Consider the following 72,089-nt stretch of genomic DNA (forward strand, 5'->3'; position numbering starts at 1 on the left):
AGAGCATATTAATTGTTCTGATGTCAGAACTGGATCTTCTATTGATTATTTTATCATAGTTTTTTTCATAAGTACTCTTCAGATGGACTGTTATTTTATAAATTAGTAAGTAAGTTGATCTGTTGCTTAGTTATAGACAGGTATTTGGCAGAAATAATCCAAATATCTGTGTTGTAAAGGTAAAAAATGTACAGGGAAAAGAATGATCTTTGATTGCTTCCCTTTGTAAACCCCTCCCTGGATGAGGATGTTTCTGGGTTGTCTCCCGATAAACCTAGGAGAGATGGAAAGTTCATGTTTCTCATTCGCCCTATAAATGATAAGGCTTCTCATGATGATAATTGGCTTTGAATAAGATAAAAAATATAAGAATTGAGTTTGCCAATCCAAATCTCAGTCATTGAATGATTTTTTCTTTCCAGTACTTTCTTTCTTTCGTTTGTTTGTTTGTTTTTTGAGACGGAGTCTCACTGTCACCCAGGCTGGAGTGCAGTGACATGATCTTGGCTCAGTGCAACCTCTGTCACCTGGGATCAAGCTATTCTCCCGCTTCAGCCTCCCAAGTAGTGGAGATTACAGGCACCTGCCACTGTGCCCAGCTAATTTTTGTATTTTTAGTAGCGATGTAGTTTCACCTTCTTGGTCAGAAGGTTGAAAAATATTCAACCCTTGCAGTTGGTTGAATACAGGATGCAGAACCCAATGATACAGAGGACCGACTGTATCTATTATATATTCCTCATGGATTTGCTGTGAGGATGGAAAGAGATGTCAACATCTTGCATGTAATCAGCACCCAAACAGTGGTAGTTGTATTAATTACTCCCACATCTCCTCCTTCTATGCAGCCACCACCACCTCTCTGGCCTGGCCATGCCTAAACCCATAGAGAAATCTTTTCTCTAACTCCCTTCTAATCCACGTCAAGCCACTTCCAGTTACTACTCTAAAAGTTATGATCTTTCATCCTACTCTACTTACCTTGACGTTGTTAAAACTTTCTTCGAAAGTCAAGTACTGGAGGCCGAGTGCAGTAGTTCATACCTGTAATCTCAGCACTCTGGGAGGCCAAGGTGGGTGGATCACTAGGTCAGGAGTTCAAGACCAGCCTGACCAAGAAGGTGAAACTACATCGCTACTAAAAATACAAAAATTAGCTGGGCACAGTGGCAGGTGCCTGTAATCTCCACTACTTGGGAGGCTGAAGCGGGAGAATAGCTTGATCCCAGGTGACAGAGGTTGCACTGAGCCAAGATCGTGTCACTGCACTCCAGCCTGGGTGACAGAGTGAGGCTCTGTCTCAAAAAAAAAAAAAAAAAAAAAAAAAAAAAAAAAAAAAAAAAAAGAAAGAAAGAGAGAGAGAAAGAAAGTACTGGAAAGAAAAAATATTGCTTCTGTATTGAACATGTCCAGGCTTTAAAAAAAAAAAAATCATTCCCTCAACAAGATAGTATAACAATTATTTACATAGCACTTGTACTTTATTAGGTATTACACATTTTCTGGAGATTGAAGTATACAGGAGAATGTGTGTAGTTCACACGCAAATATTTTGTCATTTTTATATAAGGGACTTGAGCCCCCTTGGGTTTTGGTATCCATGAAAGATCCTGGAACCAATTCCCCACAGATACCATAGGATGACTATATTTTATTAACCCTGTTCTACAGAGGAAAACACTGAAGCTTAGCAAGATTTGGTTCATAAATTTTAGTTCATAATCATAATTAATTTGTGCTCCAGTTCATGCTTTGAGTATGTGGCTGAGCTAGTATCAACTACTGACCTGCCTCTGTGTGTGTGTGTGTGTGTGTGTGTGTGTGTGTGTGTGTGTGTGTTGTGAGACTGAGTCTTGCTCTGTTGCTCAGGCTGGAGTGCAGTGGTGTGCAATCTCAGCTCACTACAACCTCCACCTCCCAGGTTCAAGCGATTCTCCTGCCTCAGCCTCCCGAGAGTAGCTGGGAATACAGGGACACACCACCACTCCTGTCTAACTTTTTTTTTTTTTTCTATTTTTAGTAGACATGGGTTTCACCATGTTGGCCAGGCTAGTCTCAAACTCCTGACTTCAAGTGATCCTCTTGCCTTGGCTTCCCAGAGTTCTGGGATTGCAGGAGTAAGCCATCACAGCCAGCCGTACCTGCCTGTGCTCTTAACCACTCTGTGCCACAGCCTGTGATCTGTTTAATGAAATATTACAGCACCATCACCGCTAAAAGAATGAGGATGGTGACATATAAACTGAATAGCTCATTTACCAACCTGGATAAGGAAAAATTAAGAAAAACAGAAATCTTCGGTTTATTCTTATCACCATCACAGTAATTGATGCTCCCTTTTCATTAAAACCAGATTTCTTGTGCCCCTTTTTAGTCAGCACATCGTGGAAAAATGAGAGAAGACAGATGGTCATACTAGCAGGACCTCAGAGCATACTGCGTGCTTTCAGGACAACAGTCATTTAGGGGGTCTTTGGCACATCATTTCAGCTCTGGAGGCCTCACTATTTTCATCCGTAAAATGGCTTTTTTTGTTCTAACAATCTGTGCTTTAATATAATAATAATGTATTAAGCATACTGAGTTGTCCTTCCCTTCTAGATCTTCAGAGATGAGCTTTACTAGTTTTATGCCTGATTCAAAGTAGTAATTTAACTGAACTAACTGGTCCTCTGGATCCAGCATCTGCTGCTGGTATCTATGCTGATTAGTTACTGCTCAGCTGTACCACTTGTAAATATTTAGTGTGTCATGTATAAATAGCACTCAATCTTTTTAACAAATCCCTTATTTCTGACCTTTCAGTTAGTTGTTTATTGTGATAAAATATAAAATCTAAAATTTGCCGTTTAGTCTTTTTGAAGAATTTTATTGTGACAACACACTTAACATGAAATCTGATTTTAAATTTTAAGTATACAATACAGTATTGTTGACTATAGGTACAATGTTGCACAGCAGATCTCTAGAATTTATTTACCTTGTTTAACTAAAATGTTTTGCTCATTAATTAGCAATTATCTTCTCCCTCACCAACCAGCTCCTGGCAGCCTTCATTCCACCCTTCGATTTTGTGAATTTGACTATTTTGGATGCCTCATATAGGTGGAATCATGCAATGTTTGTCTTTCTGTTCCTGGATTATTTTGCTTAGCATAGTGTCATCAAGATTCATCTATGATGTTGTGAATGGCAGAACTTCCTTCTTATTTAAGGATGAATAAATTCTGTCATGTGCATATATCACATTTTCTTTAATCACATGTTGAAGGACATTTAGGTTATTTCCGTGTCTTGGCTGTTGTGGATAGTGCTGCAATCAACATAAGAGTGCTAATTTGTCTTTACGATGCTGATTTCCTTTCCTTTGGATACATACACACCACATTTTCTTTACCCATTAGTCTATTGACGGACATTTAAGTTGATTCCATACCTTTGTATATATATACACACACACAATGGGATACTATTCAGCAAAAAAAAAAAAAAAAAAAAAAGTTAAATCATGACATTTGCAACATAGATATACCTGTTAAGTGAAATAAGCCAGGTACAGAAGGGCAAATATCCCATGTTATTACTCATATGCGGGAGCCAAAAAGAATTGATCCCCTGGAGAGAGAAAATAGAATGAGAGATACCAGAGACTGGGAAGGATATGTAAATATGTGTGTATGTAGGGAGTGAAAAATAAAGATTGGTTAATGGCTACAAACAATTTAAATTTCTCTTTTCCAATTTGGATTCCTTTTATTTCTTTCTCTTGCTTTATTGCTCTGGCTAGGACTTCCAGTATTATGTTTAATAGGAGTGGTTGTGTGCCCTAACATATGGTTTATCCTAACATGTGGTCTATTCTGGAGAATGTTCCATGTACTGATGAGAAGAATTTGTATTCTGTAGATGTTAGATAAAATGTCCTGTAAATATCTGTTAGGAATATATGGTCTAGTGTGCATTTTAATGTTTCTTTGTTAATTTTTTGTCTAGTGATGGGAGTTGAGTATTCAAGCTCCCAATTATTATTGTATTGAAGTCTCTCTCTCACTTTAGATCCAATAGTATCTGCTCTATATATGTGGATGCTCCAGTATTGGGTTCATATAGATTTAGGATTGTTATATCATCTTGCTGAATTCATCTTTTTAGTATTATATAATGCCTTTATTTTTTTCTTCTTACTGTTGTTGACTTAAAGTCTGATTTATCTGAGATAAGTATAGGAACTCCTGCTTGCTTTTGGTTTCTGTTTGTATGGAATATCTTTCTCTATCTCTTTACTTTCAGTCTATATGTGTCTTTATGGTGAGATAGGTGTCTTGTAGGTAGCATGTAGTTGGGTCATTTTTTTAATCCATTCAGCCAGTTTCTATCTTTTAGGAGGAAAGTTCATTTAGTGCATTTATATTTAAGAGTTTATTGATATGTAAGTTTATTTTTGTCATTTCACTAATTGATTTGGAGGAGCATATTATTTGTTCCTTTCTTTTTCTTATTGTTTATCATTTTGGTTTAGTGAGTTTGTGTAGTGGTAACATTTGAGTTCTTCCCCTTTCTTATTTGTATGTTAGCTTTGCCAGTGAGTTTTCTATTTTCATGTGTATTCATTATAGTATTGTTCTTTTGCTTTCAAGTATAGAACTCCATTAAGTATTTCTTGGAGGGCTAGTACAGTGGTGATGAATTCCCACAGCTTTTACTTGTCTGAGGAATATGTTATTTCTCCTTAATTTATGGAAAGATAACTTTTCTGGGTATAGTTTACTGATTGGCAGGTGTTTGTTTGTTTGTTTTCTTTTAACAGATTAGATATGTATATCACCCTATTATCTCCTGGGGTTTCTGCTGAGAAATTCACTGCTAGTCTGATGGGACTATTTTGCAAGTGATTAGATGCTTTCTTTTGCTCTTTTTAGCATTATCTCTTTGTCTTTGACTTTTGGCAGTTTGAGTTTAATGTGCTATGGAGAACTTTCAGTATAGTATCTGTTTGAGATCTCTGAGTTTTCCATGTCTAGATTAGTCTTTGGGCCCCCAATGGTGTGTGCAGGTGAGTTTTTCCTCAGGGCATGTGAAAATGCATGTGTCTTTTGCTTTTGGGGGCAGCAAATTTTTTGCCAAAGGCAACTACTTCCATCCTGGAGACAGCATCCAGCCCCTGCTGTGGCTGTGGTCAGGGAATATCAATGGGGCTCCAGAAATAGAAAGAAGCAGGAGTTGTTGAGCCCCTGGGCAGGATACAGTCTGGTGTGGGATGGATTATCAAAATGGTGCCTTGCTATAGCTGCTGGGGGTTGGAAGTGTGTGGCACCCAGCATGAGTTCCCTCTCTCTGGAGCAATGCCTTCACACAGTCTCCAGGAAGCTCCTTATCTTAGTTTGGAGGTCCCAAAGGTATAGGAGCTTTCCCATGATTCGGATATAGGAGTTTACTGCAGAAATGTGGACTGCTGGAGGTCCTCATTTATCCTTTCTCTGTATAGGAGAGCCTCTCGGTATTTCCGGGTTCTTCTCTGTTGAATTCCAATTCTTCCCTGTTATTTTCTGTTAGATAATCTATTCAAAATGTAATTATCTACTCACTGTTTTGTTTCTTCTTTATGGAGGAGGCTGGTACCAGATGCCTCTAGTCAGTCATCTTGAAGCCCCTCCCCTTTGGCCACTTTTGAATTCATTTATCTTTTTGTTGTTGCATTATATTCTTTATATAGTCTGGATATTAAATCTTATCATACATATGATTTACAAATATTTTCTCTCAATCATTGGGTTCTCTTTTCACTTTCTTGATAATGTCTTTTGATATAAAAAGTTTTTAATACTGATGAGATCTAACATTTATTTTTTTCTTTTGCCTTTAATGCTTTTGGTGGCATGTCTAAGAATTCATTGCCAAGAGTTATTAATTTTTAACTCTGTGTTTTTTTCTAAGGGGTTTAGCTCTTAAATTTAGGTCATTGATATACTCTGAATTTGTTTATGTATAACTTAAACGGGTTGTACAAAAATTACATTGATGTAGGGGTCCAATTGCACTTCCTTACAAGGTAAAATTCATTTGTCCCAGCATCATCTGTTGAAGAAACTTAACTTTACCCATTGAATGGGCTTTGCACCTTTGTTGAAAATAAAATTGGGCATATTTCTGAACTCTCAATATTATAACTTTGGTCTATATGCCTACCCTATTCCAGTAATGTATTATTTCTATTATTGTAGCTATATATCATTGATTTTTAAAAATTTTAGTAAATATTCCTATCATTCTTTTGCCACCCCATTTCAGAATTTTTTTTACTTCTAATCTATGAATTTAAAATACCAATCAATCAAGTTTACTATACTTGCCTATTACTAAAGTTTTGGAGTCTCCCTTAAGGAACAATTGGATTTGGTACACTGGCTTTGTGACAGTGATCTATTAGGCCAGTGATCTATTCTCTTTTTCTCTCCTTCACAACACAATCTCAGATAATATATTAGGTAAAAACAGAAGTTTTCAGGTTGAAGGGCAGGAAGGTAATATTGCATGGATCCAGTCTCTACTGTATCTACATGCTATAAAGCTATTAGGGTGAAGTGGCATTATTTGAAAACCATTTTCATCAAGGTATTTTTAGTTTGTTTTTCTATTACATTTTGTATAGTTGTAGTTTTCTAAAATTCACTCTCCAGATAAACTGTTATGCTAACTTAAAAATAAAAAACCTTCATTGTTATTGACTTTTTGCTATAATACTAGGTTTAGGAAGAAAAAGTTTATTCATGAATTTATGTATAATTACAATCTGGGATTTAAATGTCCCACAGTGTTGCCTTTTACTGAATTCTTTTACTCAAAAATCTAAAAATAGCAAGCAATTCATACATGAGTCTGCAACCAATCTTAACCCATGGGTTGCCCTGAGCATTGCGTATTAAGTGAGAGTACTTACAATCTAACATATAACCATTACTGCTCTCAAGTTCACCCTTCCTGAGGATGTGCACTCTAAGTGTCACTGGATATACAAGATGACAGAACAAACTAGTGGTTTGTGCTATATTGGGCAAGAGAACCAAAAATTTCAGTTGTTTCAAATCATGTTATGATATGCTCCATAAATTCACTAAGGTGACCCAGGAGTGTTGATTTGAATTTACTTTGGCCTTACTTATTGCCACTTAACAGAGTGAATGCGAACCGATGGCTCTTCAAACACTAATAGTAAATTACAGTTATGGTGAACACAAATGCCTCATTATGTCTAGTCAAGGTCTATTTCTTTTTTATAGAGCTAACTGGTAGAAACCATTGTTTTTAATTTGTGAATGAATATGCACAGGAATCGTAGCTATCCTATTTACATAAAATTGATAGATAATTAATCTTCAGTAAAATACCTACAGCAGGTTTAGAAAATGCAAATCACGTTTAAAATTAAAAATGTGATCAGAAATATCAAATCTTTAGACACCAAAATACCCCTCTATTAGCCTTTTATCATCTCACTGGTAAACTTGCAAAATTGGTAACAGTTTAACTAGATTATAAAGCATACATGCACTTGGTCAAATAAATTGATAACTCATTAATGTTGGTTAATTAAACACTGGAGAAGGCATTGAACTGTTTGGAGTGTAAAATGGCAATATTTAGGGGATTTGTAAATGCAATTTGAATTCATAAATGCAATTGAAATTTATATTGTTAGGTCAACATAGTTTAGAAGGAATTTGTCCACAAAAGTGAGGCATGAGAGAACTTTTGCAGTTAATAGAAATATTTACTATCTTGATTGGTGTGTTGGGTAAATAATTATATACTTTATGAAAATGCATTAAATTGTGTATTTAAAAAGGGTGAGAACACATGGACACAGGGTGGGGAACATCACACACTGGGGCCTGTAGGTGGGGGAAGGCTAAGGGAGGGTTAGCAGGGGGTAGGGGGATTAGGGATGGATAGCATTAGGAGAAATACCTAATGTAGATAACAGGGTGATGGATGCAGCAAACTACCTTGACATGTGTATACGTATGTAACAAACCTGCAATTCTGCACATGTATCCCAGAACTTACAGTATGATAAATTTAAAAAAAAAGATTTGTGTATATTGCTGTATGTCTGTTTCTCTATAGATATACACAGTGTCCATATCTATTTATATACACATACTCAAAGATGAAAAGATAGACTCCTGAAAATATTCATGGAGCCAGCCATCCCTGTAACTAGATTTGTCTTCATATAATTTGGGTACACAAGTCAATAAATTTCCTTATATATAAATCAATTTTAATTGTGTCTTTCTTACTCACAATCAAAAGAATCCTAAGGTAGATTTCTACTTGAAATCTTTTTGCTGCACCTTTGTATTTAATATTTGGTAAATCCTGTCTTTCAGAGAATTGAGATGACACTCTTTGCACCAGTAAATACTCTACTCATGGTGTTTTTTATGCACTTAGGGTCACTGGACTACTCATAAAATCCTAAATTTTAAAATGTTGTTAAATTTCTGTCTTCATGCCATTCCATCAGGTGGCAAACCTTAAGGCTACTAGTGGTGATGTCTTTTTCCATGTAATTGGAAACACACTATGATTCCAAATCTATAAGCTATTTTTTTCCAGAAAGAATGAAAGCTTACTCATGCCAATGTTACCAAGTTTCATTTTTTAAAGCAATTTCTGTTACCCTAGGGGCAAAAAGGACAATGAGAAGCTATAAACTGTAGAGGTATGAACTGTATACAAAAAAGCAATCAGCAGGAACTCAATCATATACTTTAGTCAATTCCCCTACACACAGCATTTTTTGTACTTAGGCTTGGGCTTATAAGGACAAGTTTTCTTATGATGAAACATGATTCAAGTTTCCTTGGTTTCAAGATATTAGTAATGCCAGGACAGAAGCAAGATTTAGCTATTAAATTTGAATATATAATATTTGATTTCTACCCAGAGGAATCAAACCGAATTTTAATAAATGCTGACTTATGAGCAAAGACTAGATATTTTTTGCTCTTAAACTTGCAACTCAGCAAGGGTGTGATTATTAACCACAGTTTTATAGACTCCAGAGCCCCTAAGGGCAGGAAACATGTCCAGTTTGTCCAGAGTAGGCATCAAGTATGATTTGTTAACTGATTCTGTCTGAGAAGTTAAGTAATTCCCTGGTCATGATGTAGCAGAGACTGTAAAAGATCCTTCTGTATCCATACCTGTTAAGGTTTAACATTTAAAAATCAGTGGAGATTGTCTTAGGCCCTAGCCAAGTTTCTCTTTCTCTCTCTCTTCCCATATTTAGGTGCATTCGCTCTCAGATCAAAGGCTTGAAGGCTTAGTCATTGCTATAGTCCAAAGCCAGCCTAGGCCACTGGAGACAGGTTGAAGCAGCAGATGACTGTAATGTTAGCCAGAAGAAATAAAGTTATTGGCCAGAAAAGTTTGGCAATAGAAAGAAAAATGGTTGTGATCAGAAAGCACTAATGATTTTTATGAAATGAAGAGGCCGTCAGGATAGAGAAGTAATTAAGATGAACTAAAAATTAAAAGCTATACAGTAAGAAGGTCAGAGCAAATGGGAAGTAGGAATACTGTCTCTAAAGTCAGAAAATCTGGGATCACATCCCACTTCTTCTACTTGAAGTTAAGTGACATTGGACAAAGTACTTATTTCTCTTGTCTATAAAGCATGTATTATATATCTACCACTGTTTTGGAGATTAAATAATCCATGTAAGGTGATCTGTAAATGTCTGGCACATTTCAGGCACTCAGTAAATTTTTGGTGATGATCATGATGATGCTTGGATATGTGAATTCATAAGTAGCTAACAATAGTGAAGTAAAGAATGACTTGTGAGGAGCTGAATCAACTTTAAAAGGGTCCCCAGTTTGGCCTACTAGCTTCTTAAGTAATCCGTGTGCAAAACAGACCCTTGGAAATCCATCTGGTATGTTGTTTTTTTCATGGTCTTTAAATCGTGAGAACTCATAGATTCCCAAAAATGCTCCCTAACCTATTGACCCATTGAATTTTGCTCCCCATGGGGTGTGGAGTGTTCTGTATTCATCATCCCCATCAAAATGATCATTGTCTCAATGCAGACACGCTCTCCACTAGGTGGTAGGGATAACATTATCTCATTTAATTTATTAGCTCAAGAATAAGAATATTAAAGCATTCATGTCTTCTGTTTATTTTAGAAGATATAAATTTATTTGAATATTCTTATATATTTTGTGTTACTAAAATGAAGTAAAGCAATGAGTTCCAGATAGCATGGGGAGATATGTAAGCAAGGGAGATTGAAGTCATATACCATGAATTTACAGCCAACTGGGTTTTAGTAACTTTCATTTCTGAATTTTCTGGGCAAATATCTGAATTTATTTTTATTACAACCACCCTCCCAAATTATTATAATGTATTAGACATTTTTATACACAGCCAGTCAAATCCATTTCATTATTATATACGTTAATTTGTTATTGTAAGGTTTTATAGCCCCTTGTAAGGCAAGAGTGAAAGTGGCTTTAAAAAGTAAGTAATCCAAGACCAGCCTGGGCAACATGGTAAAACTCTGTCTCTACAAAACATACAAAAATTAGCTGGGTGTGGTGGCATGCACCTGTAGTCCCAGCTATTCAGAGGATCGAGGTAACAGAATCACTTGAGCCCAGGAGGTCGAGGCTACAGTGAACTTTGATTGTACCACTGTCTGTACTCTAGCCTGAGTGACAGAGTGAGACCTTGTCTCAAAAAAGAAGAAAAAAAAAAGGAAATAATTAAGTATTCCTCTTTTGGTGACTAGCTTACCATCCAGCTTAATCTGGTATTTCTTTAGAACTAACAGTACATCTGCTTAATTAGACATGCTAATCATCCATCTTGATCACTGCATAAAGTTAGTTGTACTGTACATGAACAAAATCAATGGTTTAAGCTGCAAGTACTCAATACTTGGCTTTACATTTCAACGACTGTCCTTCAGCACCATGGAGAGAGGCAAGACCATGCTAGGTAATTTTTTTTCCTTCTCCATCCTTTCAGAATTGTTGTTCCTCTACATGTAACTTGGGCACACACTCTGTATATTGTAAGGTATTTGTTGTGCAAAGTGACCTATTTGATCTGCGTATTTTCTTTTGAAAATAGTTCCCTATTTTCTTGATAGCACATTTGTTCCTTGCACCTTCAAAGAATACTTTTAGAAGTATAGTTAAAGGTGCCTGTCAAGACAAACATAGTTGAATGTATTCCCATCTTTTCCAAAGTGATTCTTTAGATCCAGAATTGCTTTTCTTTCTGTATTTAATGTATAAATTATAGATCTGAGGATTTTCTTAGTCATACACATCAAATCATCACCAGAGAAGATGCAAAAGAAACTTCTAAATCTGCCCTGAATATTTGACAATTTGCATGAATATTTCTAATGACACTTTGCTGGGAAGGGAATTTCCTCCTATAAATTCCCATAATAATTGTTCATATAGCTTTCATAAAATGTATTAATAGCTTATATTTGTATTGAAAACCCATGACATTTATGAATTTCATATAAGCGGTTTTGACTGTTTGCAGATGACCCTGATAGTCCATGGCATGCTTTGATTTCAAATTTTGCTGAAGCACACATTCAAATTGAGCACACAGACAAGCTGATGTGTGGGAATAAGTCATGTACCTAATGGGTAATTCTAGTTCATTGCCTGACACCCACATCTCAATACACTTTTATTATTCTCTCTTCACTGAATATATGGTAATTCCTCTGTAGTGACTGAAACCTTTGATTTTTTGTTGAAAATGGCCATAAATCAGAGACAGCTTTTCAATAGGGTTTTAAAGATTAGCAGACATTATGAGGATATGCAGAAAGGAAACCAAAATAAAACATGATTCCAGAGGAATTCAGAAATCTGTACAAACTAGCATTCACAGAGTAACAATTTCTGAAGATAAAGACATACTCATCCAGAATTGTAAAGGCTTAATTTAAGGAGGAAAGGCATGTTTCAACTCTGACAGCAACTCTGACTGACTTTTAAGGCTGTGTATTTACTATGGTATGTCTCAGGTTACAGTTATGTGTATGTTTTCCTTGCCTTTTCCCCTACCACTATGCAAAAATAAATTACAAAATCAGTGTGGAAGATACTGTCAGTTACTTATACAACATTCATATTTATTACACCCACTTCCTAACAGAACCATAAACTTTATCCAGGCTTTCCCTAAACATCTGTTTTTTGCTTTTTTAAAAAATTTTGTTTTGTTTTGTTTTGGCATGGATAAGGGGATATTGATTATTCTGAGCCAGTTTCTAGGATTCCTTCGGGAATCTATTCTTAGTCTGGTGCATCTATTAAAATGACCTCACAACAACAAAAAAAAGAGAGGTGTATGCTCTGTAACTGGGGTAAAGTTTTCCTATTTTTGTGGTTTTTGTTTTCTTTCTACTCACCTTGAATTCTACCTTCTTTGTTCACACTTTGACTAACACATAGTAGATATCAATAGGAGAGCTCATAGTCCTAATTGTTACTGACAGCCACCTTGCAACCAAAAAAGGACTCTGCTTTAGGGTAGATCTGTTGAGGATATGGGGTTAAAATAGAATGATATCTTTTGTGCTGTAACTGAGACACTTAAATCATACCCAAAATCTTTTATTTCTAGATTCTATTTATAGGAATCGGTAAATGTATTTTTCTTTTAAATTTATTTGAGCCATCACAGTATATTCTTTTTCTAGAAGGCAAAAGTTTCCTGACTAGGATTCTCACTGAAAGTAGGAACTTTATCATTTTCATCATTGGAGTCCCTGTAGTCCCTGGAACAGTGTTTTGAATATGAAAGTATATTTCTATAAATCTTGATCTAGGCATGTCAATTTCTTTATGAATAAACTTAACACCTTTTCCGCCAAACCTTTGACAAATCTCGCTAACAACCCCTCCCTACCCCCCACAATTCACTCTGTACCTTACAATAATCTTCTTGACCAGTCCTCAAAAGTATCAAGCACATTTTGGGATATATTAGCTTTGGATTTTATAAGCAAAGCCTCAGAAGGACAAGAAGTTTAGCTAAAACTTAGTTGCAAATGTAAAACAACCTTGAAAAATTATTTGTCTGTAGAGTGAGTGACACCTTAAGTGTTGATTTTTTCAGTGTGGTTTTGTTCATCCAATACCCAAGAAACTTATAGATCTGTTTAGTTCAATTGAACAACTAATTAATTCACCAGAGAAAAACAGTAAAACTACTTATTTGATTGGATTGATCAACCAGTTCAATTGAAATTGCAAATCTATCACTTCCATGGGGATAAAATTGGCTAGACATTTTTATTTTCCTGATAAAAGAGGAAAGGAGCAGATTTTACCAAATTGACTCAATCAATCAATTATTATAATGTTTTGGAGATGCAGCCTTATTCAGCATTTGAACACTAGTGCTATGCTTCTAAGCAGAGTAAAACAGAAAGTTTTTAAAGTTCCAGCAGGATGAAAGGAAGAGAATTGACTTGAAGAGAAAATGGCTAGGACCTTTTTTATAATTGTTGGAAAGATAGCTTCTTACATATTCAAGAAGGTTGTTGAAACAGATCTTTTTATTAATAAATGGGAGATGACAGTGCCATGATCCATTTTCAGACCACATTAAGAAAGATTTACCCAGAGAAACCCAAGAGGAACTAATATTAATACAAAGGTAGTCAAGAAGGAAATCCAGAAGTTGGAAAAATAATACTGGTCATCACACCTGTGGGGTGAGGTAAGCTTCAAAAAGGCAGTCCTGTTTTCAGGAAGCAAAAAAATCATACAAGAAATCAGAAAATCTATTCAGTAAAGATGCTTTCAACAATAAAGTTATATGAAAGGCTCATACCATATAAGGTGTATCCAGATGTTTTCCCACTCTTTTCTAATGTTTTCTTTTTTCTTATTCAAAACCTCAGCTTCCTTAAATTCTCTTTTCAAATGTTTCCATCTCTTCTTTGCTTTACTTCTCTACTGTCTCTGATGAAGAGGTATTTCTCTTGCATTCCAAACCCAACCCCTTATCTCTCTATTAATTTCAGTCTTTTCCAGGGATTACAAACTCAGAAGTTTTCATAAACCAGATAAACAAAAAATTGACCTGGTGGGAGACATGTGGGATTTGTGAGGACAGTGAGAAAATAAAAGGTATATGCCTTATATAAAAATATTCAGATTTTTGAATATTTCTGTGCTGACTAAATATGCATGTCTTCTGGCTACATTGGACTCAGTGGTCAGCAGTTTGTGATTTCTGCTTTCTCAGATTTGAAGGGTTGTTTTTCTCCTTCTGTCTCCTTCTGCTGACAGGACTCTTCAAATAAAACCATTATTCAACCTGCCATTCACTGCAAAGCATCTGTCTTTCATGGTCATATATGTTCTTGCTTTCACATTACCTCTATTTGAAAAATAAATTTAATTTTAAAATATTTAGAACATATAGAAAAGCAGTAAAAGCAATATAACTGATTGCCATTTGCCTATTTTACACATTTAACAGATGCTGATGTTTTTCCAAGTTTAATTCCTATAAAGTTTACCTTTAGAAATAAAAAGTTCAATTCCCATTTTTCTTTTTCCTTTCTTAGAGATAACTACTAACTTGAAATCCATGTGTATCTTTCCTATGGGTTTTCAAAAATATTTATCTTGTATATATATACAGCCATAAACAACATACGATGATATTTTATGTTTTTATCACTTCGATACACATTTTCTTGATAAACATATCCTTTTGAAACTTACACAATTGTGTCTTTCACATTTATAATTACCGTATACAGTTATTCAGTGAATTTCTTTATTTATTACTTTTGGTTCACACATGTGACAACTTCTCCAAAGTACAGTTCTTGAGCTGGAGAGTTTCAAACTTTTTAAACTCACCTGGATGTCAGCAGTATACAAAAATTTTACATTTGTTATATCTTTACCAGCACATGATGTTTCCAGACTTTTAAAAATTTTGCCAATTTAATGGAAGTTAAATTATACCTCAGTTATCTAATTTGCATTTTCTCACTAATAGTTAAATTGAGCCAGTCTTCAAATGTATATTTGCCATTCAAGTTTTCTTTTTATTAATTACATGCCCACAGCCTTTGTTTTTTCCCTATTGGATTATTTATTTTTTGCTGTTGTTTTTATTTATCCATCTATATATATATCCTACTCTGACACTAACTAGCATTATTAGTCCTGGAAGGTCACTTAATTTCTGTGATTAAATTGCCTCCTTTGAAAAGTGGGCAGAATAACAGTACCCACAAGTTTGTTATAAAGATTAAATGAGTTTGTATGTAAGGCACTTGAAACGGTCTATCATATACAAAGCATTATATGTTTTGCGCCATAATGTAATTTTATTATTACTAAACCTTAGTTCTCTCACAGTGTTACAAGTAATTTTCCTAGTCAGCAGCTTATAATTTGACTGTTTATATGTTTTTCATACACAAAATTTTCATTTTGATGTAGAAAAATGATGATCTCCTTGATGGTTTGCACTTTTTGTGCCTTAAGTAAGTGTTCCCCAGCCTAATAGAAAATAAATATCTTATTGTGAGTTTTTTTTAGTAAGTTCTTTGCATTTGCCACTTCTAATTTTAATCCATCTGGAAATGGTGTAAATGTGGCGATCTAGTTGTATCATCTTCCACATGAAGAGCAGGTGCCCTGGTCTCTTCTACTGACTGAGTCTTCCTTTCTCACTGATGAGCTCTACCTCCCTCCTCATCAGATTCCATGTTCCCACTTATATTTGGAATTATGCTAAGTCTCTCCATTTTGTGCCATTGATCTATTTACCTATTATTGCACTTTTCAGTCCTTGATCCTTGCAATTTCCTGACTTTCGGGTCTTTGAAAGCCTTTCAGTTGACAGTTTTTGAAACTCTTTTGCTTTCCAAGGGACAATATTACCTTCGCTTATGAGTATAGGTTCCATGAAGCTATAGTGATGGATGTCTTGAGTAATCTCATCTTGCCCCTTTTAAAGGTTCACAATCTAGTGAAAAAAAAATAAATTAAAATTTAAGTTAAATATACAATGTATAGTGTGCATATGATAAGTCATTATTCCAGAGCCTATTAGTTGCCTAGGACACGTAAAACCTGTAACTATTTTTGCTATTAGAAATTACATATCTTGAAATGATTATGTTCCTTTTCTTGTTCAGAGTAAATGGCACCAATACATTTCACAGCATCATTTATTGTGTTGCATTCCTATTCCTTTCTGGATATAAAAGGCTATATTATATTTCATAGATTTGAATCTGCAGTGGACTGATTTGTTGCCATGGACTTTAAAAATCCATTAAGAATGGAGTCAGAAATAGTGAATTAATTTGAAATTCTTTGTCGTTATGGATGAAGTGAGAAAAGTGTTTATAAAACCATTAATCATACTTCAAAATATAGTTGAATATATGTCAGAAGACAGATGTAATATTGTATTTTCCTTTTGTTATCCCCTTAGAAGTCCCAGCCCTTTGGAAAGTCTTAGTTAAGTGTTCCCGAATATTAACTGGTTTTTCCCATTTCTTTTATTTTGATAAGTATGTCTTGTCATAGAGCCATCTGTGCCACTGAAAGAAGTAAATTGTTACCTAATACATTAGGTTTGTACCTAGCTTAAATGAATATAAAAATAAAAGGCCTATAAAGCTTGGAATCATATATAAGATCAAACATAATTCATATAACAAAAAACCCTCTGAAATCACAGCCGCTGTTAATTAATGAAGTTAGCTACATTCCAGCCATTCTTCAATTCCTCAAACTATAGTTACAAGGCTTTTTAAAACATAACAAAAAGTTTTAAAGTGATATTTGATATTTGGCTGGAGTAAAAACAAGGAAGCTGTAATGACTGTCTAGAAAAAGAAATTATGTCACAAAAGTACTTTTCTGAATTTACTGGTTTAACACATAGGTAATTTTTTTGGAAACATTGTTGTTGGTTCTGTTTCCTGATAGAAAAGCTTGAATTCAGTAGACATTAAAAGTTCAAATAGCATTTTAAATATGGTAATTCAAAATTTAACACCATTCCTAATTTCAAAAAAAATCAAAGCTAATTATAAATGGAAGGAAGCTTCCTAAATATGATAGAATATTGAATAGAAACCAAGAATAAACATCTTACTAAATGGCATTCCTGTTCATATCAGAAATATGACTAATATGGTCACTTAGCATTATTATCCAACATCATTTGGAAGTCCTGGTTAATACATGAAGAGAAATACAGCATGAGTTATACATATATATATATATATATATATATATATATATACACACACGTACACACATATACACACACATACATACATGGAGGGAAAATATTTATTATTATTATTAGCAGATAATATATAGTTCCATCATAAGGAACTTCTTACAGCTAATAAGAGAATTCAGTAAAGTAACTAGATACAAAAAGCAATAATTTTCTTTTATAAGAGCAGCAACCAATTAGATATTGGAATGAGAGGAAATTATTCATCATAGACAAAGGGTGAGAGACCTAAAAATAAATAAGGAAAAATGCAAGACCTAGTTGAAAGAAAAGCATAAAATTTGATAGACAAGCACTTAATAAGACTCAAATAAATGGCAATATATACTATGAATCATAATATTACACATGTATCAATCCTTTTTAAATTAATATGTGAATTTACTATAAATATTTGGCAAATCAGTGTGTGCATGAATGTGTCAATATGTGATATAAAGTAGACTTCACAGAATTAAAAGCTTGTATTCTTTCAACTACAGTGCTTCCACTACAATCTTTTATGTTGGCATGTGAGCAACTTTTAAAAATGTCATAATGAAAGAAATTTAAATCTGCAGGGAAGTTTTAGTGACAATCAATGTGTTTTAATTGTAAAGAAAATATCCATTGTAAGCTTTAGCTTTATCTGACAAAATGAAATAGTTAATTTTCTCAAATGATTAGAACAGTAAATGCTGGAAATAAGTAGCTCAAAATTAATTTTCTTCCATAAGGGAATAGAACATAGATAATATATTGAATTAATCTATAGGGTTTTCCCCTGTATTTGACTTTATATTTTTAGTTAAAGTTTCTGTTCCCAAAACTGGAATTGTCTTATAATTGCCTGGTGACAAATTCCTTGTTATCTTCCATAGCACCTGGAATAGTATGCCTATACAGTAAGCACTTAATAAATGCCCTTGGGAGAAATTAATCTAATAATGTAAGTAAATAGTGTACAGAGAAAGTGTGGCTTCTTTTGTGGTGTTTATCTTGCATTTAGCTACTTTACTAAATTCTCTTATTATGGAACAATTGTTCTTAAACAGCAATGTCTTAAATAGTAAGTGAAATATTCAGTGTTGCTGTGATCACTCACCTTAATCAGGATGACTCCTCACTCAAAATTTGATTCAGATGCCCAGACAAATGATAGCACACATGCACGAAGAGAATATGAAAAGGTTTATCAATCATATAATGATGCTTTCTGGGGAGGGGAGGGAAGGACTCCAGGCAGTTCTGAATATGGCCCAAGAAGAGGGAAGAAACACTAGTTTGGAGTTTTATGGGGGCTAGAAGGAAACTTGGAGGGAGCTCCCTCATAAGGGCTAGGATTTGGGTGGTTTGAACTTCCCACTTGTGCTAAAGGTACACCCAGTTTTCCCATCAACTTGCCTAGATACACGTAGGATTTTTTTTAATCAACCTAGTGTACCTGGATTCTGTTGTTAGCCTGCCCAGATAAGGAGAAGAAGGGGAAGAGAAGAAGAGGTAGTGTTTGAAAGCTGTCAGCAGTCAAACAAACAAAAAAGGAGTTAGACTGTTTATTACAAATGCATTTCTTTAGTTCGAAAATGTGGAATTTCACTTATGCAACTATCTATTCATTGTGATATGTCCTGTAGGACAGTAAAAGTCTTTGTCCTTTACATTATTATTGAAGTCATGGGTCTAGAACACAAGTTGATGGTTTGGTCAAGTAGAAAAAAATTCATGATTTCCAGGTAGATTTTACCAATTAGCCACTAGCTACTCTTTTTACTGTGGAAAACATGTAACATCTCTGAGATTCCGTTTTCCTGACAAGAAATGTATGATGTCTTCACTTCATAGTGAGGACTGAACTAGCCAATATATGTAAAACACTTAGCACACAGTATAGCACATGCCACATACACAAATATATGACATTTAATTGTTACTGTTGTAACTACTACCATTCAGAGAAGATGGAGAAAGTCACATAGATATAAAGAGAACACTATCTGAAAAAATAGAAGAGAATGTCTCATTGTAAAAATGTCAGTGCTTCTCAAATTAATATATACATTTAACACATTTCCAATCCCAATCCCAATCAGTTTTGGAAAGGATAGACAAAATTATTGAGAAATTATAGTATAGAATAAATGTGAGACTTGCCAAGAAAATGTGAAAATTATTAATTAATAAAAAGTTGCCTACAAAATGTCAAAACTTAATATGCAACTAGTAAGATTAAAATGATATGATCCTGACATAGTAACTAGAACACAGTGGAATGGACTAGGTGGATTTCGAATGCAGATTTCAATATAATTTGTTTTCTCTGTAATCATTTGTATCTCATTCTATACATTTTAAAAGATTACAATGAGGAATGCTCTATAGACTTCATCAGTCTGTCAGAGGGATACTTAGCACAATAGGGTTAAATTAAAAAGTTTAAGAGTCCTCTAGAAGCACCAAGTAGAAATTATTGAGGAAATCAGTAGTCTAAAGCTGCATGACATATTACGTCAAAGCCCATGGCCTAAAATATTAATGTTTATTATCCCACGGTTTCTGTGGGCTGACAGTCTAGGTGTGGCTGAGCTGGTACTGTCTCAGCGTCACTCACAAGACTAAAGTTTTACCTCCAGGGTAAGCAGGGAAAGGGTAAGCACCTTCCAGTTCATACCAGTGGTTGTCAGCAGGACTCAGTTCCTACCAGGCTTTTAGAGTGAACTCAAGCCTCACTTCTTCCCTGACTGTTGACACAAATTGTTACATTGGGAGAAGATATTTATACTCTTGTAACATATAAGCCATAAATATCCTTTATATGGGATATATATGATATATATGTGTGTATATATATCTTATATATGTCAGGATATATATGATATATTTGTGTGTATATATATATCTTAGATATGACATGTAATATAGACTATATATACTATGTATTATATATATACTGTATAGCATATATAGCGTATGATATATAGAATATATATGATATGTACATATGATATATTCTATAATATGTGATATATACCATATATTCTATCTATGACATATAGAATGTATACACTATATATCATATAAACACTATCAATGTAGTATATATGATGTATAGAATACATCATATATGACATATGTATGATATATAGTATACATATAGTATATATATCATACATATGTATGGTATTTATAAGATATATAGCTTATATATAAAGGAGATATAGAGAGAGAGATGTCAAGAATAAAATATATCTCATATATAGATATATATACATACTCATACAACTTAGACGTGAAAATAGGACATATGTAAGTTTCACCTTAATATGTAATGCTGAACTGTCTCCAAAGCATTTGTAGTAACTTGCTCACCAGCCAGCATTTTGATAGTTCTAGTTGCTTCACACCTCATCAACATTTAGTATTGTCAAAGTCTCTAAGTTTTGCCAATCTTTAAGTATAAAATTGTAACTCGTAGTTTAAATTTGCCTTTTCCAATAACTTGAGTTTGAGCAAATTTTTATGTATTTATGAGCCACTTGTACTTTCTTTTGTATAAAATTCCTATTTATTCTCGTGTCTCTATTTTGTTTCTTATCTTTTTTACTTATTTCATATATTCTGTATAGTAATCTTTGGTTATATGTATTACTAGCATATTATCTTATTAATTGGTTTTTACTTTAGAAGTATTTGTAGGCCAATTTTTGGTTCTAGCTTAACATCCTTAAATTATTTTCAGAGCAGGAATTCTTTATATCACATGGAAATGTGATACCGTGAAAATGTTTTGAGGGAAATAATGTTTCAGGCTGAGGAATTAAGAAGTGCAAAGACCTGAGGCAGCTATAAACAAAGTAAATTTTAAAACCATTTTGCTGCGTAATATATCGTAGAACTTATTTTTTTTGCACAAAAGACCTAGAAGAATTGTTAATGCAGTTTGGTTTTCTTTTATCACTTTTCTGCTCTGTAAACACCTTTGAAATAACCACAGATTAATCATAAATGTGATGCTATAAGTGCATTTGCTTTTTTTTTTTTTGAGACGGAGTTTCGCTCTTGTTACCCAGGCTGGAGTGCAATGGCACGATCTCGGCTCACCGCAACCTCTGCCTCCTGGGTTCAGGCAATTCTCCTGCCTCAGCCTCCTGAGTAGCTGGGATTACAGGCACGTGCCACCATGCCCAGCTAATTTTTTGTATTTTTAGTAGAGACGGGGTTTCACCAGGTTGACCAGGATGGTCTCGATCTCTCGACCTCGTGATCCACCCACCTCGGCCTCCCAAAGTGCTGGGATTACAGGCTTGAGCGACCGCGCCCAGCAGTACATTTGCTTTAACAGTTTAATGCTAGCCCACATCTGTAGTTCAATACAAGTTACTGAAATCTACCGATGCGATTGAAATTTGCCATTTATATATTCAAAAACATGTGTTAAAACCTGACTTTCTGTTAGAGATTCTTTTAGGTGATTTCGATAAAATGGAAAACAAACAGGCAGAGTCCCTGTTTCTGCAGAGTATATATTTATGTCAAGACAAATATTAGACAAATACACAAATAACAATATACTGATATAAATGATTATAAAAGCAATATATAATATGTGAGCAATTATAAATAATATCAAATACAATATTTGTGACAGTGTTAGAAATAAGATCTCTGGAGAAAAGTTAAGCAGAATATTGACTGGGTAGTCAGGGATTGAAGTGAGTGATGTCATGTTATGTCTGGAAAGAGAATCTTCCAGGCTACGGACCCTGCAAGTACAAAGACCTTGAGACAGGAGCATGAACAACATGCTCAAAGAAAGCAAGGGCATGGTGGCACGTGCCTGTAATCCCAGCTACTCTGGAGGCTGAGGCAGGAGAATTGCCTGAACTCAGGAGGCGGAGGTTGTGGTGAGCCGAGATTGTGCCATTGCACTCCAGCCTGGGTAACAAGAGTGAAACTCTATCTCAAAAAAAAAAAAAAAAAAAAAAAAAAGAAAAAGAAAGAAAGAAAAGAAATCAGAACTGCAATTGCATAGTATCCCAGAAGATGAGGCAGGAAAGTGTTTCAAGGAGGAAGTGACTTCATCAAAGTCAAATGCTGCTAAGAGACTGAGGAAGGCAAGTACTGGAAAATGATCACTGATTTGGTGATGTAGAAACTGCTGGTGACTTTGACGCACATGAAACTTGACTGGAGTAGGTTGAGGAAAAAGATGGATGATAGGTGACAAAATGGGAACTACAGTATACATAATCATTTATGGGAGTTTTAATCTATGGAAGCAGATAATGTGCACAATTAGAAGACATGTTTATAAGACAGGAAGTATTACAGCAAGTCGATTTGCTGATGGGAATGATGGAAATAATTGGAATGGAACTGATAGTGCAGATAAAAGAATGGTGGGGCATTAATCTTGAGGAGATGAAGCACTAGTGGATCTCATGCACAAATGGAAGGGTTGTCTGAAGGAGGAGCATTGCAGTAGGAGGGAAGGTAGACAATATGGTTTCAGAGGCAGGTAGGTTGATGAATTTAGTAATGACACAGTGAGAAATGTATCCTGTGACAGCTTGTGGACAAATATGGTGTGAAACCAGAACTCTGGGACTAAGGCAAGCCCGAAAACTAAGAGCAGAGGCTTATGTGTATCCATCCACTTGCCCCAGCATCATGTGTTTCTTCTGCACAGGAGGCCACTGGTGAGGGCTGCTACCCCACCCACAGTGAGGCTCTGCTGCTCTCACATCCTGCCTCTTACAGTGGATCTTCTCACTGACCCAGTTTAGAATCAACCACCCTCTTTAGTCACTGCTCCCAAGGCCTACAGTCTTAGCATCCAGCCTCAGTATCCAGCCTTAGCATCCAGTATCTCAGTATCTCCAAGGCCAGATACCACCTGAAACCTTTGGTATATTGGGGCAATGTCACAGGTGACTGCCTTTCTCCAAACTCACAAATTCTGCCACTTCTCTTATCTCCTGATCCATGCCTTAGAGTTCAGGAAACTTCCCTCCATGCATTTTAACCTTCATCTTCTGTCCTGTCTGGAATGGGGAAAATATAATGCTTGTTACTTTGCCTGACCAAAAGGATAGCACCAACTAACACCTGTCTTACCAGTATCATTTTTTACTTTGCTATTTAATTTTTCTTCTATCTTTGTAAAAACATAATCTGATTACGACACCAATTAATAAACCTTGGTGGATGATCCACATGGCGGAGACAGGGCAGAGCTGGATGTCACCTCTAGTTCTGACAGCCTCCGGTATCTATACCTGCTTCTCTGGGAGCAAGAGTGTTGTGTTGTTAAGAGCTGGCAATGTGTGCATCTGCAATTTACATGAAACAGAGGGAGAAAAAGTAGATCAGCGATGTTCTGTTCCTGTTAGGGTGTTAAATCTCTATTATCTGTTCCTTGTTAACCCAGTAGATGGAGAGAGTGTTTTCACTTTCTTAGATGTTTCACCCTGTTGTCCGTTCATTTATGACATTTGTCTATGTATAGCTAAATCCTAGAATACCACTGCTCTCAAGAATCTCAAAATTTAAAAAACTCTTTGACCACATCAGTGACATTATCAGCACTAGTGTCTGAAACTGAGTCATATGCTGCTTGAACACCTCTCTAGAAATATGCTAGCTGATAGCTTCTACCCAATTCCAACTAGTAGTCGTTGGCCTTGGAGCAAATAAGGCCTCAAAACTAAAAGAAATAGAGTGATACATTATATGCAAGAGGGATGATGTGATAATTAACTTAAAATGAAATTTATATTGAGACTACCAGAAAATTATAAAATTCTGATTTGAGCAGTGAAATCCAAAGCTCAAGGGCTGATGTTAAAGATAAGCTATGATACTCATGTGTAGTCTAAGGCTACTACTTTAGCCCTTTTAGTCTTGAATCATCCCCTTCTTGTGTCCCCATGTGGCTTCACATCATCACATTGCTGAGCCGTTGTTTAGCTGTGCAAGAATGGACAAGTGGCTTAACCTTTCTGGTCCAAACCTTAAATTTTTCTCTGTACAGTTACAAAATTTAAACAACACTAACTAAAGTCTCCCCTATATTATTATTATGCAAAGCTAAAAATTTCCTTTTTAAAAAAGAGCAAATACCTTGTGTGTGAATTTGAATTGCATCAGTACTTCAGTTAATACGGCTAAATGTGCGTGTTCAGACACCAGGAAGAGGAATGATGCTGGCTTTTCTAAGTCTAAGTCTTTCCAGTCTACTCTATGTTGATGACAAATCGCATTCTGAAGAGTATCAAAGGGCTAAGGCCCTCACTCTGGACTGATTACCTCAAAAAGTGCCCGTGTTACTACATCTGAGGGTGTAGCTAAGGCAAGGGGGAAAAAAATGTTTCTTGGGACATTGATCCATATTGTCTGCCAAATGCCTTGTGATTTCCTATTGTACTACCTGGTCAGCCTTGCTGGACAGGTGAGCATTCCTACAGTAACGCTAATGAAATGTTGACCAAAGCAAAGAGAATAAAGAAAGTTAGAGATTGTAGGTCTCCTCTTGACTGTTCAGATCTTAAGGTACTACGTGAGCAACTTTACTAAAACATGCTTGTATGTTTGCATTTTTCAAAGAGGAGGAAGTGTCAGAAGGGAAACACTTTGGAAAAGGGAATCAGGAAGGCATATTAGGACGTCAGCAGGAATCTGCTGTAAATATTTCCTCCCTGTTAGGTTTAAGGCAGCAAGGTGCCCCTTTCCTCCTGAAAAAAATTGGTTGGACTCTCTCATTGGGAAACTGTTGGCATCCGTCTCTGTGGCTTGTCAACATTTAGTATAGCTTCCTTTATTTCTCTGGAGTTAGAAGATCTAATCAGGAGTAATTTATGTCACAAGTATCTTAAATAATTTTTTGTATAATTATGAATAATTATAGGACTTTTATTCATTTTGGACTTATGCTAAGCCACACTGGAAACAAGCTGCTTACCCATGAGCAAGTGCTGCATTGCAGTATATCTGAGTTAGCAGAGCCCTTTGTCCTACCAGATAACCACAGCTTTATTGCCCAATCCCTGAGAATGCTATACTCTGCGTGCGGAAGCTAGCTCAAGCAAAGATGGTGATTAGGAGTCATTATTTTAAACTTCTTGATTTGTTCCGGAACATTGGCCTTAACAGATAATTTAATAAATAGAAAGAAAAATATATGATTTTAAAAAATCCTCCTTCTCATATTTAGAACTGTGTTCCAGAGATGCATTTTCGTAGGGGCTATTCTAGGTCAATTTGGGACTTTTGACAATCTGGCCATTTGCTTCCCAGAAAAGAATAATTAATTTGCATTCCCAGGTATAGAATATAGGAAGGCCCATTTCACTATATTCTCAGCTAAATTTGGAACTGTCTTTTCAAAGTCTTTGTCTATTATGACTAGTAAAAAAAAGTTACTTTGTTATAATTTTGATTTCTAATTTGGAACACTAGTGAGGTTGCACACTTTTTCTTATGCTTAACTGTCTATTTTGAAATAATTTTCTAATAATTACTATCTAAATCAGATTTATTCCTGGAAGGTCAGTTGTAGGCGGCAGTAACAACAACAAAAACTCCACTATTTTCAGGAAGTAAATTCTGGAAGAAACCTTAGGGAAGTAACCTAAATACATACCTGAGAACAGCTTATTCATAGAGCAAGTCTGGTATGCTGCAGTATGCTTTTATTAATGGTAAATTTGGGAGCTAGAACCCTCAGTTCCTGATGCTATTTTTCCTTATATTTGTTACATAGTTTTGATTTTATTTGTGATATTTGTCTGAGGCTGATAATGTAACTTGGGAGGAAAGAACTGAAAGGAAAAGATTCCTTTAGTAATTCTCCTAAAACTTTTCTTTTAGAAAACCATTCTAGTTTAACCCAGAAACTTAAAAAAAAAAAATTCAGTAGGCTTTTGGGCAATAGATTGTGTTTGGTTGCGTGGATAAATTCTTTAGTGTGATTTCTGAGCTTTTGATATACCCATCACCCAAGCAGTGTACACTGTACTCAATGTGTAGTCTTTTATCCCTCATCTCCTTCCTGTCTTTCCTCCCAAGTCCCTCAATTTTTATTTTTATTTTTTTGAGATGAAGTCTTGCTCTGTCACCTAGGCTGGAGTGCAGTGGTGCAATCTCGGCTCATTGCAGCCTCTGCCTCCTGGGTTCAAGTGATTCTCCTGCCTTAGCTTCCTGAGTAGCTGGGATTACAGGCACACACCACCATGCCTAGCAATTTTTTGTATTTTTAGTAGAGATGACTTTTAATCATATTGGTCAGGCTAGTCTTGAACTCCTGACCTCATGATCTACCCACCTCCACCTGCCAAAGTGCTGGGATTAGAGGCATCAGCCGCTGTGCCCAGCCCATTGTATCATTCTTATGCTGTGCCTTCTCATAGCTTAGCTCTTTAAATGGTGTGACTTTTTTAAACCTCTAGGTCTACCTGAGCTTTCTTGCATTTGTTCATCAGTGCATACATTTTATAACAGCAAAACAAAACAAAAACCACTTATTTTCTATTTTCAGGTGAGAGTTAATGATTTGAGGGGTGTGTATGTAGGTGGATAGATATAAAACATGTATACAAATGTATTTGATGGTGAAACAGCTGAAAAGTTTGGATACAAATTTCCATGTCATCTCCATTTCGTTCTCTTTCATCTCCTCTTCTGTTTTTCCACACAGAACAGCTGCTCAGAAACTTTTCCCTTACAAAACCTCTCAGACAACACTCAAATTCAGATCTTATGGCTTTGACTTTCAACTTGTTTTCCTCCTGTGCTCTTTTTTTCTCCTCCATTTTCAATTCATTCTCTCTCCCTCTCCCCCTCCCTTCATTTTACTCTCCCCTCCCCTGTCTCCTCCCTCTCTCTCCCCTCCCCCATCTCCCTTGTTCCCTCCTAATTCTCAGTTTCAAAAACAAAGGAACCAAACCAGCAAAAGAAAGAGAGAGAGGGGAAGGAAGGTGGATAAAAAAGAAATCGATTTAGTCAGAAGATGAAAATACAGAAGGCCGTGTACCTTCACAAGTAAATATTTGAATCTTGTCACACATTCAAATTAAAAAACTATAATAAAAGGGAATTACAAATGCTGAAGTTTGTCCACAGATGAAGGTGGCTCCAAGCCAAAAAGTGCAAGATCTCTTTTTGGCTTGGGGCATAAGAAATAAGGAGGGGGAAGAAAGGGAAAAAAAGTAGTAAAAACAGTTGTAATATTAACTATAATAATCATCATCATCATCATCATCATCAGAGTAGCAGCAGCAGCAATGATATATTCAGCAGTGCCTGTATTTCTAGCAGTGAATTGGACAGATTGTTTCATTTTTTTGTTTCATTTAATTTTCACAACAGATTTGGTGTGGGGGGAGAAGAAGCTACTGTAGTCTCAATTTAGCAGATAAAGAAACTGAGGCTTGTAGCAATTTTAATTATTTCAAGTTTATGCAACCAGAAAGAAGTAGAGCTGGAATTTGAAACCAAGCTGCCTGATAGTCTGTGCTCATTCTGTTAAGCTGCCTTGCCTCCCAGAGAGGCGGTAGAAAGGGCCAATAACGCTGGTGGTTTTTGTGGGTTATGGTTGCTAAGTATCGTATTGCACCCTCTTTTGGTAAATTCCCTCTGACTCTTTTCCACTCCTTGTGGTACTTCTAGAGAAGAGAGCAGGAAGAGGGCTGTACAGACATGCCTGCCTATCAGAATAGTTGTACCATAGCACATGATACAAGTCTGGCCAACCAGTTGTTATTTTCTGGGACCTTCTATTTCTAGATGCTGCAAGTAAAAGCGTGTTCTGTCCTCCAGGGTCACTATGCTGGGATGAGGTAAGCCTGGATCTGCTTTGCCCTCCGCATTTCCCTTGGCCCCCCAGCCAACCTATATGTGAAGATAAATGGTTACAAAAAGACAGAATGAGGCTAATCCATAGGAAGACAAACAACTGAAAAAACAAAAACCAGAGCTGCTCAAGTGTGGAAAATAATGAGCAGACTGTTATTCACGTCCCATAACCACGTCAACCCCTGGACTTCCAATGCCCTAAGCCAGCAATCCCCGTGTCTTACTTAAGTGCATGGAGGTTGTGTTTCTACCACTTACAACCTAGTTGTAACTATGGCAGCCTTAAAGAATGAGACGGACTTTGAGGCGCAGCATACTCACAAAAGAGAGAAGGAGAGGAGGAAAGAGAAGAGAGCAGAGTGCTCAGGGACATTTTGGAGAACAAGACACCTCGGTTTGGCATCAGTGTACATTTGTGAGGTGGAGGAGTGGGAGTGACATCTGAAGAAACAAAAGTTGGGGGGTGACACTGGAAGTTGCAAGTTGAGTCCTCATGAAAATGTCACTGTTAATATTGAGTGTGTGAAAATGGAGGTTAGAGTAGGACACAACCCAGAGGAGTCAGGAATGTTGTTGGGGTTTATTGATGAGCCCATAGCATTTTCATCCACAAAATGCTTTTTTAAACTATTTTTTTGTTTGCATGTCTTTAGAATAGGCACACACAATTTTCAGCAGTCCCCAACACTCATTTTCTCACACATAGTCTACTTTCTTCATGTATGGCGTCTACTGTCCCTGTCTACTATCCCAACTCTCTGCCTTTTCAGTTCCTGTCATTCTAATCTGGCAAAGTTAAAGTACATCACTCGTCTAAGTCCTTTACATCACGTTATATGATTTTTATGTGCTGGGAGAGTCCTGTCACTCTTGGGCATTTGATGATTTCATCAAATCATTATGGTTATCATGATCATTTTGGACTGAGGAATGCCCTGTGCATTCCACACTGTCTTTCTAAATCCTACCCAAGTTGGAGAACCTTCCTGAGACCCCAAGTTCACCAGGTACCTCTCTGATTCCTTCAAAATATGTTTTTTCATCGACCTACCCCTCATTGATGGCTGGTGAATTGCTGTAGAGCTCAAGTTCATTTGCAGGTTTAGTGCTTAGTTATACTTTATACTTCTTTTTCTTATTTGTTTCATATACTTAATTTCTGCATATTCAAGGAGACTGTGAACTTCTTAAAGGCAGAGATTATTTCTTAGAACTTGTCGTATCTTTCCATAGTGTCAAGGACACCAGGGGAACCTCCAATAAACTTAGTGATTTATGATAATGTATCAAGTAATCCACTGTCTGCCAATAAATCTCAAGTTTACACATAAAACATTGGGAGGAAATCTATCTCCTTTCATCTTCCAGGGTTTTGTTATAACATTCAGCTATCATGATAGAATTAAATTTTGGTCAAAATTCATCTTGAGACAGAATATTTTAGTGAGTAAAGATGGCTTCTAACTTGAATCCAGGGTCCTCCAAATCAGAAAAATGGAATGTTCTCAGCTTCTGAGAATGCCAAAAGCCTTAAAGTTTGAGTCAAAGTGGAGCATAACTTTGATATTGCCTTCTGTACTCTACAAGCAGTCTTTATATTCAGATGTTTAAAAAGAAGAAAATAAGTTTTGATCTAGTAAGACACATCTTCCAAGGACTCCTGGCTGATTTGTTTCTGTGAAAAGCTTCGGAAATGATATTATTTTCCATGTTAATTAACTTTGAAATGAAAAGGAGCCTTAAATAAAACATCTTCCAAATAAAAGTTGAAACTTGATTCTAGGAAAAGAATCATTTTCCAAGGCACTTGCTCTCTCACTTTTTCCTGTTCACCCATATTCCACTCATTTTTAAGGTCTATTTCAAAACGTTCTCTGCAGAGTCCTTGGAGTCATAACAATCTCTTTAAGGCAGGTTAATGGCTATGGCCATGTCTCTCAAGTAGTACAGGACGATAGATATGTTGATAGGTTCATTCACATCGTGTTGAAGGAGGCCTAATGGTTGAGTCCTCTCATGGTATGTTTATACAGATGGTTCAACTTATGATTTTTTTTTTTACCTTTACCATGATGCAAGAGTTATATGCATTCAGTAGAAACCATACTTCAGGTTTTGAATTTAGATATTTTCCAGGACTAGGAGTATGTGGTGTGATAGTGTCTTGCAGTGCTGGGCAGCAGCTGTGAGCTGCAGCTCCCAGTTAGCCACACGATCATGAGTGTAAGCAGCCGATACGCTACAGTGTACTGTGTTGCCAGAGTATTTTGCCCTTTAGGCTATAGGCTAACGTAAATGTTCTGAGCACATTTAATGTAGCCTCAGCTAAGTTGTGATGTTTGGTAGGTTAGATGCGTTAAATGCATTTTTTTACTTACAATAGGTTTATCAGGATGTAACTCCATCATAAGTCGAGGAGCATCTGTTTTATAAATGGAGGGTTCCACCACAGGTATCACACATTGAAATTTCAGGCACTGCTGTACTGGCATGGAGAAGACAATTTTGGGTAAAATAAAGGAGCCTTGTGACACTCTTTGAAAAGCACATGGTAGATCATTACTTTGCAGAGCACCACTGAAGTCCCGTTCATAGAGCCTTGTGGGCTGGTGGGTAGGAAGCAAGCAGGGCTTAGCATCAGCAAATATGGATGAGTCGCCCCACATGTCACTGAGTTCATGCACTTGTATGTGGCCTTCAAACTTTTGACTGCAAGAACAGAAATAGGACTGTAACTTCCAGACATCTGCAAGTGTTTGCCTGGAGGATGTAAAGCTTACAGCTCTTAAGCCTGTAATAAGCTTTTTACCTTAAAGTGTTTTCTTCTGCCCTCCAGCTATTTTAACAAGGACTATCATTTCACACACCGTTGTCCCAAAAATGTGATAGTGTTGGTTCTGCATTTAGATGGGAAGAGCTCCCAGCTCGTAAGTCCATAATGGATTCCCATATTAAAACATTTGCTTCACCAGTCTGGTGATTGCATTCTCCACGATCATTTCACACACGTTGTCTTGGAAACGTGATGGTGTTTGTAGAACTTCACTGCATCTACTCTGAACTGCAGTACTGCCCTCCATCTAATAGGATGTGGGTGAGATGGTCTGTACTTTCACTATGAGTTGACTTATAATGGATTTTTAGAAACATTGCTTGACTGTGTCCAGAGATATCCAGTGGTGTTACAAGGCTGGCGTTCCTGATTCTCCCATGTACTCTGAGGTTAAATGAACAATTTGCACAAGATCTTTTGGAAAGCATTGTAGAAATTCATGCCCTTTTTTTTTTTTTTTTTTTTTTTTTTGAGACAGAGTCTCACTCTGTCACACAGGCTGGAGTGCAGTGGCGCAATCTCAGCTTACTCCAACCTCTGCCTCCTAGATTCAAGAGATTCTCCTGCCTCAGCGTCCTACTACGCCTGGCTTTTTTTTTTTTTTTTTTTTTTAAGTAGAGACGGGGTTTCACCATGTTGGCCAGGCTGATTCCAAACTCCTGACCTCATGTGATCTGCTAGCCTCAGCCTCCCAAAGTGCTGGGATTACAGTTGATTTTGGCCTGGCCAAAATTCACGTACTTCTCACAAACTGGGATGAGGAATGTTTAGTTTATGGCAACCATGCATAATCTGATATTCCTCTGTAGATAAGTGACTGTCTAGAGCAGGTGTCCCCAAACTTTTTACACAGTGAGCCAGTTCACTGTCCCTCAGACTGTTGGAGGGCCACCACATACTGTGCTCCTCTCACTGACCACCAATGAAAGAGGTGCCCCTTCCTGAAGTGTGGCGGGGGGGGGGGGGGCGGATAAATGGCCTCAGGGGGCCACATGCGGCCCGCGGGCAGTGGTTTGGGGACGCCTGGTCTAGAGCCTTTTCATCATAATAGTTTATGTTGCTGAATTCCTAGTATATGACCAGCACTTTACATTTAATCCCCTCAACAAACCCAGGAGGAAAGTGATAATATCCCAAGTCTATCCAATTAGTAAGGTCATTCTTTTAGAACTGAGATTTAAACCTAGGACTGAGTCAGAAGTCTTTCTACCATATTACATGGCCTGTAGGCATTTATGTTGTTTTAAAGCACCAATTCCTTCCAGAATAGAATCTAAAAGACAATCACGTTAAAGAAGGAAGTGCCACTTAAACACTTATAGAGGATGTGGCATTGAAATGGCAGTCGAAAAAAACCAATTTTGCTCCCAACTGGCTGTGTCATCTTAGACATGTCATTTAACCTCTCAAAATCATTTTCCTCAGCTAGGCCTGTTTTCTCTATTATAAAATGGATGATTTGGATTAGATGATTTTTAAGTTTGCTTCAGCCTCTGTGAGGTTTTGTGATTCTATGAAGCAGTTTTTAGTTTACTCTCTAAGGCATATTTTTTAACTCGTTGGATCCCTAAGAGATGGTGTTGAGTTTGAACTCATTTTTCACATTCCACTGTGGATTTCTTCTGCCCTATTTGCCCTCACTGCCACAGAGCCTCCGTTCTTGACTCTGGGGTAACTTACCCCCAGGGTCTGGTGTGTTGGATGCCATATAACCAGTTATCTGTTTCCGGGACCCTTCTTTGATTACATTAGTCTTCATCAGTACTTCACTCCTAGTTGGGCAGCCTCAGGGCTCAGGGTCAAAGCAAAAGTGAAAAGGAGGTTTTTTTCTCAGTGTTCTGACCTTATCAGGTAAAAGGTGCAGTTTCTGCATTCTGCCTCACTCTGTTCAATCTATATTGGCCTCAAATACACTATATTAAGCACCTGCCTCAGGGCCCTTGCACATACTATGCACACTGCCTTCAAGGATCTCTCCAGGTAGATCTCTTCCTCCAGGTCTTAACTCAAATATTTCATTGAGCCCTTCCTTGGCCATCTTATCTAAAACTCTAAACTGTCTCCTTTCCACCACCACTCCTCCAGTATTCTGACCCTTCCCTTACTTTTCTGTAGTATGTTACACATACATACACACACACATATATATGCCTTTTGTATACAAAGATTTATATATATATAAAGACATATATAATATGAAGCCATATATATAAAGCCATATATATATATATATATACATATATATATACACACATAGCTAACATACTGTAGACTTAGTATATATATTAGTGTAGTATATGTATTATATATATGTGTGTATACACACACACACACACACACACACACACACCAGCCTCTATATTGTGTCTATATTGGATACTGTGTATTTTAGGTTATTTTTCATTGCTCATCTCTCGCATAAATATCCAAGAAGTTCCATGAAAGGGTGGATTCCTGTGTGTTTTGTTCACCATCTACCTCCAGTGCCCAGAGCAATGCTTGGCCCATTGTAAGTATCTAGTAAATATTTTTAAATGGAATGCCCAAGATACAGTGGCTGTGGAGTCCTATTACTTCCTCCTTTGAAAATCCTACTTCCTCAAGGTATCCAAAAGAAAAATTAATGTTTACAAACACAAATTTTCTGAATATTACATATGACATATGAATAAAAGCATCTTTAGTAAACGTTGATGTTTTTAGATTTCCTTTAATTAAAACATAAGAACAGCATTCTTGTGAAGCAAATACCATTCATTGATGACAAGTTTCCTGGCCACTTTTCCAACCAGGCTGCAGCCATTGTGCCCTCTTCTATAGACATTCTGAAGCTGCCACTGTGAAACAGTATTTGTTTTCTGTTTTATAATCAACCTTGAGAGGAGAAAGGGGAATTAAGGAAAGAAGAAAAAAAACCCTATACTGCCACTATAATACTAACAATGGAGTGAAATAGAGTATGAAACTCAGTTACATGTATGTGAGTAATTCATTGAAAGAACTTAATTCAAGAAAAAATCTAACACATTATTTTTCTTATTTGACTCTTTAAATTGTTTGCAAGGTCATTTCTACCCAACTTTGAGAAAGTATCTCTATTCTCAGATCACTAAGTGCTCAGCATTCAATAAAAAATGGTCTTGGTGAACGTCTCACAGTGTGAGCTCCAAATCGTCCTCGTTCCAAGTGAGAAATTATCTTTTGAAAAATGAAAGATAAGAGACCTATGGGTTACATAAATTTTTCAGAAGCTTTAGATAGATGATGAAAAAGGGCAGATCACATTTGTCCTTGGTAGGGGGCCCCCTCCCCAATTAACATATAAAATAAGAATTCCCCCAAATCTTAAGCCAAGCTTTAAGAATAAAATGGCCATTACATTTTTCTAAGAAAATCATTAAAGTTCTACAGAAATTAAATCATTAATGCTTGCCAATTTTACCAGATAAAATATAAAAATCCCCCCCACACACACACACACAGACACAGACACACACTAACTGATACACATCGCCATTTGACCTAATACAGAGCAGATAGGTTTATTAGAAGGGCTTTTGATTATATAAATGGCTCTAAAATCTTGTGGTTTAACATAGTGAACATTTTTTAGTTGCTCAAATCACTTTCAAATGTAGTTGGCAGGTTACAGGAGAAGGGTTCTTCTCCATAGAGTGATTTAGGAGTCCAACTTGTCCCCCTTGTGACACAGCCATGTTAAAAATGTAGCTGCAAAGTCACCAAGGAAGATAAAGAGAGAAGCGGATCATGCAGAGAAATTATTTATGGTTCACACCACAGGGAGAAAAGGTTCTGCAGGCCAAAACCTAGTCATGTGGCCCCACCTCACCATTACGAGTGAGAATAAAGCTGGCTTCTTTGAGTCTGACAGAAAGAGAAATGGGCTCTGGTACTCATTATAGTGGACTCTGCAAAAACGTGGTTGTGTTTGTATAGCTGTATAGTTCTGAAGTTTTGAATGTGGCATTGCCACAGAGGCGCACAAAGCAGCCTTCCCCAAATCTCTCTCAACACTTCAGATGGCCTAATTCTCAGATAAAAGAAAATGCTACATTTACTATTTTGTTGTCTTAGCACAGGTCATAGTGCTAGGAAGAAACAACATTGAGTAAAAGAAAAATGGTTGGATTGAGAATGAAAAACATAGATTCCGCTGATTTTAGCCAAGCCTTCTCTGTGGAGTTGTAAGCCTGGGAGGATTATCAAGTCCCCGGCCCATAAAAATAGCCCCATTCTCCTAACAGCAGATACAGGTCTGTTTCCTTTTTCTGATAATATAAATATTTATAAAGCAGGTCTTTGACATTTTGGGTTAGGATTTGTTCTAAATACCAGATAAAACAAAATATTCCTCTGATTAAACTTCTCAAAGCATTTCACTGTTCTGGGAGTAACACGTGTGATCAGTGGAAACTGGCTCTGTTCTCAGCTACTTGTGAGCCCTGAGGAGCCCCTCCTTGAATTCTTCTAAGGTTCTTCCAGGAGCCTTAGGCAGGTAGCTCCCTCACATACATGTACTGACTGGTACTCTGCTATATTCGAGAGGGACCCATTGCAGATCCCCAGCATTCTCTTTCTCTACAGCTCCTTCCTCTTCAGTATCCTGCCTTGAGAACTCTAGTGATGTTTGTCTACCCGAAATCTCAGCTCTATGTCCTTAATCGAGGATGTCCAGCAAGCTTTCCCTGGCTTTCCCCGTCTTGTGGTCTTGTGCTGTGGCCTGGAAACTTTTGTAGGCAGTAAGCTAGCATAATCATAGGGCTCACCTCATTCTTTCCTGCCTTGCAGTGATTATTGTCCTTCATTGCTTGATGTCCAGGATCTTGAAAAACACCTTCATATATTTTGTCCAGTTTTTTAAATTGTTTTAGCAGAAGAGTAAATTCAGTCCCTGTTATTACCATCTTGGGTGGAAGCAGAAGTTTCCCAGTATTACTTAAATGCACTAGCAAATTCCCTAACCTTTCAGAATATAGGGTGTTTTATTTCTGCATAACAGATATTACTTTATAAACCTGCATATATTGTTTTCTTCCAGGCTGACTCGTTATTTTTATTGACTTTTCCACTTAAGAAATTCTCAGTTTGAAACCACAACATGTGAAAGCACTTACATTCTCTTCTGTTTGTTTTTCTTTTTAAGGAGCAATGGCTATCATTTCTCAACATTTCTTCTAGGTAGTAACACATCTTTTGAAGAAATTTGTCAAAATAGCCCAATAAACATTTAGGCTCTCAAATATACTAGAAGGAAAAGGTGATGCAGAAAGTCCTCTCGCTTAAGGACTCCCCACATGCAAGTGCACTGGCCTAACATGGTTAATTCTGTTTTCAATTTGAACACTGAAAAGGGGCCAGAAATAGCCCACAGGCTTTTCTAAGCCAGTAAAAGGTACAACTCACTTGAGAATGTGATCTATTAGGAGTGCTTTTTGCCTACATCACTGACTGTTTGGCTGTTCACACTGGGAAATGTGTTCCTGATGCTGACAGCCTGGCAGACAGACCATCTTGATCAAAGACCTAGTCACAACATTTAGTGCTTTCTGGAACCAACCTGAGACCTTATCAACAGAGTCCCAGATTCTCATGAAAGACAGATGCCTGGTCCTTGAGTATTTTGAACACATTTTAGAAAGCATCATCATGGCAAATTACATTCAAGAAATTTGTTTTTCTAACATAAAATTTTAATTTTGGCCATTTGAACCTGATCTTTAGATTCAAAGTGGTTTCATATCTGCTGAGTCAAAACTGCTCTAGGCACACATAGCCTACCTAGGAAACTGTTTTAGTAAGTTGGTTTCTAGATTGGTAACCTGGGAGACATACCAATTACAGACATGTCTCTCCATAAAGAATTTGAGTCAATGTTTCATTGTGTAATAATCTGAACATGATTAAACATTAGCTCTTTAGTGCAAATGTAAAATGCTTTGACATATACTCGTTTTCCAAACAGCTTTTCTAGAAATGTTCCTATGATATACAGGATGGTGTATTTACCCCATGATTCTTACATCTGAACCCAAATCTATCTGAAGCTTCTTTTCAAACATGTTTAGGAGAATTAGAGAGAAACTAAAAATCTCTTTTGCTATTGAAAATACAAAATCCTTTTGACTGTTTTTTGTCTGTTCAGTCTTCCCTTACTCCCATATTTTTCTTAAAAAAAAAAAATAGAAAGAAAAGTTCTCCATCCCTAGGCAAGACCAAGACTGGTCACTTGTTATACCCATGTGCCATTTTCACTGCGAGTGGGGATTGGCTTAAAGATGGTGATATGATCTGGATCTGTGTCCTCACCCAAATCTCATGTTGACTTGTAATCCCTAGTGTTGGAGGTGGGGCCTGGTAGAAGGTGATTGGATCATGAGGATGGTTTCTCATGATTTAACACCATCCCTCTTGGCGCTGTCATTGCACAGTGAGTTCTCATGAGATCTGATCATTTGAAAGTGTATGGCTCCTCCCACGCTTTCTGTCTTCTTCCTGCCTGACCACATGAAGTGCAGGCTTCCCCTTCTGCCTTCTGCCATGATTTTAAGTTTCCTAAAGCCTCCCTAGAGGCCATGCAGATGCTGCCATGCTTCCTTGTACAGCCTGCAGAATCATGAGCCAATTAAACCTATTTGCTTTGTAAATTACCTAGCCTCCCGTGCAGCTTTATAGCAGTGGAAAAACAGACTAATACAGATGGGGACGTGACCCAAGCTAGGCTAATCAGAGTCCTTCCTCAGTTCTCTCCTAAAAGGAACTGTAAGGAAACAGTCTTTTCTTCTCTGTCTTGTCAAAACTTTATTAGGATACACCTTTATGTAAGGTGAGGGAGGGTGTGTATGGACTGAAAGAATAAAGCTGCCATGCTTAAGAAGGAGAGAGGAGATAGAGAGAGGTGTGCTATTGGTGTCTGAGTCCTCGTTTCTGTCCTCTGACCTTCTGGAGGTTTGGGAATCTGGACCAACATATTACTGTATCTTACACTATTTGACATTGAGTTTTTGTCATTTGACTCTATATTAGAGTGCTAGTACAAGAAGATAATGAAATAAAAAATTAGCTTGTATTCTGATTAAAGACATCACTTATAATTGTAAATAATTTTCAAGCAGAGGAAAAGTTGTTAAGAGATTTGGTATGCTAACAAGAGAGATAATTAAACAGGTTTTAGAGTTTTTGTGACAAATGAAACACATGAAAAATGAATAAAAGCCAAATATAATCTTTTCCTTATGAATAAAAGACAAAACAAAAACACTAATATCAAATAACTTTTTATAATCTTGTCCATTTTGTATTCTTTTGGTGAAAGCCCTAACATTGTACAAAATATGAGAAAACAAAAACTGTTAAGAGAAATTCTCTTTGCCTGAGGTAAAAATACAAATGAAATGAAGAGCTGTAGAATGTCAAAGCTCTAAAAGAAAAGAAATAAGCTCTCTGGGCAGTTGAAGGTCACATCTGTGAGATACTGAAGCAATTTTCAGGGTGGTGCTTCCAAGTTTTATTCCTTCTTTCTTTGCATGGCTCTTCAGTCTTACCTGACCCATCTATTCCACCTATTTTCACTGCAACTTTCAGCTTGGACAGAGCCTTTCCTGGACTTTTATCCTTGCTTTCTTTAACTCCTAGGCATCATTCATGCTGATCTGGTACTTTGATTAGCTTTAAAGTAATAATATTGATTAGTTTTTCCATTATAAAAGCATGCCAGAAAAACTCTTAGAAAATAAAAAGGATCATCTACACTCTCACATCGCAATAATAACTGTTAAGAGTGTGGTGTATTTCCTTGTATAGTTTTGGTGACCATTTGATGTAATGGGAATCTTACTACACACAAATGTACCTCTTCTTTTTGCTCATAATATTGAAACAAAAGTATTTTCTTATGTTACTCTTAGCTCTTCATACCTGTATTTTATTTACTGGCTGAAACATAGTACTGAATATTTAGAGATTTCTCTCTTTATGAGTATAAATGATAATATAGTCATCTATGTGTATAAACTTTTTCTGGTAATACTTAAAAGTTTATATGTAAACTTTTAGAAATAGAATTGACATGAAGGAATGCTTCACAATGTCACATTTCTTCTACATAATAGAAGTAATCAAGAGAACAGAGTAAAATGAAAATTATTTTCAAAAAACTATTAGAAGAAAACATCTGAAGTTTAAAAGAAAAACAGGAAAAGTTTTTTATTATTTTCTTATATTTTAGTACTGACCAAGCTTTCCAAATGTGAAATAAATAAATGTATACTTATTCTGGTAGAATTTTTGAATGGTATTATAGACAGGAAAAAAAAAGTGGCCTTATAGACAGGAAAAAAATCAATGTGGCATCAGACTTCTAGTATTTAGTGTTTTGGGGAATGCAATATTAGGAGACAGTTCAGTGAATAATGTTTAGAAAATTCGTTTTTTATTTTAAAAAACATAAAAATGTTCTAGGTTGATTTAAAAAATTAAGTGGTTAAAGATCATCTAAAAGATGGCTTTTATATTGGGGGAAGGTAGAGAAATTATAAAGAGTGATTTGACTACGTAAAAGTTACAAACTTACATGGTAAAAAATAATCCCACCACAAAAGTCACAAAAAGAAAAACACATATTTATAAGATATGTGATGGGCAGAAAGTTAATAACATTAACATATAACAAGATTATATGCACCAATAAAAATGAAACCCCATCCCAAAAGAAAAATTGAAAAAAAATACTGACATTTGAGACAGAGAAATATCCAAAAATATATATAAAGATATATACAAATAAATGTTCTTTAAGATAGAAAAAAATATCTTTAGCCATCTGTTCAGTAAATATCTTTTAAAATGACGTGGGCAGGCTAGTATTTCTCAGACTTGTACAAATGGAGATTCCTGGACTCAATCCATTTTGATTACTGTGTAGTAGACTGGCTATAAAACCCAATGATATACATGTATAACCATCTAAGGCAGGCAGTCCTACAAACATTTCAAGAAACATTGGCCTAGAGATTTTAATAGTGAAGAGAATAGGCCCTCACTGCTAATTTTTGGTGAGGTTATAATTTTTCATAACCTTCTTTGAGGAATATCTGGCAATAACTAAAAATTTTTGATGTGCCTACCTTTTAATTTAGCAATGTTACTTAGAATTTTCAGAAAATATTTGTTGTACATTTAAGGAAATTACCTGATTGTTGTGTCAATAATATATATAATAGGGTCTTGGTCAGGGCATTACTTATATTAGCAGAAATGTCAAAATACCCTAAAGGTCTAGAAGCAGATTGATTGTATTAAGGTACATTCACCTAATAAAATAACAAGCTGCCATATAAGGGATAATATATATCACCATTAAGTAATTTATTTCTGCATTGCAGAAAAAAATATGAGGTACTAAATATATGTATATTGGAGTGGGGCAATATAGGACAATATATGTGGCTTGATTCCAAGTGTGTATATATGTTTAAACATACACAAAAGGTGGCCAGGCACAGTGGCTCATTCCTGTAATCCCAGCACTTTGGGAGGCTAAGGCTGGTGGATCTCTTGAGCTCATGAGTTCGAGACCAGCCTGAGCAACATGGTGAATGAAACCCCATCTCTACAAAAAATACAAAAATTAGCAGACAGTAGTGGTGCATGCCTATAGTCCCAGCTACTCAGGAGGTTGAGGTTGGAGGATGGCTTAAGCCCAGTAGACAGAGTAACGTTATAGTTAGCTGAGATCACACCATTGTACTCCAACCTGGTCAATAGAACCAGATCATGTCGCAAAAAAACAAAACAAAACAAAACACACACACACACACACACACACACACACACACACACACACGCATATGAAAAATTATACACAATACTTAATAATAATTCTGTCAGGATTTTTATGTCTATTTTATACACTTGAATATTACATAGTTTTTTAAAGTGTCTGTATGTGTGGCGAATAAGCAGTAAAAATACTTATTTTCTTTCAGGTTGTTCGTTCAAAGAGTAAGTAACCCTATACTCTATTCACAGTTGAGAGGAAATATTTTGGGTGGTTAAAGAGTATGGATAAACTTAGGTAGAAGCAGGTGAAATTTATAAGGAATGACTTAAGCTTGCTTCAGTGGATAGAGAGGGATTGGACAGACTATATTAAAAAAAAACAAGTACCTCAAAAATAATTTGATTCTTCTAGGGATAAGCAGCTTTAATCCGATTTTTTAAACTAAATTTAGAGTGTCTCAGAGGAGAAAAATATTCCAGTTACTAGAATTGTGAAGCTTAAACCAAAGTACATCGGAGGAGAAATTAGAACATGTATTACCAGGAAATACCTTTGCAGAAGAGAAGTTTCTCTGTGACTGTCATAAAAAGAACATCATAATAAAGTAAAATTAAACATTGATAATCTTTGTCAAAAAAAAAAGATAGGCTACACAGTGAGATATAGAAAATGTATTAAAATTAGAAAAAAAAAGACTGCAGCAGATTTCATTAAAAGCTACAGTTCTAAGTTCAAGAGCAGAATATGTCTTTAGCTTTTAAATTTTAATTTGGTTTATTATGGAAGAAATAATTAAAAAGTAATTTGAAATCACTAACTTCCATTTTCTTAAAGTCAAACAGCAAGATGGCTCAAGGGAAAAACCAGGGCAGAGAGGCAAACATTGGATAAAAAAATGATTCCTACGGGCTTACAAACTCATAAAAACTAACCTTTCTTGGGAATTAGTATGTAACTCCCCTTGCAAAGATGAGCAGTGTTTAATTTAAAATGGCAACTAAATAGACAGAATAGAATGCTTATTGGCAATGTATATTACTATTCATTATGGGTCTGCACAGTAGAGTTGTGGCATTAAGATCCCATTTAATTGCAAGTAACAGATACCCAATTCAAATTAACTTAAAGAGGGGAGGAGAATTTACTGTTTCATGTAAGAAGAAAATTCAAGAGGCAGAGCTTGTGGCTTACAGCAGTTGCATTCAGGTACTCAAACATCATGTTCAGAATTCTCTTTCCCTTCTTTGACTCTGCCTTCCCCTGGGTTTATTCTCAGATGGACTTTATCCATGGGGAGGAATCCTTGCCAGGAGTGGTTCCAACCTGCATTATTTCTCCAGCTTAGCATCCTAACAGTAAGTTTCTTGCCCAATAGCTTTAGCCAAACATCTCAGGAAAGGCTCTCACTGGCCCATCTGAGTATTATGTTAAATCCTAAATAGGAAAGTTGGGGTCAAATGAATGACAGCTCCCACTAGGTTCCCCAAATGAAAACTTGCTCTATCATTTGAAAGTAACAGTTCTGTATATCAATCAACCTTTTTGTCTTAAGGAATTCTACCACATCCTAGGCAGTCTGCTAAGATCCGTATGAAAACAGAAAAGTATGCTAAATAAAGTTTGGGCATTTGTACCTTAACATTAAGGTGAACAAATATACCTGAGGAGGATGCAGATAAGTAGTGCAAAAGGAGCTGAGAGTTTCTTTTAGGAGGTAAGATTTGAACCAGACCCTGAAGCATGAACACTGCTTGAAGAGGCAGAAAAGAGTGGAGAAAGGCAAAAGCAAAGATTGGGAGGTTACAGAAAATATTTTTAATGTGTTCGGTTAACAGAGTTTTGACCATTGAGTGGTCTCATTGACCACTGAGTAGTTAACAGAGTTTGACCATTGATTAATTCTTGGGTTCTTGGGTTGTTCTTTTGCCTCATAACTGCAGACTTCAAGGTCTGTTTTAACTGATGAGGACTGTTCAGGGGCAAACACTTAAATATAAGGAAATACATGCATGGGCAGGACTAAACTTCCCCTCTGGAAACTACTGTCTACATGTTTCAAGAGGATTTTAATTTTTTTCACTTTTAAAAAATGTTTATTCCCTTTAATCCAGTTATTTCACTTTCAGGAATTCTTCCAAAAAATACAAAATGCAAACAGCTGTTTGCGCACTTATTGCAGTATTATTTACATTTTGAGAAATTAGAAAATCTAGAATGGCCAAGAAAAGGGAAATATGTAAATTAGATTACATTTATATCCAAGTATATGCAGTTATTGAAAAACCTTGTATTAAACTTTTTGAAATGTTAAACTGCTCATTGACGTGTTACGTATAAAAGCAGTATGCAAAATTTTGCAGACCTTAGTAAAGGTTTTTTCAAATGACTTGTAAACATAACTAAGTGAGTGGTTGGTTGTGCCGGGTCTGTCCCGCAGACCCTGGGTGACTGATGGTTGAAATGAGGACTCAGACACAGGTATGCAGTGTAAGAAAAGCTAAGGGGCTGCCTGGCCGTAGAGGCCAAAGTGCATCAGCCACTGAGAAGCTGGAGCTGCTAGCTTTTATTCGGTATAGGCATAATGCTGAAAGCCTGGAGCAAACACAACCTGTAGGAAATGACCATTTATCGTTCCCTTTCAGAGAACAGTCATGAATGTGGATGATCAAAGGTCACTTCCTGGTCAGCATAAGTAAACGAGTCTGTTTAAGATAAATTCTCCTACACTCCCTTGTACCTACTCCTTGCCCTCTGCCTCAGGGTTATAGAACAGCTGCCTTCAGCTACTCTCCCCTGAAGCTTTGGAGCCTTCTGACCTCCAGAAGGACTGCTCCTTTCCCTGTGGTTTCTCCCACGTCTGTGACCGATCTCCTACATGGATATATATATCCATGTAGGAGCTCTCTCTCTATATATATATAGATAGATAGATAGATAGATAGATAGATAGATAGATAGATAGAGATATCTCTATATATAGAGAGAGAGACAGGCTGAAAACTCAGAAAGGAAAAAGAGAAAAAATAGAAGGAAATAATTAACAGTAGTAGTAATTATTCATTATTTCCAAAACCACTTACTAAGCTTCTATTTGGCCAGCATGATGGACACAGTGGTTGGCATCGAGGTCAAAACAACAATGGTGTCATAAGGGAAGCAAGAAAGAAAATAAGAAATTAGAAAGCTGACCAGAGTATGTACAGTCAAGGAGAAATTCACATGTGCAATTCACATGGTGTAAAGAAATTGGTTCAGGGCAGAGCTAGCCTACCCTGGGAGATGAGGTCAGCCTTCTCTGAGAAAGAGGTGACTGAGAATTAAAGGCAGGTGGGAAAGAGGGTGGGAGGTAGTAGGACAAGATTACAGTGTCTAAGGTAAAAACTAAAGAAGAACAAGGCACTTGAAAACATTTGAAACTAGGGACTTGTGCCTGGAGACTTAGGAAGTGAACCATAGAAGATGAAGCAAAAATCCTGGTTAGAGCCAAACCAAGCAAAGCCCAATGTGGACACTAGGTAGTGGGTTTGGTAGAGTATTAATGTATTTTCCCCCTCTTTTTCATATGTTTCACTATATTTCACAATTCTGGCATTGAATATATATGCTTCTATAATTAGGAGGAAAATAAGTACTTTGGAAGATGGGACAGAGGAAAGAACCTTCTTGTTCTCACAGCGAGGAGACTGTGAGCCACTTTATTTCACTGAGCTCTGGGCTCTTTTCTGCTGATGACAGGATGTTGATTCCCAAAAGTCCTTTTGACTCTTTCACCACCCTCTTGCCTTGTGAACACTAGAAACGAAGGCAGTACTCATCCTCGGGAGCCATCTTCCGAGCCTGCCTCTGTCTCTGGTCTCATTGCTTTCTTTAACCTGTGTGAATGGCTGGGTCTTTCTTTCTTTCTTTGTTCTGAGAAGGGACCCTCTTTGGTTGCTTAAAGAATTAATCATCCAGGCAAATCTGGAGTTGGGAGAAAAAGGAACAAAGGGGAACACCTACTATACAGTAATTATTGAGTGCTTCTATTTAAAAGCCACTCTGCATAGCAATACAAGGTAGAGATTTATCAGGCATAAAGTAAGATGACTAGGTGAATGAGAGTTGCAGGTAGCGGGGGCAGGTCATGAATGATCACAAGCTTGAGAATCAGAATGGAGAGGCTAAATCACTCCCAGCTGTATCAAAATGAGGCAATTGTGGCTTTTGTGAGCTCCCTTTTGACTTTTTTTTTTTTTTTTTTAAGATGGAGTCTAGCTCTGTCACCCAGGCTGGAGTGCCGTGGCACGATCTTGGCTCACTGCAACTTCCACCTCCTGGATTCATGCAGTTCTCCTGCCTCCGCCTCTGCAATAGCTGGGATTACAGGCATGTGCCACCATGTCCGGCTAATTTTTGTATTTTCAGTAGAGACAGGGTTCCACCATGTTGGCCAGGCTGGTCTGTCTCCTGTCCTCAAGTGATCCACCCACCTTGGCCTCCCAAAGTGCTGATATTACAGGCATGAGCCACCGTCCCTGGTCCTTTTTGTTTTCATTTGAATGCCTTCCTCACCTCAGAGGGGATTAAATTAGATAATACATATTGAAACACTTGACTCTTAATGAATATTTAGTAAATGGCAGTGCCTGTCCCAGGGGACTTCAGAGGGCTCCAGGAGCTGGAAGGAAGTTAAGAAAGGTTTCACAGATATATTGGCACTTAAACCGGCCCTTTCAAGTTTGGCTAAATGTTTAGAAGGCTCCAGAAGAGGGTGGAAGATACTGTCATCAAGGGTGGGAAGCAGGTAGAAAAGAAAAAGGCAGAGGTAGGAGAGATAGCAAATAATCAGAGAACTTTAATGAGGGCAGATGGTTCAGAGTGAACATTTATTTCTTCACAGGGTGGTAGGAAGTGAGATTCAGGATATCACTCTAGGTTTGAACCACGAGCTTCCAAACGGGATGCCACTGTGGTGGGAAGATCTAGTCCCCTTTATTCTCTCATTTCTCCTTTTCTTGGCCAAGGGACGACTTCCATAGACCTTCCAGAGGGGCTCCTCTTCTCTCCTTTCCATTTCCATAGTAATTGTAAGTTGTATGATCCCTGGCATGAAGTAAGTATCCCCCATGTGTTTGTTCATTTGAATTGAAATCACAGTTGAACATATTTGTTAACTGAAAAAATTACAAACTCAAAGAACTCTTAACTGATATTCCTCTACTCTTTGGTGCTTGCATATGTAATTCCTCACTTTCTGGAAGCATTTCTATATTTATGGAACAGAACAGGACTAAACAACGATGTTGTTTAAAGAATGTGTTCCTTTTATAGAGAGACTTCCAGAAAATTTTAATAAGAGAGGAAAATGTATTAAGTATGCATACTTTTGGCAGAATTACTTGGCATTAATTTCTTTTCGGGCACTTTCTCCATGTTGTGACATGACAAGGCATTTTGTAAAATTATTCTTTCACCATCTTGCTTTAGATTGCATTTGGTAACTACGAAACATCGTGACTATTCCCACATGGGTTTCCATGGAGTGACAGTAGCTTCTACTGAATTTACTTGAAGTAGTGCCATAGAATATAATCATAGTATATCCTCAGGTTGTTTTTCCCCCCAACCCAAACTTTTAAAAATTACTTTTTAAGACATCATCTGTCACATTGACGTAGGCATAGTATGTGAACCAGGCTATGTGTACAAGTGCCTCTAAAATATCTCTGGTCTTAGCTTTCAGGAGCTTTCCAAAATCCCCAAAGCCTGAAATAAATCTCTGTTCTGCTGTGGCCAGAAGAGGACCTGAAGCAGAACTCTCTCTAGATTACTTTTTTTCTTCATCTTTTTCCCTCTCCTTCTACTAGCATGAATATATTAAACTCTTGAACCTGGAAGAAATATACACTAATCTTTTTCTTCTCTCTGTGCTAGGGTCAATGATAGGCTTAGACTGCAAAGTATAAAGAAATCTGAATTCCATGAAATGACTTACCTCCCAGGTGGGGTTCTCTTCAGAGATTTGAGAATGTAGAATATAAAGAAGGAGAAGAGCAGAAAAGGAGCAGAGAGTTTGTTGGTGGGAAATAGTATTAATTATAAGTACCACCCCTCAAAAACTCCAAATATAATGAAGTTGTTTTCCTTAAAGAAAACAGTGAATGTGTGTATTTTTTAAAATTCCACTGTTACTCCTGAAGTGACAAAATTATAGCGATAGAGAGTCAGACCCTGGTTGCCAGAGGTTAGGGTTGAGGGGACGGTACAACTCTTAAGGCACACAAGAGATGCTTGGTGATGACAGCACAGTTCTGTATCCAGAGTGGGATTATGGCTACTAGAATCTACATGCGTAATAAAAATTTCTTAGCTCTATACATCAAGAAGGAAAAAGTACGTGTAGAAACTAGTGAAATCTGAAAACATTCTCTATTTGAATTCATAGAATTGTACCAATGTTGATTTCTTAGTGTTGACAACTTACTACAGTCCTATAAGATAATATCATTGAGAAAGCAGGGTGAAAGAAACATAAGAACTTTTTGTGAGTCAAACTATTTCCAAGTAAGTATTTTTTTAATTCCATGATTTTTTTTTCACGATAGAAATATAAAGCTCAATTTTTATCCCATATTTCTGATGAGCAAATCGAGCCCGATGCAGATGTGAGCAGTTTGGAATCCCTTAGAGAGAGTCTGCATCCATGACCAAATCAAATGAGTCCATTTGCTCTTTTTTGTAATTCAGGAGACTGGCCTATGATATCAGTAGAACTGACTGTTGAAATTTTCTCCACCGACAAGGTTGGGGATGGGATATTAAAGAAGAGGTGGCTGCTCTCATTTAATAGAGGATGAGAATACTTTTTTGTGTGTATCTTTGCTAGGAGACCCAGGATTAACAACTCTACTGCTATTTTAGAGACTTTAGGTGACTGGGTTCCTAATCGATAAATTATGCTCACTCTAGTTTGCTCTACGTTTTTCACAAAGCAGTGAGCAAGACCATTCAGCAAGATTTGCCAATGGCCCTGTTGAGTTTCCTCTGTTCTGTTCCCTTGTGTGGCCAGTGCCTGACAAATAGAAGGCATTTCATAAATATTCAAGAGTGATATGGAGTGGAAGCTACCTGAGGTCTGGGACATTTTTTCATACATGAAGCACTTGTAAATGAATCTGGTACACAGAATAAACTCATACACTTGTTTTATAGGAAGAAATGTATTTTGTTCCTCAGATACTATTAACAGGACCCCTTTCATTCTACCTTTGGAAGGGACCCATGAGAAACTGGCATTTACTTCAGGATAACCAAAAAGAAGCCATAGGAATCAGCCAACAATCAGTGATTAAGTCACAGCTGTGATTTCCCCTAAAATTTGGGGATAACAGATACGATAATTACAATGTAGGTAAAAAATAAAATAAAATAAAATAAGAAATGGAGATTATTCATGCAATATGATGTTTCCTGAAACCTGAAGGAAAATGCAAGTCTAATCTTCATGGGGGTTCCCGTCATACCTCTCATTCTTTGTTTAACTTCCTGTCTCAAGATTTATCCTTTCTTGATATCCCTTTCCATTCCATCCTTTCCCAGAATCTTCAACTTACAACCTCTGAAAGCAGTATCTCTGTGGCTTTATTTTTCAGAGAAAGATGTTTCCTTTTTTCTAGCAAATCAACACCATGTTGAGGGACCTCATCTCTCTTGTCAAAAACAGTACTCTGGGCATTGTGCTAAGCAAGAGAGCTGGTCTCCTTTGGGGTGCATGCAGCCTCTTTCACATAATTCAGAGCAGATCAGACTGAAAGTATTTCATGTGTGGAACAACATGGAAGTGATGAAGAGGCAAAAAACAAGACTGGTATGTTTCGAGGATAAGAAGGCAGAGTTGACTGAGGGGAGAGTGCTTTGTAGAGAAAAATGGCAAAGTTGGTAGAGTTGATTTTAGAATACACAGCAAAAGAGACCAGGATCAGTGTGGTAATGAAGACCAATAGCGAACGGATAAAAGAAGAGCATACCTGACTTCCCAGGAGGCTCTGCCTGGTCTGAGCCCTCCCTTTTTCCAGCTTCACCTCCCACAATGCCCTTGGCTCTCTGCTTATGCAACACCAGGCTTTTTTCAGTTCCTTTTATTTGTCCTCTTAAAGTCACCCTATCAAAGTTTAAATTGAATGTTATTTAGTGCTTTCATTAATTTGCACAATTATCTCCATTACCTAATTTCAGAACATTTTATCACCTCAAAAACAAACCCTGTACCCATTAGTAGTCATGTGTTTAAATTCTTTTGATAGCAGAATATTATTCTGCTGTGTGTATCTGCCATATATTGTTCATTCCTCAGTTGACTTGTTAGTTATTAAGAATAATGCTGCCGTGAACACACACGTACAAGTTTTTGTGTGAACACGTTTTCAACTCTCTGGGGAATGTCTAGTTAACTCTTACTCTTTTTTCAGACCTAAGCTCAAGCTTTTTCTTTCCTCGTAGAAATCTCTGATCCAATGTGCTGCCTCACTCCTTCCAATTAATAATATATTCTGTGGTACCATATGACTTTCCTTCAAGAACCTATTACACATATGATTTACATTATTTGGTGGATATATAATCAATACCAGTAAATGTTTGCTCAATTAATTCAAAAGGTTTGAGTCTGGAAACATGGATTCGCCCCATTTTACAGCTTCTTGGTAGTAACGGTTCACCATAAAATACATACCTGTGTAGAGCGATTATTTGCCTGAGACCATCTGTAATTTAGAACTGCTCAAAGAGCTTTGCCCAGTTTTGCAGGTTTTAAAATGTTTTATGTAACTAAAAAGAAAAGCTTATAAGTGGGGAAAAAGTTAACAACATACATAATGCTTCCCACACTATTGAACTTACTTGAAAAAAATAGATAATGAAATGCTTTTACAGTGTGTTCTTGACAAAGACATTTGTAGCAGCAACACGTTGTAACTTTCAGCATTTGCAATTCTCTTGGGATTGAAACAAAACCATCAGGAAAAATTAACCCTTGGAAAAAAATAATTTTTTTCTGTAAATGTTATGTCTTGAGTGAATTCTATATTATATGACTGAGCAGTCAAAATTCTTCCCTAAATATGCTGAATATAAAACTAGCAGCAGATAAAACCTTTTGCCTTCTAATTTGGATCCTATCTTAGCATGACATTGATCATGTAAAATAACTAGTTAAAAATTTTTAATATTAAAAAGTATTCTGGACCAGACAGAGTGGCTCATGCCTGTAATCCCAGAATTTTGGTAGGCTGAGGCAGGATGATCGCTTGAATCCAGGAGTTCAAGACCAGCCTGGGCAACATAGTGAAACCCTGTCTTTAAAAAAAAATAATAAACAAAATTAGCCTCACATGGTATCACTTGCCTATGGTCCCAGCTACTCAGTAGGCTGAGGTGGAAGGATCACTTGAGCCCGGGAGGTTGAGGCTACAGTGAGCTGAGATTGTGCCACTGTACTACAGCCTGGGCAACAGAGCAAGACCCTGTCTCAAAAAAAGAAAAAGAAAAAGAAAAAAATATAGAGTAACCTGTACATCAGGTATACTTTAGTAACTTTGGGAATCTAAAGCCAAAAAAAAAAAAAATCCTTCTTGGAACTTTCCTTTTCCTATAAATTGTTGCAGTGTGTGCATGCATACATACATTATGTGTGTGTGTGGTGGGGGAGGCATGTGTATTAAATTCTGTTTGTATTGATTTTTTGTTATTTTCTGTCCTTCATACCCCTTTGTACCTGTCCTGTTGAGGCAGCCACATTTGTCCAAAACCACAAATTCTCATATTTTTCAATGCTTACTACACATGACAGCTAACATTTTCTTTAGAAACACATTCCTTGGGAATACTTCAATTTTGCTAAAACTTTTGGTTTTGTTTTGAACGTTTTATTCTCAAATGATTCCAAATCCACAGGAAGTTTCAAAAATACCAATACAGTTTTTCCAATTGTGTCTATTATGTTAAAGTACACATAATATAAAATTTACCATCTTAACCGTTGTTAAGTGTATAGATAGCTTAGTAGTATTAAATTCATTCTTAATGCTAGGGAACCATCACCACCATACATCTTAAGGACTCTTTTCATCTTTTAAAGCTAAAACTGTTTACCTATTAAATAATAACTCCACATTTGTTCCTCCCTATAACCCCTTCTTGTTTCTATGATTTCTGGTGGTTTTTTTTTGTTTGTTTGTTTGTTTGTTTTGTTTTGTTTTGTTTTTGAGACAGAGTCTTGCTCTGTCTCCCTGGCTGAGGTGCAGATTACTGCACCTTCAACTTTCCAGGCTGAAGTGATCTTCCCACTTTAGCCTCCTGAGTAGCTAGGACTGCAGGCACAGGCCAGCACACCCAGCTAATTTTTGTAATTTTGTAGAGACACCAAGTTGCCTGCCTTTAGCTCAGGTGATCCACTCACCTCAGCCTCCCAGAGTGCTGGGATTGCAGGCATGAGCCACAGTGCCTGGCACGTGTCTCTGATTTTGACTGCTCTAAGGACCTCATGTAAATGGAATAATACAGTATTTGTCTTTTGGTAACTGGCTAATTTCATTTAGCATGATATCTTCAAGATCCATTCATGTTATAGCGTATGTCAGAATTTCCTTCACTTTTTTTTTTTTTAATTGCATTTTAGGTTTTGGGGTACATGTGATGAACATGCAAGATTGTTGCATAGGTACACACTTGGCAGTGTGGTTTGCTGCCTTCCTTCCCCTCACCTGTATCTGTCATTTCTCCCCATGCTATCTCTTCCCACCTCCCCACCCCCCCGCCCCTCCCCCATTTCCCCCAACGGACCCCAGTGTGTAGTGCTCCCCTCCCTGTGTCCATGTGTTCTCATTGTTCAACACCCACCTATGAGTGAGAATATATGGTGTTTGATTTTCTGCTCTTGTGTCAGTTTGCTGAGAATGATGGTTTCCAGGTTTTATTGTAGGTATATACTATATTTTGTTTATCCATTCATCTGTTGTAGGATGCTTGGGTTGCTTTCACGTTTTACCAATTGTGAATAATACTGCTAATATCACAGCTATGCAAATATCTTTTCAAGAGCCCATTTTTCATTCTGTTGGAAGAGGTAAAATTGATGACCATGTGGTAATTTATTTATTTGAGGAACCATCATACTGTTTTCCACACTGACTCTACTAGTTTACATTCCAACCAAGATTGCACAAGAATTCCAATTTCTCCATGTCCTCACTAACACTTGCTAATTTTGCTAATTTCTTTTTTTATGCATAGTAGCCAACCTAATGAGTGTGAGATGACATTTTATTGTAGTTTTAATTTTCATTTTCCTAGTGATGAGTGATGTTGAACATTTCTTTATGTTCTTATTGGCCATTTGTATAGGTTTTTTGGAGAAATGTCTACTAAGTCCTTTACACACTTTGACTTGGGTTTTTTCTTGTAGAGTTTTAATTTTCTGTATTTTCTGGATATTAATCTCTTATCAGATGTGAATCACAATATACTTTTTATTTTTTTGTTTCTTTTGAATAACAGTATATTTTTAATCAAAGCTTTGATTTTAAAATTTAACATTTTTGAGACAATTTAAGACAATATTTTGCTAAAGATTCATAATTTTTCATGCACTTAGAAAATATTTATGGAGCATCTACTCTGTGCCAGGTACTTTTAAAGATTATTTTAGATATAAGTAGTGATCAGTTAAACATCTACTGCAAGCCCTATCAAACTGCTATTTCTTCAGGGTAGAGTCGCCTGGTTGTGAATACCAATCCTGTGAGCTACTTAGGTAGTATCATTTTCTTTGTAATGATGGAAAAATCAGGCTCTGGGTAGTTGAGAGGCATGTCCACATTTTCTCCCTAATCTCAAACAGATCCAGGAAGGGGACTCAGATGTTCTGACTTCCAGATCATAACTCCTATCACAGCTGAGATCCTCATCTCTGCGAACATTCTTTTCTATGCAAATAAAGAATGCAGGAAGATTTAAAGGTAAATATTTTCCCGATTATGAGAAAGAAACAAACAAAAAACCTTCCTCTGCTTTCAAGACATTTTTAGGCTTATTAGTGAAATAAAACAAATGGGATACCAATTAAAAACTACATTGATTTATTAAGGGTCTGTTTCAGAAAATATTTTTTAACCTAGTGCTGGGTAGATATATATGCTGAGTATATGGACATAACACAGAGATTTAATCCAGTTTGAATTTTGTGTAAACTTAGTTATTTTTCCAGGATTTTTACTCTTTTAGACTGGCCTACCACCCTGTGATTTGGGAATTGGTAATGCTTTGTACCTTTCAGAAAAACTGAGCGCCTCACTTGGCTTGCCCTTTTATTTGACATTAAGAAATCGGTGGATATAAGGCTAAGGCAAATGGATTCATCTGGTGATAGGGCAAAGTAGTGGGCTGCACAATAAGAGAGTCTTAGCAGAATGGCTGAGTTATAGCCTGCTCACCAGAGCGAGACACTTTCTGTCCAACTTTGGAGATTTAATAATAGCTTTATGATGGTCACTACTGGTAGCATGGCTGAAATGTTCTGGTCTGGGAACTGTGGGGAATTTACAAAGTCATGAACTTGGTGGGTGAGAACCTTAATAAAAATTGAAATTTTGGTTGAATTGTGTCCCCTCGAAAAAGATACGTTGGATTCCTAACCTCCAACCTCGGAATGCGACTTTAGCAGGAGATAGGGTCTTTACAGAAGGAATCAAGTTAAGATGAGGTCATTAGGATATTTCATAACTCAGTAGAACTAATGTCCTTATAGAAAGGGGAAATTTGAACACAAAGACAAGCCTACAGAGACAGGGGAATGCCATGTGAGTGTGAGGACAGCTGGGAACAGATACTTCCTTCACAGCCCTCAGAAGAAACTAACCCCACTGACCCTCAAGTTCAGATTTTTAGCTTCCAAAATTATGAGACAATAAATTTCTACTGTTTAAGCTACTCAGATTGTGGCCATTATTACAGCAGTTCTGAAAAACTAATACAGGCTCATGCTCCTTGCTGCCTTTTAGCAGATAATCCACAGGTAAGCATAAATTTACTGAGACCATGTTATGTGAACACCTCTGGAGTAGTGCTAAAGAATTGAAAAGCACAATTCTTGCTGTTCAAGAGCTTTACAGTTTAATTGAGGGCAAAATATATAATCTTAGGAAACTCGAAGTAACAACACAAGATAATATTTGATTAAGTGAATGAAGTAGAACTCTCAAACCTAAGTGAAACAAAACTCCCTTTTTCGGTAGATTTTCTTTTATAACATTATGAAGAAAATCGTATACCATAAAATTCAACCATTTAAAGTGTACAGGATGTTCTATGTAAGAGATTCCCCAAAAATGAAAGCTAAAAGCTTATGGAAGAAATGGGACTTAAACCGAACCATAGATCTCAAACAAAGAACAGCATGACCAAAAGGTCAAGAGATGTCAGGGTCCACCTGGAGTATTCCAAGTCTCACTATTGCAGTTTTCACAAAGTGGGTAAAATATGGATTATTTATTAGACTTCTTTGTGTTGCATGTCACATAATCTAATGTCAAATTTACTTAACAACAAAAATGTCATGTATTGACTCATGTAACTATGATGTACAGGATTAAATAAATCTCAGTATCAACTGGATACAGAAACCTTTATGGCATCTTCAGGGCTTTGACTCTTTTTCTATCTCTCAACTCCGCTCATCTCTATGTGTTTATTTTGATCTCTAGTAGATTAGTTTCATCTGTAGGGTGATGTGGTGCTTGATCACCCCAAGCCTATGTCATCAAGACTGATGATTCAAAAGGGTGATAGAGTCTGTTTCTCCAAGTGCCCATATAGCAAGTCTCAGAGAAACTTACAACTGACACTATGTAAGTCCCATGCCTATCCCAACAACCAGGTGGATAGAGTTCTGATCAGCTGGGCCTGGATCACACAAGAGGGAGCATATCTTTCATGTCACATGACAAAAGGGCTTTCGCTTCACCCAAACCAGATGAAATAGATTCCCGACTGAAAAGAAGCATTCTGAGACCAGGTGCAGTGGCTCACAACTGTAATCCCAGCACCTTGGGAGGCTGAGGTAGGTGGATCATGAATTCAGGAGATCTAGACCATCCTGTGATCCGAGAAGGCACCACTGCACTCTAGCCTGGGTGACAGAGCAAAACTCTGTCTCAAAAAGCATTCTGTTCTCAGAAGAAGGATGAATGGTTCTGAAAAGACTGACAATAACAACAACAATAATAACAGAATAATTCTATAGTAAAATAGGCATACAAAACTTTCTGGGACACAGAAACTAGACTTTTTAGACCAAGACAGGATGAAATTTATATGCATGACTGTGCTAGAAAACCCTTCCTTACAATTTCTCTTTTAAAACAGACATATTTCTAAAATCCAGCAGCAAGGTTTCTTTTTGAAGATGAAAAGCTCTGCATATGGGCTGCAAACTTATGATTAACTGAGCGTAGGATTTGATAAAGAGTTCTATATTCATTTTGTCTACACATTTTTTAAAAATGTGAGTCCCTAAAAGGACTCATTTTCATTTCTCTGAGCTCTTAACACAGAAACATTCGTTTCTCATGGGAAGAGTTCACAATTGCTTCTCCATGTTACATCCATCTGAGCATCACTCCCTGGGGGAAACTGGCATCTGAGAATCTAGGCAGATTTCCACGGTGTCTGTCTATTTTAAGTTGTTGTTCTTTGAGAACCCAAACAAGAAATACCATTAACGGGAGCACCAATTAGAAAGCCCCAGTGAAGAAAAAAGGATTCAATAAAATAATACCCATTTTGAACATTTACTTCCATTATCCTATTGGCTCTCCAAACTGTGTTCTTTGAGGTCAAATAATAGATCTGTTGTTTTAGTTAGCCCAATGACCAAGATTAATAAAAAATAAAAAGTAGATAAACAAGACCTGAATACTTTTTTGAAAGGCTGATCATAGAATTCAGTGTCTTTATTAGTAAGCAAGAGGACAGTGCTTTGACTATAGATCTGTCTCCTTCTTTATAAAAAAATGTGCTCATTAAATCATTCACAAAATATAGAGAGAGCACTGCCACACTTCTCGTACCAAGAAATGGGCACAGAATATGTTTTGTAATTACTCAGACTTTGTCTCAGGGAGTACACCAATAGGAAAGGAAACTGAAAGAAAAAAATTACATCAGTAGGGAGGCTTATATAGGAGACAGGAACATATAAAATCAAAGCAATTAATTTCAAGAGGAAGATGGGATAAATCTTGGCTAAGTAGGTGGCATTTAAGCTGGAATTTAAAAGATCCCTATGCAATAGGCAAAGGAGTAAAGATGTTCTCTTCTTCAGTGTTCTATTTATTCATTCATTCTTGATTGTTCTTAATTCAAAATAGGCACAATGTGCCCTTATCATGGAGAGTAATGTTTATTAAAGAACATTTCCAACACAAGAGTACATATAATCGGTGCTACACGTTATTCTCATTAATGAGGCTAAGAATTCTATAAACTGATTATTTTACTTTTTTTCAAAATTAAGTATAGCAGCCCAGAACTTAACAAAATGTAAAATTCTCCACCTCTGACACTTATGGACTTGTCCTGTCTCCTCTACTTGGGTCTGTCTACCCAGGCTATTCTCTCCTGCTTGTTGAAATGACTTAAGAAGTCAATACACAGTACATCTTCTGGTGGTAAAAATGTTGTGTTGTGTTCCTTATGATTCAGTTGCTTGTACGTGCATGATGGAATCCACTGGTTTTCTAAGGTCACAATAATTGGGAGGTGGAAGAAGTTCCGTGCTATCAACTTTGAGGAAGGCTCTGGCTGCCTTCCTGCTTGACAGAGCAGTGAGAGAGGTGAAATCTGCATAAACTGACAGTGGTATGCATAACAGCCCAGGCCATCAAACTATATTATTTTTAACCAACATGCATTATTCCCCCTGAAAAGTAAAATCTCCTCTTCATATTTTTCTTTCCCCAAACAGTGCATTTTCCTCTTTGGAAATGGCTCCTTTACCTCTTGTAGGCACTCAGCTCCGACAGTTATTGCCCTAAATGATGGATGGGTTCATTCCCCAGCGGCTCTTCTCTGCCTCTTGTCAGTGGCACTAGACAAGCTAGTAAAGCTCTTCTGGTCTGTAGGGCTCTCTGAAACCTGTCACTGCCTCCTCTCAGCTGGACTGGAGTAAATCCTCTTAAATCTATTGACCTGGCCTCAGCCCTCCTCTCTCTCAAGTAGTTATTTCTCCTTAGCCTCCTTTACTTCCTCGCAGATTCAATTTCTTGTGAAAGTTTTGGGTGCCCACTTTGGGCCAGTTGTCGTCTCCATGTGATGGATAGCTCACCAGAAAGGTAGGTTTCTGTAGATGGCTCAATTAAAGTGAGCATTCTATTCCTCAGTGGAGCTGTGATCCATAGAGGGATTGTGTTCTACATCCTTCCATTTAAAAAAAAGAAGCATTTCGAGTCAAAATTAGCTTTGAAAATCTCACATTGGAGACCAACACACCACTCTCAATAGGTTCAACATAACCAGATTTTCCTCCAGAGTTGGAACAGACTGTTATTTCTTCATTTGTACATGAGATGAATTAATTTGTTTTTATTTTAGTAGCCATCGTGTAAAATCACACTTAGCAGGGCAAGAGCCTCATGCTTTAGAAGCAATGGGGAATGAAACTCAACTGCAGTATCAGCCTATGGCTGCTTCAGCACTCATGGTCACCCAGGACGTGTGCTTGTTTAACAGAATGGCCATTAAAGTGACCCACACTAATTGACCCCTCTCCCCATCCCTGGTTTCTTCTCCCTCCTTTCTTCTCCCTCCCTCTCTAGCCTCCTCTCCTTCCGTTCCCACCCCATTCCTCCATGTGTGTTCTTCTCTTTCTTCTCTCTCTTCCTCTCCCTCTTCTCCATTTTGTTCTCCTCTTTCTTCACTCTTTGCTGCTAAAACACTTGACTGATAAACTTGATGTAGGTTGTTAATTGCGGGGGCAATTTGTCTTCCATGCCCTGCTGCCCTGGGTTTAATTATGTTTGACAAATGTTGGCTGCACATCCTGAGTGCAGGGGGCCTTTTCTTTCAGCAGAGCCTCATCTCCTGCTCCCTCAATACTCAGGCAGAAGGACTCCCTTTCTTGATTTCAGTACATCCATCTGCTTCAGATTTGTCCTACCCTTTTTTCCCTTAGGATTTAGTTAGCCCATGTATGATAGGTGCTTCCAGAACATCAGTTCCAAATATGCTCTGCAGGCTACAATAGCAATGTCCTCTTTAATTTTTTTTCCAACTCTGTCTTTCCAGTCCTATTTTATTCATCAGTGGAAAAATGCCTTGCTCCTTCCTAGTTGTCAGAACTTCATCTCACACATCTTTCTTTTGCCCAAAATGCTCTTTTCCTTCTGTCTATCTAAATGATATTCATTTCTTAAGGATCACCTTAAGTACTAGTCTCTTCTGTCAAGCTTTCTCTGACAAAACTATTGATTCCTCTCCTCAACTTCCCCAATACTTGAAGAAATCTATATTCAACACTTAGTGATAATTCAATGATGTTGTTTATTCCATAAGGCCCTCATATGTTCATAGTCCAGATGTATTTAGCAAATATGTTTCTTCTGCCTACATCATGTTAATTTTTAAATTTAGTTCTCCTTGTTATAATATGAAAAACTGTTATATCTAAATTCTGATTTCCTGCTTCTCTTCTCTGCTAAAAAAGGAAAATTTGCAACATTGGACCTGCATTTCCCCCTGGCAGAAATCAGATGCCACAGAATAGTGGCTGCCCTTCTTCCCACTTAGCTGAGGCACAGGCTCTCCTGTACCAACAGTCCCATCCAACTCCCTTTCTTCATGTATAGATAGTATCAGCCCCCCACTATGTAAAGTCCTTAATACAATGTCTGGCAATAACTGCAGCTGTGTTCATAGTCCTGATTATGATGTATCTCACATTTGTTTCCGATTCATTTCTTATCTCCTAACTAGACTATGACTTCCTTGAGAACAAGGGCTATATGTGAGGAGATGATCAGAGACTATTTTTCTCGGGGAAAACTCATTGGGATTGGTAAGAGATTTTCTAATAGGCAAATAATGTTACTTTAGCCTTTTATTAGTGACATAAGAATAAGGGAGGGGAACATGCTCCTGAGTAGAAAGATTTAGGAGTCCTAGTTGCCAAAACAAGAAAAACAGCAGATCATTGTGACATTCTTTCCCAAAAGAAAAGCCTAGAAGTTTAAATAAATGAATGTGTCTTAAATCAGACCCATTTTTTTTTTTTTCTATTTCAGTCGTTTAGTCAAGGAAGAGTAAGTTAGCACCTCTGATATGGCATTCATTGTGTAGAGTCCTAGAGATTCAAGGATGCTTAAGATAAGAAGTCTTTACAATTGTACTAAAAGTTTATCAAGGAAAGAAAAAAATACCCCAGAAATTATTTTTCAGGTTTATTAAAATATCCCCTTTGTTTATATTGTGTATTCTTATCTCCCTGGTTACTACCAGAAAAACCTACTTCAAAATTAGCAGAAGCTAAACAAGATGACATGGAAGCAAGTGGAGAAGCTCATAATTTAAGAGCTAAAATTCACACCAGGAATCATGAAGTACACAGTCCTTAATGGCAGACAAGGAAATTGAGGCTGTGTGTGGCAATGTACCACTTACCTCTCCTACCAGAGGGACCATAGTTAACACATCGCCTGCTGGTGTACACTAGACCCGCCCCCATGTTCATACCAAGTTCATACCTCCCCGAAGCGGCTCCTAGCAATGACAGCTGCAGGAGGTGCTACTAGGGGGATCTATTCCTCTGGAGCATAGGCCTCTGCATCAGCCTGGCCTAACCTTTCTTATAACCCAGATGCAATTCTCTTTCTTTCCCCCAGTCCTTTTGTAGATGTCATACCTGCATTGCAGTCTGAAGCCTCTCACCACCCACTTCTGTTTCCTCGCCGTTAAGCTTCACAGGCATTTCCCCATTCAATTTCTTATGCATCTAACCCTGTCTTAGTGTCTACTTCTTGGAAACCAAACTGACCAACTACATACTTATAAGTGACCTTACGCTCAAGTAATGTCGCCTGAGCATGTTCACACACAGCTAGTGCGTGGACCCAATATATTTGACACCCATTCTAGTGATCTTTCCATTAAACCTCTATCCTGCCATGATCCAAGACAGAGAAACTCCAGGATGGAAAAGATGATGTTGAAAGAGGAAAAAAGAAATGGCTAGGCTAGGAGGCCCTGTTCTTAGGAGAAAAGAAAAGTGGATCCTGGAAAGAGCCTAGACCAGAAACATCTCCTAGGTTTCAAACTAGCATGTGGTCCACATATTTTCCTCACCATATCCTATTACTTTTCTGGGAAAAAGCCAAGTGTGGTGGAAGTAGTACCAGCTTTAGAGACACAGATACCTGTATTCAAATTCCAACTCTGCCATTTATGAGTGATAGTTGAGGTCATAACTGAAAATGAAGGAGGAATTTACTAGTTGAAGGATTGGGGATGGGAGATGCATTCATGATAGAGAAATCAGCATGTGAAAAGGCTCCTGGGTGAGTAGGAGCATCACTCCTTTAGAAAAACTAAAGGCCACAGTGGAGGGAGCTCAGAGAATAGGGTGAAAGTGGCATAAGATCAGGCCAAAAGAGTAGGCAAGGATGAGAACACACAGGGCGTCATGGGGGACAACATGATCTGTGTTTCCGAGAACAATTGCAGAACATCATAGGACTTTAAACAAGTGTGTAAGGTTCAGGAAAGGCAAAAAGGATTAGATTTCCCCCTTGAACCTATCACTTTAGGTCTGCTGAAAACAGCTGAAGAGGGCCAGCATGGGATGTGGGGCACTGTGGAGACAAAAGCAAAGGAAGATGGAAGACGGTGACTTCATCTTGGGTGATGAAGACCAAAGGAAGTGGGTTGATTGAAAAGGGGGTTGGGAATTTAAATTGACAAGATTTCTTGATTGATGGGATATGAGAGGGGTAAGGTAGACTCCTAGGTTCAGGAGTGGTGTGACTCAATTCCTTGTTGGTGTTTAGGTGTGTGCTGCACCTGTAATAAGTACCCATTGAATACTTCCTGTTTGATGGAGAACAGAAGCTAGAGGTGTTCATCCCACCAATCCTGGAAAGAGGAGTGATTCCAATTTGCCTCACCTCACAGAGCTGGCACAGAAGGAAGAAGCAGGTGTGTGCCCCAGAGCAGAGTGATTTTTTTTTTGGCAAGGGAAGACATTAAACTGGGGCTTCAGATCCATCTTGCTGACCTTATCCAATATGTTCTCCTGAGCAACGGGGAAGAAATAAGGTCACAGAATAAAGGCCAGAAATGATGTAATGACAAAACATCTTCAGTTACCAGTTCCACTCTGGCTAAATGGCAATAATCAGAAAGTAAATTTGAAAAGCAAAGAACAACTTCTCTTTTATCATAGTCCTTTGTCTGAAACCTGGCTTAACCACAAGCCAAATTCTTTATTAAACTTTGATGTCGGTTGAATGCCTATTCTGAGTTCCAGGTACTGTGATTTTGTGGCATTAAGCATTTCTTGGGAGATAGACATTGATCACATATTTGCACAAATAATATATAATCACAAAATGAGATGAGTGCTAGGAAGAAAAGATGCATGCTACTGAAAAAAATATCTAAGGGAACTTTTGGCCCAGATTGTAGGGCCAGGAACCTGAGATTTAAAGAACAAGTTGTCACTGATCAGGTGAAAGTGACAGAGGATGCCTTATGGACAAGCATTTGAGAAGGAGGGAACAGCCTAAGCCGACTGCATGGCATCTATTGTTAGGACTTGCTTTGCCAGTGCTTCTCCTCTTGCTCCAGGGAATCTTCCCATTAGAAAGGCAATGCAGTGAGAGTGGGGTAAGATAGTAGGAAGCTGTAAGTGAACTATGTCAGGATCAAGGCTGTGAACAGTAACTTCACATTCTGCAAAACATCTCCATGTTTAATGAGAACACCAGTGTGCCTTGGCTAGTCCTCACCAAAGACTGAATTTATGACTTTTTCTTTTTTTTTTCTTTCTTCTTTTTGAGAAAGAGTCTGGCTCTGTCACCCAGGCTGGAGCACAGTGGCACTATTAATGGCTCACTACAACCTCTGGCTCCAGGGTTCAAGCCATCTTCCCACCTCAGCCTCCTGAGTAGTTGGGACTACAGGTGTGCACCACCATGCCTGGCTAATTGTTTTTTACTTTTTTGTGTGTGTTGTTTTTTGGTAAAGACAGTGTTTCATTATGTTACCCAGGTCTTAAACTCCTAGACTCAAGCAATCAACCCATCTCAGCCTCCCAAAGTGCTGGGATTATAGAAGTAAGACATAGCACTCAGCCTGACTTATTTTCTTAAGAGGGCACAACATGGGTGACATGAATGCTAATAATGAATAAAAGCAAATGTCAACCACCTTCATTCTGTAGCCTAAGGAACACAGCTTTTTTCCCACCACACTGCAAGCTTCCTGAGGAAGACTATATCTCTGATACCTGATTCCCAGTCACCTAGCAAAATGTCTGACTTGTCTGTTAGGAAATATTAAATATTTCTATTTGAATTTATATTACTGAATTTTTCTCACTGTTTTAGAATGTGTGAAATTAATCGAAAATGTATCTCCTAAGGCTGCTAGGAGTTGCTTCTCAAGTCCTTTGGGGTTTGTTCTCCTTTTGAGGATTATAGTAAATATCCAGGTCTTGGATCATTTATTCAACAAACGTTTATTGAGCATTTGATATGTGCCAGATACTGTGCAAGGCATGTGGATATAATGTAACTGCTGAGACTGGAAAATGTGGATAAGTAATTATAATAAAATCTGGAGGGTCTTAACACACAAAGTAGAAGAGAAAGTTTCAAATTAGAAGTAGCCGTTGCTTTTTGTGACTTCAATATGCCTAAATTTTAGTTACCAAGGTCTAGTTAAATAAGTCCCCACAAAAGCATGCATCAAATTGCAGTTACTCTAGTGTATCAACTGTAAATGCATAAAGTACATAAGCACATTTTTTAAAATCACAGAATACAACCAGGCACAGTGGCTCATGTCTGTAATCCCAGCTTTTTGGGAGGCCGAGGTAGGCAGATCACCTGAGGTCAGGAGTTTGAGAGCAACCCAGCTATCAGGGCAAAACCCCATCTCTACTACAAATACAAAAATTAGCCGAGCATGGTGGCATGCACCTGTAACTCCAGGTACTTGGGAGGCTGAGGCAGGAGAATCACTTGAACCTGGGAGGTGAAGGTTGCAGTGAGCTGAGATCATACCACTGTACTCCAGCCTAGGCGAAAGAGCAAGACTCTGTCTCAAAAATAAATAAATAAGTTAATTAATTAAACAAAAGTCACAGAACAGTTGTAATTTTTCCCAGTGGTTGTACAGGTTCAGTTTGTGTTATCATTTTTATAGGCCTGCACTACTTTGCAAAACAAGGAGTACCTGTCGTTTGGTTTGTTTTCATAATGAACTTTTATGTTGATGCATAAAACATACAGGAAAATGCACATACAAATCATAAATGTAAAACTTCTTGAATAATCACAAAGTAAACAATTCTATGTAACCCTACACACGTGAAGCAGAATACTGCCTGCATCCCAGAAATCTCTCTTGTGGCTCCTCCCCAGTGGTAAGCCCTGCCTTGATTTTTAACAGCATAGATTACTTTTGTCTGGTTTTGACATTCATGTAAGTGGAATCACTCAGTAGGTACTCTTTTGTGTCTTTCTCTGCTCAGTCTAACATTGGTGAGAATTGGCCATACTGTTTTCTTGGGCACTAGTTCATTTTTATTACTGTTCAAAATCCCATTGTGCAAATTTGCCGCAATTTTAAAAATCCATTATGCTGTTGATGAACATTTATGCTGTTTCCTGCTTGGGGCTATTATAAATTATGCTGGAATAAACATTGTAATACATCCCCTTTGGTACACATGTTCACACATTTCTTTGATTATGTACTTAAGAGTGAGATATGTAACTTATAGGTTAGGCACATTTTCATCTTTTAATAAGTACTGCAATTGGTTTTCCAAGGTAATTGTACCAATTTTTACTCCCGCCTAAAATACACAATTGCTCCACATTCTCACCAACATTGTACATAGTTAAGTGTTGTTTTGGTCACTTGTTTTGTTTTTAAATGTCATTCTGGTACATTTATACTGATAAGCCATTGTGGTTTTGTTTGCATTTCTCAATGACTACTAAAAGTGAGTACTTTTAAAAATATGCTTGCTGGCCATATGTATGTCTTCTTTTGAAAAGTGTCTGTTCATGCCCTTTGGCCAATTTTTACTGGGGTTGTTTCATTAGAGGAATGCAAGTAAGTCAAAATGACAATGAGAGACCAGCCGTCTCACACCAGTCACAATGGCTATTATTAAAAAGTCAAAAAGTAAGAGATGCTAGCAAGGTTGTAGAGAATAGAGAATGCTTGCACACTGTTGGGAGGAGTACAACTTAGTTCAACCATTGTGGAAAGCAGCGTGGGAATTCCTCAAAGAGCTAAAAACAGAACTGCCATTTAACCCAGCTGTACCATCGTGGGGTATATACCCAAAGGAAAATAAATCATTCTGTCACAAAGACACATGCATGTGAATGTTCACTGCAGCACTATTCACAATACAATAGCAAAGACACAGAATCAACCTAGATCAGTAACAGATTGAATAAAGAAAAGGTAGTACATATATACCTTGGAATACTATGCAGCCATAATAAAGAACCAGATCACATCTTTTGTGGGAACATGGATGACACTGGAGGCCATTATCTTTAGCAAACTAATTTAGGAAAAGCAAACCAAATGCCACATATTCTCTCTTCTCTGTGGGAGTTAAATGATGAAAATGGAAGGGAACAACACACATTGGGGCCTATTGGAGGGTGGTGGGTGGAAGGGAGAAAGTCAGAAAAAATAACTATCGGGTACTAGGCTTAATACCTGGTGACAAAATAATCGGTACACCAAACCCTCATTACTGAATTTACCTATATAATAAATCTGCACATGAACCTCTGAACCTAAAATAAAAGGTTTTTTTAATTGAGTACTTTTAAACTTATTTATTGGTTATTTGCATATACTTTTATGTGAAGTAACTTTCTATATATTTTGTATTTTTAAATTGGGTTTTTTTCTTTCATATTTATTGGAGTTCTTATATTTTATGAACATAAGTTCCCTATCGACTATTTTATCTTGATGACTTTACCAAGAGTATCAATCTTATAAGACTTTTCTCAAATAACCATCTTTCCACTGTTGATTTTATTGTTTATTTTTTTTCTAATGCACCTATTTACTTCTTTAGGGTGTGTTAATTTAGCATACTTACACAATTTCTTAAAATATATATGTAATTGATTTTCATTCTTCTTTTCTAATATAAATAAGGCTGATTTTATCACCATACATATGACTTTAAATGTATCTTACAGTTTTTTTATATTTGATTTTTTATTATCATCGAGTTCAAAATATTTTCTAATTAGTACTGTGACTTCTTGCTTTACACATTTGCTTACAGGTAGAAGGCTTAACTACCAAACCTTAAGGAGTTCCTCATTATCTATATTACTGATTCCTAATTTAATTCTACTCTGGTCAGAAGAAATATACTCTATGGTTTGAGTTCTTTGCAATACATTGATATTTGCTTTATGCCCAACAATATTGTCAATTTTGGTACATGTTTGAAAAACATAAAATAATACATATTCTGCTGTTTGTTCTTTATTTTGTTTTATTTTAGCAAAAATCTAGCCAGGAATGATGGCTGATTTCTATAATCTCAGCACTTTGGAAGGCTAAGGCAGGCAGATCACCTGAGGTCAGGAGTTTAAGACCAGCCTGGCCAACATGGTGAAACACCATCTCTACTAAAAACACAAAAATTAGCCTAGCGTGGTAGTGTGTGCCTGTAATTCCAGCTACTCAGGAGGTTGAGGCACAAGAATTGCTTGAACCCTGGAGGTAGAGGTTGTAATGAGCCAAGATCACGCAACTGTACTCTAGCCTGGGTGACAGAGTGAGACTTCATTTTTTTAAAAAAGTAATAATCTGGATGTCATTTAGGTCAGTTTGTTGTGTTACTCAAGTATTTTATACCTTACTGATTTGGGAATTCTTTGTCCTATTAAGTACTGATGAAGTGTGTTAAATTCTCCCACCATGCTTGTGCTTTTTCTTCTTCTTCTTCTTTTTTCAATCAATTTAGGCTCATCATTTTGAGGATGTTTTGCTAGGAACCTACCCATCTATAATTCTGATAGTTTCCTAGTGGTTAGACATTCTTATCATTAAGAAACTTCTCTTTGTCCCAAATAATGCTGCTTCTTGTAAATTCTGATTTGTAATTAGTATTGCTATAGCACCTATTTTTTGGTATAGCTTTTTCTAAATTACATGTTATATTTTTTGCCTTATTTTATTTTCAAATTTTTTGTATCTTTATATTTAAGGCATGCTCTTGTAAGCACCATAAGATTGAGTTTTTGAAGTCCAGTCAGGCCCTCTTATCTCTAATTTGGAGCATTTGTTCTATTTTCCTTTAATGTCACTACTAAAGTATTTAAATGTAGTCTCTTACTATTTGTTTTCTATTTGTCACACCAGTTGTGCTACATTTTCTTTCCTTTTTGGCCTTTTATATAAAGTAGGCTTTTATATTATTTTTTCTTCATTTTGCTCTATGTCATAAAGAGTTTTATTCTTCTTTTGGTGGTCACCCTAAATATCACAACATTCATATTGATGAACTAGAGTCTAACATAAAATAAGAGTTTTACCAGTTATCACATTAAACAAGAGTGTCTTACCCCCTCTAAACCTTTTTGTTTTTTATTGTGGCAAAATATACTTCCTCCTCACCTTTTGTACTATTGTTTTAAATGTATTTAATTCTACATATACTCTAGACCCCATAAGACATGGCACATAGGGTTTTATTAAACAGGCAGCATTTCTTAGATTGATCCACACATGTGTCCTTCCTGTTACTCTTCATTTCCTTCTGAGAAAGGAAGAGCTTTGTGCTTCCTTCTGAGAAGGTTTTCTTCTTCCAGAAGAATTCCCCTTAGCAATTCTTCTAATGAGGGCTTGGTAGTGACAAATGCCTGTAAGTGTTGTTTGTCTAAGAGCATATTTTTTCACTTTTTAGTTTTTGGGTATGGTTTTGCACGTTGAGAGAATTTTCCTTAAGCACTTTGAAAATGTCATTCCACCGCCTTTCAGCTTCTATTGTTTCTGTGGAGAAGTCAAATACCTGTGTTACTGTTTCTTCTTTAAAGATTATGCTTAGCTTTTTCCCTAGCTTCCTTCAAGATTTTTTTCTCTTTGGTTTTAGGCAGCTTTACCATGATATGCTTATGTATTTATTTTGTTTTGGGTTCCTAGCCATTCTTGAATATATGTAGCTTCTAGCATTTCTTAATGTATTTTGTCTGTTTGGGGAAATTGTCAGTCATTACATTTTCAAATATTATCCAACTGCCTCATTATCCTATTGTAATTCTAAAAACACATGCTAGATCTTTTCATTGTCTTTTAAATATCTCTTATGTTCTTTTCTGTATTCTCTATCCTGTGTTTCAGTCTAGGCATTTTATCTTACCTGTCTTCTAGTTCACTAACCATGATCTCTTATATCTAATCTCCTGTTAAACTTATGCTTTGAGATCTTAATTTCTGTAAATTTTTTTTGAGACATAGCTCACTGTCACCCAGGCTGGAGTACAGTGGCACAACCTCAGCTCACTGCAACCTCCTCCTCCCAGGTTCAAGCAATTCTCCTGCCTTAGCCTCCCAAATAGATAGGATTTCAGATACCCACCACCATGCCTGGAAATATATATATGTATATGTGTGTGTGTGTGTGTGTGTGTGTGTGTGTGTGTGTGTATACACATACACATGTGTGTATATATGTGTATGTGTGTGTGTATGTGTGGGTAGTATTTTTAATAGAGACAGGGTTTCACCAGGTTGGCCAGGCTGGTCCCGAACTCCTGACCTCAGGTAATCCACCCACCTTGGCCTACCAGAGTGCTGGGATTACAGGTGTGAGCTGCCATGCCTGACCAATTTCTATAATTTTTAATTGTAAATTTTTATTTAATTCCTGTTCAGTTTTTATTTCTTAACAAAATTTCTGATTTTGTTCTCTATGTTTGTAAACAGATATTTTCTCCTGGTATGACTACTTATTTTGAATAGGTGTTGAATAGTGATAAAAGCAATTTGAAGCTTTGTGTGAGTTTATATTCTTCCAGAGGAGAAGTAAGAAAGGGTCATAGAGCAAATATCAAAGCTAGAAAATCTTCAGGAAAATATTTCAGTAAAAATGACAATAACGGTGGGATTATAAAATGATTTTTTTAAGTAAGACAAAAAGATGTAAGGTGGTACCTCAAACACTCTTTTAAACACAGCCTTATAAAGATCTTAAGAAAAAACTTGATTGATGCTTTCTGCTAAACAATCACAATCAGGATCCTATTAATATTAATTTTATTATTTAATGGTAGTCCTACGAAGGTCCTGGGGTACAGAAAGATAATTATTTCAAAGATATTTGTGAGTTTGGCTTTTAATAGAATAGCTTATAAATTTATATGCAGGAAGGTCATTATACTTTTAAAAAAATTATATCAGCTTGTTTTGAAAAGGACAAAGATAGCACAAAATTACTGAGGCAGAAAGTAGACGAAGAATGATACTCAGTTGCAAGCACAAGCAATTTATCCTGAAAAGGTAAAGATGATTGAGAAGCCAAACCAAGAATCCAGAAGGAAAGTTAAGTTTTCTGAAAAACAACTGAACCTTATTTAAGAAATTGGAAACATGTATCTGGTTGTATTTAAACTTGCTATGGACCAGAAATTGTTCCCACCTCCTGTTTTCCTATTTTTAAGACAGAAATACATATAGTGATTATCCTATGCCTGTCCACACTCACATGTGGGACAGAGGGCAAATACATAAGGATTCTCATCTACACTAGACCCAGTTTAGATGACAAGGTCCTGAACTTCCAGTTGATGTCACAGTAAGAGGAGACTTTGGAGACTTAGGAGGAAGAGACTGGTGCATTCTGCAAGTGGAAGGAATATTAAAGAATTTGTATCCAGAGGGAAGACTGTTTGCTTTAAATTTCAATCATTCTTTGATAATCTTTTCATTGAATGGCAGGCTCTATATCCTCTCTCTTTGAATCTGAGAAGGTTTATGTCTACTTCAACCAACAGATTTTGAAAGAGGTGGCATTATATGAGTTCTCTGAGTAGGCTCAAAAAGGCTATGCTCTTCCCACCTGGCCCTGTTGAGACACTCCAGGAGAAGCTAGCTGCCATCTAAGAAGTTAGACTGCTCTAATCCCACTGTGCTGGAGAGGCCTACAAAGCTGCTGTGGTCAACAGTTTCAGCTAAGCTTTCAGCCAAAAGTAAGCATCAACTGCTGGTTATGTGGGCACACTATCTTGGATATACAGTCCAGTTGACCCAGTCCAGTTGGTAGGTCTAGTCTCTGCCAACATCTGATTCCAACCATGTGAGAAATTCTAATTTAGAGTATCCCTTTTGAGTCCTTCCTAAATTCCTGACCCACAGTGTTAAGCAAAAATTTGTGAATGGGTTTTAAGTCACTATGTTTTGAGATAATTTATTATGTAGTCATAGTAACCATTCACTAGGTGTGGGGTCAGGAATCCACCTTTTAACAAACATCTCTAAATGATACTTTTACATTTAAAAATTCTAAGGTTTTTACAACAGGGTGTCATGTTCACTGAATTGAGTTTTTGCCGCTTCTCCTTACCACCTTAGTAGAGATGGCCAGAGAACAAAGAAATCAAACCAATCTCTGTTCCTAGAAGTGAAATACAAGCAATCCAATACCTGAATAAGGAATAATGTCGTGGCTAATGGGAAAGGAAACTCCAGACTTGCCTCAATTCTTTGATTTAATGTTCTGGGAAGAGATCGTTTTCTCTCATAGTATGTACCCCATGCTGTTAGCTCAAAATATGTGAAGCATAAAAAATGTTACTTCATTCTTTTCTTACTCCTGCTGCTTCCTTGGGCCAAGGAGAGGGAAGAAAGCAGAGTTTGAGTTATTCATTACCTGAAACCTCTGCTGTGCCTGTCTCTGGGGAAAAGGCATTCCTGAACGGGATTTAGCATTAAAAGAGTCTTTCACATACATGAGAAGATGAGTTATATTAGCATTTGCATGCAGAAAACTCAGCATTTTTCTAATGTTTTATAATCATATGTTGGTTATTTACAATCATTTGAATTGTGATGTACAATCTTTCATTAGTTCTGTCTAATGAACCTGCATACCTGGTAACTTTTAGCCCCAATCCTCATTGCTCTTATTTGCTTTCTGCCAGTCATTAAAGATAATAGGGATATACAGAGAAAAAGAGTGTGTTTGTCAGATAGAGAGAGACCAAATGCAGGTGGTGATGAGGTTTGAGTTATGCACCTGGGCTCATTCATTTCCTTCCCTTTGGACTTTAAGGGGAAAAAAGATTTTAAGTCTTGAAGGTAGTGCTTCTTTTCTAAATCTCTTATTATCTGATCTAGTGCTGGTTTTCCTGAATGATAGGAAAGGAAACAAGATGGTAACTGTGAATGCTAACAATATCTATTATCTTCAATGTGATATCCTTACAGGGAGTAATTTGCTATATTTAACTTTATATCTCGACTGATTTGAGTAAGACTCTATCTACCAAGCTGCTTAAGTGCTCAACAAACAACTTAGGCTCCTTTAATAACACTGATCATTTAATTTAACAACTCAGGTATAGTTCCATTTGTTTTCTTCTTTTTTCTTTTCCCTTTTTCCTTTCCTCCCAAGACATTTAGGCTGTCATAATCCTACAGAATGATAGAGATTTGGACACATAAAATAAAGGTATGCATTTATGGAAGAATAAAATTTTTAACCAGTCCAAATTTTTAAGAGCAACTCTTTACTACCTACTGTATGGACCCTGAAAATAATTATCATCTTGTGAGGAAGATAATTTCTTGAAAATTGCTCCTCTGTGTTTATATTCAAAACTGTAACAGATGACAAACAAAGTTCAGGTAATAATGCCAACTGTAGAATTTCTTTCTAAAAATCTTATCTTTTAATTTTTCTTATTATTGTTAAGTAGAGTCCTACATAGTTAAAGCATTAAGTTAAGAAAAGACTGGCTTTGCTAATTAGTTATGAAACAATAAAAAGAGGAGAATTTCAGCTTTGGGTATTTTTCCCTTTTCTTAACTTGTCATTTTTCTGTTAATAAAGTTATTGGCCACTATTTTAGGATCATGGAACCTAGTGTACTTAGTGGATTCCAAAAAAAAAAAAAAAAAAAAAAAAATCAAAAATCTGCCCACATATGTGAAGGTATCAAAAAAAAGGAAAAAGAAAAACGTTATTTGCTCTTCTTCCCAACTGAACATTTTAGTCTGCATCTGTAAATATCTATTTGGATCTTGCACAAAAATAGAAAGAGAAAAATGAGAGAATAATTATATTTTGTATAGACTAATTAAAATAATAGAAAAGAATTCTACATTCACAGAAAGGGTGTGATATGTGAGAAATGCCCATTAGAAGATTGCAAATAAAGGGAAATTGGATCAGTGATAAATAGTAACACTACCTGATTCTAGACCCAGGGTACATGGTAGTGTAGTATAGGAGAAAGCCCTTGGACTGGGAATCAGGCTACCTGACTCTACCTAAGTGTAGTTGAGTGGCCTTGGACAAAACACTTCAATTCTCTGAATTTTGGAATCCTTATTATAAAACTATCAGTTTGAACAATATGGTCTGTTTAGTGGATTCTTGTGAAGTTGATCCTAAGAAATGAAAATTTAGCTACATAACTATTTGCAGGATATTTTGTAAATACTTACAGAGAAAGCAACTGGTATAATTTGGATAACCAGATTGAGGCCCACTGAAAATGAGACCTTAAGGATGTGACTTAATCTATTGTAATGGGCAGTAATTTTCTATTCATCTCTTGATTACCCACAGATAGATATTAAAGCCAAGCTCACTGCCATGATTAAGATAAAGACAGGATTTCATTCATTGTTATGACTTAATAACAAATGTCATAACAAAGTATGCAGCTTTTTCCTCGTCTATTCATCTGTTGATGGAGATTTAGGTTTGTGGTGAGCTGGAGTAGCACACTCCCTCTGAGGGGATGAGCAGCAAGGAT

The sequence above is a fragment of the Saimiri boliviensis genome, chromosome 8, assembly GCF_048565385.1.
Source record: "Saimiri boliviensis isolate mSaiBol1 chromosome 8, mSaiBol1.pri, whole genome shotgun sequence".
NCBI classification, from domain to species: domain Eukaryota; kingdom Metazoa; phylum Chordata; class Mammalia; order Primates; family Cebidae; genus Saimiri; species Saimiri boliviensis.